Source organism: Abramis brama, assembly GCF_963993115.1.
Source record: "Abramis brama genome assembly, chromosome: 15".
Taxonomy (NCBI): Eukaryota; Metazoa; Chordata; class Actinopteri; order Cypriniformes; family Leuciscidae; genus Abramis; species Abramis brama.
Genome location: NC_139977.1, coordinates 6,566,573 through 6,638,661, shown reverse-complemented (window position 1 = coordinate 6,638,661; position 72,089 = coordinate 6,566,573). Strand labels below are relative to the sequence as shown.

The 72,089-nt window shown below is 38.5% G+C and overlaps 1 protein-coding gene across 1 annotated transcript; it reads right to left on the bottom strand.

Moving 5' to 3' along the window:
• Positions 1 to 35,716: 35,716 nt before the first annotated feature.
• Positions 35,717 to 41,643, bottom strand: grxcr2 (glutaredoxin and cysteine rich domain containing 2; the record flags this gene model as incomplete). The annotated part of the gene is made up of 3 exons (XM_084138211.1): positions 35,717 to 35,890; positions 38,318 to 38,527; positions 41,323 to 41,643. The coding sequence occupies 3 exons, from the start codon at positions 41,641 to 41,643 to the stop codon at positions 35,717 to 35,719; spliced, it is 705 nt and encodes a 234-aa protein (XP_083994337.1).
• Positions 41,644 to 72,089: the final 30,446 nt, after the last annotated feature.

Below are 72,089 nucleotides of genomic sequence, written 5' to 3'. Positions count from 1 at the left end.
CCTCGGTTTCCCACCACTAGGCATCGCAGGAGATTTCTGGAGAGTTGAAGCAGGTAGGAGTCTGTATCCATTAGCAAAGCCAAACAAAGAGTGACTGAAAGTTGTGTTCTCTTATACAGGTCTGAGTGCGGTGCTGTTTAGAGACAGGTGCAGGTGCTTAATATTGAGAGGGAACGCTGAATGCTGGGTCCGAAAACGAAAACTTCCCAACTATATAGAATGCGAAACACAGTATGTATTCAGTATGTCTGAACCATTAGGCGAAAAGTCCCCGGACGACCTACTACTTCCACCGAGATTCTGAGGTACGCATTTGATGAACACTTTACTATCCCATGAGGCCACGGGAGAGGATTTATGAATGACAGTGAAGCAATTTTTTTTTTGTACTTAATGACAACTGACGCTGGTTGGTCAGGTGACAGTAACAACATGGCAGATGTAGTACCAGAGATGGTCTTATTATTGGGAGATATGACGGTCTGTGGCTCTACCACTGGAAAAAAGCGTAATGGCTAACTTGAATCACATGTGCCTTGATAACCAATCACATTACAGAGTTGTGCGACAGTCAATCACTTTTTGTGGATCCCATAGAAACTAATGAGAAGTGCCGTAAACTGATTCATACCTTATCTGTGACTTAGAAAATAGATCAATCCAAAACAAATGTTTAAGATCAAACATGTTGAAGGTTAGCCGTTGGGCTGTTTCCTCATAAAAGCGGCTTATTCAGTGTAGTGAAGCCTCTCCTCCATTGTCATTCATTAAAAAAACAGCCTCTTGTCTCCTTCCCTGTGTACCGTAGCGTTAGCAGGCATTACGCTTTTTACGGCTAAGGTTGCAGGCTTGCCTTCAAGCGGCTACGGTAGTACGTCCGAATTTCATTCATATTCATATTCATATTCATATTCATATTCATATTCATATTCATATTCATTCAACATACTTTTTTAACGGTTGCAAAGTAAATTCAAATTCAAATGTAGTGTGTACTCAGACAGTATGGTGACTGATGAGCCTGGTGTGTCCGTGCAACAAAAGTAGTAAATTATTTCCTTTACACTTTGAATACACATTCATTATTAGTGTCCACATATTTGTTTTCCAAAGGCATTTTTTCTAGTTAAAAAATCATTATTTATTGGATTACTCCATTCAACTTGAACTAACTTTGCTTTTTAATAAATAAATAAAATGTTACTTTTAAAAATATTCTTTCATACACAATCATGTGGGTCTGCAGTTGTCATCTCTGCAATATCATTTCCTGTTTTCTTTCAAAATGGCTTCCTGCATGTTACATGAAAAAAGTTTTTTTTCAAATATTAATGATACTAATGCAATGTTTTTTGTTTAATTGTTGGTTTCAAATGATAATTGTCTATATGAATTGCATTTTAATGTATTTTGGATAATTGAACATTGACCCAAATACATCCATGGTGTGGGATGCTCAGCTTTCCATTGGATCTCAAACCTCACTAAGCAGAATATATGAGCGCTGAGGAAAAGGGAAAATGGATTAGACTGGGGGAAAGTGTGGGGGTGCAACGGGGCAGTTTTTAGATGATGAAACAATTTGTTACACACCGCTTCTCCTCCCGATCAAATTGAGGAAAAGATCCACTCTATCTCGTATAGCCTGTCTCTACTGATATCACCCTCCATATATCTGAAAGCACCTCAATGATTAGGATTACAAAGTGAATAGAACAGTGAAGTTCAGGTGAAACTTCTGCAAAGAAACCCTGCTGCTTGACAGGCTCAAAGTATATCATGGCCAACTGTTCCACAATTAGTGCACATTAACCTCTGGAATGCCTCATTTAAAAGACTGCAACACCATGATTTATGTTGTGCATTGTCATGTAAGACATCAACACAAAAATGAGTGGTTTATGAATGAGATTGTGACATGGAGAATGTAGGTATTATAAAATGTTGGACTGGAGGCAGTGAAGTATTTCAGGATAGCATTAATAAGGCCTGGCTTCACGACTCTAGAAACAAAACGGTTGACCACACACACAAGCTCTGCAGTGAAACACAGCAGGAGACAAAGAGGAAGATTCAAGCTACATATAGAAACAGTGCGCTGCTTCACATCTCTGAACTGCAGCTTTCACTCTGTGTTCTGTGCTAACATCGATTTATCATCTATTCATCTGAGCAATTTAAAGGTACACTATGTAACTTTTTAAGAAAATTTTAACAAGTCAAATACATAGTCCTTCTTCCAAAACGTGTTTTTGTCTTACCCTGATTCACAATGGTAAGCCTATTACTTATAAGTGTTTATATTTAAGACCTAGCGAGATTGTTTTCGCAGGAAATTGTGTACAGATGTCACTCACCTGTACATGTCACGGTTGCTCAGATGTTATGTGATTTTCCATTTCAGAGATTCTCGGTTTCCGTGGGCGGAGCAAACATGAATATTCATGAGATACCCAGACATGCAACTGTGTATGCAACTGAACATTTTAGTTCATGGTATTTGTCTGAGAACGTTTAATGGATTATTTCATTAAGGTAACTTTATAAAATAATCCATATAGTTTCAGCATTGCTTTAATTTATGCCTAAACTACAAGTGTTTGCCATTTTGCCATTTTTATTGGCATGTTTTGTGAAACACTCTTTAAATTGCTTTGGATAAAAGCATCTGCTATATGCACAAATGTAAATGTAATTTGCGAACTTCCATGATTAAATGAAGCATTTCGTGTAACATTAGGATTACAGCAGAGCAGCCTTTGTCTACACTGATTTCAGTGCCTTGTGCTCTTCTTTTGTACCTTGTGATGCTTTAAAACTAGTTCTTATTATCATTTGTTGAATACATCACCTGCTGTAACAACTAAAATAAACCTGTATGCATGGACATAATATTTTCGTAACTTATAATTGTTTATTTATGTGTTGGCTTATTCAAAATTCTCAATGGTCTCGGGTTGTGAGCTGTCTGCTACTAAAAATGTTGCTGAAATTCCATAGTTTTTTCATGTTTCAATAATAAATGTTTCTTAAGCAGCAAATCAGCATATTAGAATGGTTTCTGAGGGATCATGTGACACTGAAGACTGGAGTAATGATGCTGAATATTCAGCTTTGCATCACAGATGCATCACATTTTACAATATATTCACATTGAGAACAGTTATTTTAAATTGTAATAATATTTCACAATATTACTGTTATTACTCTATTTTGATCACAAACTTTTGAACGGTATTATATACCAAATATAATGTATCAAAATAAACAAGAATGAACATGGATACATTTGTACAGGTAAATTATCTCAATTTTATTCAGAGGCCAAACATATGCGATTTGATGCATTTGCTGATATTTATATTGCCAAAAAGTAAGATAAAATTCTGATAGCCTGTAATGTAAATCAATGAGATCTTTGGAACAGAATAGCAGACTACTTGCATAAAATTCATATGAATATCAGTAATCACTATATCTCCCAAGAATATGTCTTAGTAAAATTATATTTAATATTTTAGTTTTGATCAAACCTCTATAGTTTTGATTGTGAGCAATACAATGATGATTGAGAGATGTAAATAAATGTTTCTTAAAAGCCTGATGTACCATATTTGATCATCACATTTTAACACGATTTTTCTAAAAATCGTTTCAGTTGTTTCAGTCCAGTAAGTATTCATCTTGAAATATTACTAACAATATACAAGTTATTCTTATGTTTACTTTATTAAAAATCAGTAAAGATTTCATAGGATAAAGATGTGAACCACAACCTGAAAGTGAACACTTTTAAAATAATTATAAATGATCCTAAAGGCATTGGTAAAAAGTATAAACTATCAAACAAATGACAGAAGGGATGTAGTAAATTGTGTACAAGAGGATTTTCAGCAACGTTTTGATCATGTTTAGAGGCCTTAGAAATTTGCATATCAAATAGTAGGATTTATAGGATTACTATTAAATAACTATAAGCTCAAATACATTATGTTACTTAAACTTTACTGAATTAAAGTAAAATTATTTAATTTAGAAAGTTCAAATGAACTCAAATCTTTCTAAGTTAATTAACAGCATTTTAGCAGTAAAAGCAGGCTGTTCTGAAGAATGCAATACTCACTTCCTGTTCAAGTTTCATGGCGTTGCAGAAGTGCATGTTTCATGACTCCATTAATCAATCAATTTGGACGCCTCTACTAACGATTATGTGACACACAATGGGAATGAAGAAACTTCAACTATCTCAGACAATATAGAGTGGAACTGTAATAAATGCCATTGTCATCAGGCATACTCATTTGAGTTCAATAAAGGATCATATAATTAGTTTCACAGTAGCCGTGCTGTCATCATCTCCAGTACAAAGTACTACCCCACACATACACAATAGATGTTTGGAAAATGTGCCTGCTTTATCATTCTGTACCCATGCATGGGTGAACAGGGTCTAGATTTTTGTATTCATATATTCTAAAGAGCGACACATTGTGCGCACTGAGAAACGTTCCAATGCTTCAGACAGAATGGGGAATAGACCATTTTGATGTGTTTAAAGCTACATTCATTCTAAGTTCATTTAAATGGTTTAAATAATTATCAAACATACTGTATCTAATAGTTAATCTCATGTGATGCTCTCAAAATTCATTTGGCAATTTTTAATTTTTACTTTTACTCAGTTTTACTGTGGCAGATTTACTTGCGTGGAGTCCAAGTATACAGAATCCTCTTAAATCCTGTCAAAAAGTAACCTAAATTCCTTTATTTGTCACTAGTGATGCTTTGATTGGTTAAAACTTTAAAAGCTTACCTTGAAAATCATTAACGTCTGGGATTGCATATGTAACCTGCTTCTGAGAAGGGAACAAGGTGCTGTGTCATATTGTTGAGACTATGGGAACGTTAATAACCACACCGCCTTACCGAAAAAAAGCCTGCAAAATAAGGTTGTAATGGATTAACCCAAGATGACACGAAAAAGCCTGGGGTTGAATCCATTCTGACACAATAAAACCTTATGAATGTGTGTGGAGAGGACAAGTCTGCCACAGCATAAACATCTTGCAGGATCGCCCCTTTCGAAAACTCCTTAGAGCAGGGGTTGCCAATCCTGTTCCTGGAGATCTATCTACCTGCAGAGTTCAGATCAAACTCTGATCCAGCACACCTGTCTGTAATTATCAAGAGTTCCTGAAGACCTTAATTAGCTGGTTCAGTTGTGTTTGATCATGGTTAGAGCTGAACTTTGCAGAAAGGTAGATCTCCAGGTACAGGATTGAGAAATGGCTCTAATGCTTAGAGGCGAAGTGATACCGCATGCCTCATAGGCATAAGCAAATTGCATCAGTAAGCCAGTGCGATACCGAAAAGTTGATCAGATTTACGCCACTGGTCTGAGCAGTGAGCATAAATCCTAAGGGCCCTGACTAGACATAAATTATGATGGAGCTCTAGCATCTAAAACGCTCTCAACAACCTTGGTTGAAGCACTGGCTATGAGCAGGTACCCCTCAGGGGCCAGACCCACAGTTTCCAAATCTCAGGTCGGGGGTGATTGATCAACCCCTGTATCTGAGACAGAAGGTCCTTTCTGGTCGGAATCTCCCAATGGAGCCTTCCTGGAGAGACACTAGGTTCGAAAACGGTCCTGACAAACCATCCACTTGAGGCAGGAGTTCTCCACCAACCTGAAGCGGGCAAACCACCCTTTTCCGACTGAGAACCATGGCCTCGGATTTGGAGGTGCTGATTCTCATCCCAGCCGCTTCACAATCGGCTGCAAACCGTCCCAGTGCATGCTGGAGGTCCTGGTTTGATGAGGCCAGCACGACAACATCATCCGCAAAGAGCAGAGATGAAATCGCGTGGTCCCCAAACCTGACCCCCTCCGGCCCCTGGCTGCGCCTAGAAATTCTGTCCATAAAAATTATGAACAGAACCGGCGACAAAGGGCAGCCCTGCCGGAGTCCAACATGCACCGGGAACAAGTCTGACTTACTGCCGGCAATGCGAACCAAGCTCCTGCTCCGGTCATACAGGGACCGGATAGCCCTTAGCAAAGGGCCCCGAACCCCATACTCCCAGAGCACCCTCCACAAGATGCCGCGAGGGACACAGTCGAATGCCTTCTCCAAATCCACAAAGCACATGTGGATTGGTTGGGCAAACTCCCATGAACCCTCCAGCACCCTGTAGAGGGTATAGAGCTGGTCCAGTGTTCCACGGCCGGGACAAAAACCACACTGCTCCTCCTGAATCCGAGGTTCTACTATCGGCCGGATTCTCCTCTCCAGTACCCTGGCATAGACTTTCAGGGAGGCTGAGAAGTGTGATCCCCCTATAGTTGGAGCACACCCCCCGGTCCCCCTTCTTAAAAAGAGGGACCACCACCCCGGTCTGCCAGTCCAAAGGCACTGTCCCCGACCGCCACACGATGCTGCAGAGGCGTGTCAGCCAAGACAGCCCCACAACATCCAGAGACTTGAGGTACTCAGGGCGGATCTCATCCACCCCCGGTGCCTTGCCACCGAGGAGTTTCTTGACTACCTCGGTGACTTCAGCTCGGGTGATGGACGAGTCCACCTCCGAGCCCTCAGCCTCTGCTTCCTCAATGGAAGACGTGGCGGCGGGATTGAGGAGATCCTCGAAGTATTCCTTCCACCGTCCGGTGATATCCCCAGTCGAGGTCAACAGCTGCCCACCTCCACTGTAAACAGCGTTGGTAGGGCACTGCTTCCCCCTCCTGAGGCGCCGGACGGTTTGCCAGAATCTCTTCGAGGCCGACCGATAGTCCTTCTCCATGGCCTCACCGAACTCCTCCCAGGCCCGAGTTTTTGCCTCCACAACCACCCGGGCTGCAGTCCGCTTGGCCCGTCGGTACCCGTCAGCTGCCTCAGGAGTCCCACAAGCCAACCAGGCCCGATAGGACTCCTTCTTCAGCTTGACGGCATCCCTTACTTCCGGTGTCCACCACCATGTTCGGGGATTGCCGCCTTGACAATGGAGGTGGAGAACATGGTCCACTCGGACTCAATATCTCCAGACTCCCTCGGGATCTGGTCGAAGCTCTGTCGGAGGTGGGAGTTGAAGATCTCTCTGACAGGGGATTCAGCCAAACGTTCCCAACAGACCCTCACAGTACGTTTGGGTCTGCCGAGTCTGTCCAGCTTCCTCTCCCGCCATCGGATCCAACTCAGTTGACAGCTCCGCCCCTTCACCCGAGTGTCCAAGACATACGGCCGGAGGTCGGATGAAACGACCACAAAGTCGATCATCGACCTCCGGCCTAGGGTGTCCTGGTGCCATGTGCACTGATGGACACCCTTATGCTTGAACATGGTGTCCGTTATGGACAAGCTGTAACTAGCACAGAAGTCCAATAACAGAACACCACTCGGGTTCAGATCAGGGGGGCCGTTCCTCCCAATCACACCCCTCCAGGTGTCACTGTCGCTGCCCACATGGGCGTTGAAGTCCCCCAGTAGAACGACGGAGTCCCCAGTTGGAGCACTTTCCAGCACCCCTCCCAGAGACTCCAAGAGGGCAGGGTACTCTGCACTGCCGTTTGGCCCATAGGCACAAACGACAGTGAGAGACCTATCCCCGACCCGAAGGCGCAGGGAAGCGACCCTCTCGTTCACCGGGGTGAACTCCAACACATGGCGGCTGAGCTGGGGGGCTATAAGCAAACCCACACCAGCCCGCCACCTCTCACCATGGGCAACTCCAGAGTGGTGAAGAGTCCATCCTCTCTCGAGGGTTGTGGTTCCAGAGCCCAAGCCGTGCGTAGAGGTGATCCCAACTATCTCTAGTCGGAATCTCTGAACCTCACGCACAATCTCAGGCTCCTTCCCCGCCAGAGAGGTGACGTTCCATGTCCCTAGAGCTAGATTCCGCATCCAGGGATCGGGTTGTCTAGGCCCCCGCCTTCGACTGCCGCCATCTTCGATCCCCATGGAACAAAACAAACGATCTACAGGTCTGAAAACACCCTCAGACACAGACTCAGGCTGGAGGCGTTCTAAAAGCATCTACAGCATGATGCAGTGTCGAAGTTCCCTCGGAAGGGACATTTTCTTTCAGCTTTATGCTGCTTTTCTGAAGAATAATGAATATTAAATATTAAATGCAAAAAAACTATTATAAAGTAATGAAAATTCATAATTTTCACAAAAAAAATAAAAATAATTTTTGCTAACAATATTCTGCTATTTTCTTTATACTTTTTGATGAAAACATACATAACATTTTCAAGTGAATAAATAAAAACTGAGACTGCTTTTCAGGAGAATATTTAACAAATTGCTCATTCCAGAAACAATAAGAACATTTTGTCATTTACTCATTTTCATGTCTTTCCAAACAGATTTTTTTCTGAATGAGGGCTGAAATGACTGATTATGATTATGACTATTAAGCTTCAAGGAGCACATGAATCAATATGAAAAAGTATCATAAACATTATCCACAACATGTCTTGAATATTGCTTTGCATGTCATTACCATTTCAACAATGACTGAGCAGTTTCTGGCCATTACTCTAATGATGTAATCACTCACTAATGTTTACTATAAGGCAGAAAAAATACTATACATACAAATTATAATTTTCAGTTGTCATCAGCAGTGAAAATAAATATTTGTACTTTTTTAATATAAGTTTGATCGTTCTACAGTTTTCTCCAACTTGGACATTTATGTATCTCTTCCACACTGTTTTTATCCTATTTAGCTACAACCTCAGTGTAACAAGGTTAGTAATTCAGGGAAGAACAAAAGTAAAGCACACACATAAACAAAACATAACGTAAAAGTCCAGGCCTGGTCCTCTCTCCTCCTTCACTGTCGTCGCTCCTCCTTTTATGCTTCCAAAGCTCCTCCGTGAGAGATGTGGTGAGAGACGCACAGGTGGCGCTCATCATCAAACACGCCACCGGTCTCACGCCCCTCCCTGCTTGCCACACTCAATAAGTGACAAGTTTGAGTTTGAGCAGTGTCATTCTTGATTGCCCTGCACAGTGAGATATCATTGGTCCAAAATCAAATTTCTGATTGGTTAATTGTGCGACATTTCACAACAGTTTCACAACTTGAAAATAACCCATGCACTTGTCTATGATTTCATCTACTGGCCCTGTCCCAAATGGCACACTTCATATGCACTTTCAGGCTTGTGGACTTACAATGGCTGCTGTGTCAGCGTGTCCGTTTAGACCATGAGACTGTAGGGTGTCCCATTTGTCATTTTAGGTTTCAGAAGGGTGCTCACGAGCACCCCTCTTTGCGGTCGATATGCGCCCTCGATGCACACTTTTGCAGAGCCCGCACTGGTGCGAGCTCCACAGCAGCCTTCTAAACATAGCTGATCCGTTAAACATTTGTTACTGTAAGTTTAAGCTCATGTTGAACACTAATGGAGTCAATTAGACTCAACATTAATTAGGCTCATGATGACCCACCAATATAACAAGACCAGCCAGAGGCAAAGGCTACCTGATCTCCATGTCTCCATGGCGACAACAGGCAAAAGAAAATGACCAGCAGACTTCCTAAATCTTAGTTGAGGAAGAAAGAAACAGGCAATTAAAACTTTTAAATACTGTCTCTGGAGAACTTCATGTGGAAAAAATGTAATCTTAGTGAAGTGTGATAATCTAAAATCTAACAGCATTCACCATTTAGTGCTGGTTTACACTCTTGCGCTCCAATGACTAAAGTAGGCATAAATTCCTAAACAAATAAATGAATGAATAATGAAATTGTGTTGTACACAATAGCACACATGGCTGCAGTTTACGTTAATTGTCTTCACAAAAGGAAGCGAGGCAGGAGAGCTTTGTGTGTTCAGAGTAGGGGGTTGTCATTCCATTTAATGACTGGAACTCCAGCTGCAGGGCTCTCATTAAGTAAATGCTAGTCACGCTGCTCTATGCTGAAATAAAAAGGGCCTTTAGAAGGCTACGATGGTGTCTAGCTGCTCACATCAGTGCTGGGAAATGTGTTAGTCCACCCCAACCTCTCTTTCTGAAGCTCAGAAACTTATACAGTACAGCAATGTCAGGGAAGGATATACGGAAATACTTTTATCAGTGCAAACATTACTGAATTAATTGTACTTGAATTCAAACAAATGTTGGAAACAAAAAACAGTGTAGTAGAAATCTGGTAAATGCCTGCAGAAAATACTCACTTAGATCAGTGTGAATTTTAATACTTAAATTGTAGCTAGTTAACTACCTAATTGCCTAGGGACATAACAAAAAAAGGCCAATTTGGGTTGTTCTGCACTAAAGCAAAATTATATTCCAAATATTATGTAAGTGTAATGGGGTAGAAGGCAGGAAATGTAGGGACGTCATTGCCTACATTACCTCGTAGGACTACAAATTGATTGGACAACAAACCCCATGAGCCAAGACACTATTGAAGAGTAAACCAAACTTGTTGGGCTTCCTTTTTGTCATACCATGTGCTAAGCTGGAGGAGCAATTTGGTGTTTTTCAAGGCTGTGTAATAGCAGATGAAAAGACCAGTTGATTAATGAGCAGCATAGAACTGAATTGTGAAGGTATGATGGCTATAGTGAGTTAACTTAGTTTTAAAGGTTTAGTTCAACCAAAAATGAAGATTCTGTCATTAATTACTCACCCTCATGTCGTTCCAAACCCGTAAGACTTTTGTTCATCTTCAGAACACAAATGAAGATATTTTTTATGAAATCTGAGTGCTCTCTGTCCCTCCATTAACAGCTACGCAAATACCACTTGCAAGGCCCAGAAAGATAGTAAAGACCAGGCACGGATTTATGGGTGGGCCTGGGCCAGCACGTGCCCACCCAGATTGACCGGTGGCCCACCCAATCAGATAAATAAAAACAATTCATTTTGTTTGTTTCTTTAAATAAGAGACGATCTAGCGCTGAAATTTGTTTTTTAAATCAAGTGATCAAAGTGCTCGTTGCCCCTGCGATCAGTGGTGCAGATACAGTGTTTTCTCGTGTGGCTCGCGCACACCGCACTGTCTTCACTCGGACGTGCGCTTCAATCCATTGCGGATGCTCTCTATTCGTTCTGGTGAAATCACAAAACATAATGCACACAAACGTATCCCTGTTTGAGATACAACCACTGATGAACATAATCGGTTTTGATGAGGAAAAAAAACTATACGAGAAAAAAAGAAGCTATACGTGTACGGATTAGAACCCAGAACCTCTGACACGGTTGGCGAAAGTTCTACCAAAGGACCATTAAGGTATACATTGTCCAAATAGGCGAATCTATGTATTTAGTCACACGAAAATTCTCGGCATAGACAACAAATTAAACCCCATGTAGCCTACTATTTAAATCGATTGCTGGACATCGTAATGTTATTGTACATATACCTGATTTAGCAAAGTTACACCACTGGGCGTGTATACAAGCTTAAAAAATTAATAAAAAATGCAATAATAAAATAATTGTATACAATTTACCATGCAGATATTAAGTTTAAATTGTCAGAATCTATTGTACGTGGCGAATTAAAAAAACCCCCACAAAAGATGCTTAGCTTACCTAACAATTAATCATTTAATGAATAAAAAATGCAATAATAAAATAATTGTATACAATTGTTACCATGCAGAATCAACTAAATGTGAATTATTTTAAAGAAATAAGTAATTTTTATTTTTTAATTTTTAAGTAATTTTTAAATATATATATATATATATATATATATATATATATATATATATATATATATATATATATATATATATAGTACTGTCCTGAATAAGATATTTTGCATAAAGGATGTTTACATATAGTCTACAAGACAAAATAAAAGTTGAATTTATATAAAAAATGGCCTGTTCAAAAGTTTACATACCCTTGATTCTAAATACTGTGTGTCAATCCTTGGATGATCAATGGCTTTGTTTTTTTTTGTTTTTTTTGTGATGGTTGTTCTTGAGTCCCTTGTTTGTTCTGATCAGTTAAACTGCACAATGTTCTTCAGAAAAATTATCCAGGTCCCGCAAATTCTTTGGTTTTCAAGAATCTTTTGCATATTTGAACTCTTTTCTGCTGTGACTGTATGATTTTGAGATCCATCTTTTCACACTGAGGACAACTGTGACAGCCAATCAAAATAAAATGAATCAGTGTTTGCTCATGGCTCACAAATTCAAGATCAAGCCCGATATCTATAAACAGCAGTTACCACATGCAAATATTTCATGATGTCTCCATATTAGAAAATCTTCACACATCACCCGAAAACAGCGTTTTGAAAAGCCTTCACTTTAAATGTCTTTTAGTGACCAAAAACACCACTGACATGAATAGGAGACAAAAAGCATGTCATATTCATGAGGAATGGGTCTAAAGGTTTTAGAGGAGATATAAACCTGTCCCTAAATAGCATCTACAAATAAAAACTGATTGGTGTTACATGTCAATCAGATGGTCTCTTTCTGTATGAATGGGCCAAAATAGAGATTAGTGCCCACCCAAGCTTTCAGTTATGCTGGTTCCAAATTATTATTATTTTCATTGATTCTTTATTTTAATTTTTTTCATTGGGGTTTTAAGTAAGGGATAATGTACATCCAGCCGGTGGTTCTCTCAAAATAACCCCCGACAGGATGATGATATTAAACAGCATTTCGCTACATAAATAATTAGGGGGTAAGATATATTGATTTCAGATTAGGTTTCAGGTTTTAAAATCGTACCTGTTTGTATCTCATAATCCAACTGTGTACAAAACAATAGTCACAAAATGGCAGCAGCTGCTTTTGTATGAAACAAGAGAGAGCGAGTCCATGATGCTGGATGGCAATATTGATTCGACTGAGTTTTAATATTTTATGAGCTCACCAAACGCAAAACTTCAACGAAGAAAAAACGTTCCTAGCAGGCGTATAGCGCTGCTGACTTCAGTAACCCGGATGAGCCTGCGTTATGTGTTTTGAGCGGTTGTTATCTGGGAATAACTTACCGCTGGATGGCGCTATTGACCAATCAGAATCAAGTATTCCAGTTCCGGTTATGGCCGCCATAGAGTAAGACGCGAGGAGCATCGCTCCCACACAAAATCCTTTTTTATTGCACTATTCTGAGTAAAGCGCGGATTTACTTGTATTTTTCTTTTTCCGAACTGGACTGACATCTTTGGGCAACTTTTGAGGATGCCTCCTAAGAAAATATTCGAGAACAAGAAGGAAACGGCTACCGAAGATTCCTCGGCGTTAGCCTTACATCGCCGCCGCAATGGTTCCAGACAGAACTGGAGAAAGGGCTTGCGAAGCTTCAAGTCATGATCGACGGACGTATGTGTGAAATCCGCGACTCTGTTGACAAAGTACACAGTGACCTTCAGGAAACGAAACTAAAGCTGAGCGAGTTGGAATCGCGTCAGGACGGATTTGAAGAAGCCATTGTTAATGTGCGTGAGTTCATTGCTGAGGGTAAAAAGCACGTGGAGTACGAAATACTCACTCTGAAAGATAAGGTCGATGATCTTGAAAATCGCTCCAGACGCAACAATTTGCGCCTTGTTGGTTTTCCTGAAGGAGTTGAGGGGAGAGATGCAGTGTCATTTGTGGAGGAATGGCTCCCTAAAATCATCGGTATGGATCAAGAACGGCCCTTTGAAATTGAACGAGCTCATCGTACCCTTCAGCGCCGGCCATCGGAACACGAAAGACCGCGAGCCATTGTAATTAGACTCCTTCGTTTTAGAGATACAGTCACGATATTGAATGCTGCACGGGAGAAAAAAGACCTGACATATGGAAACTCAAAAATAATGATCTTCCGAGATATGTCAACAACTCTCTACAAGAAGAAACAGGCGTTTGCTTCTGTTAGAGGGCGGCTCCGGGACCACAACATCTCCTACAGTATGCAGTACCCAGCTACTCTGAGAGTGGTTCTTCCTGAGGGTGCACGATCCTTCGGTTCAAAAGATGCCGCGGAGGCTTACTTAAAAGCCCACCATCCAACACTTTTGTTGCCAGCGAGTTCGGAGTGAGACTGTAGGTAGGCTACATTATGAATAGTGACTGCATTTACGAAGGACTCTGAGTAGCTACCGAACGGTCACTGCTGAAACCTAATACTAAGTAGTCCGAGATTGTTTTGATATTGAGTCACAAGTGCCTTTATGCCTATGGCCACTTTGGTGATTTGTTTGCAAAGTTTTACTTGTAATGTTCGGTAGATGGTGTTATCTGCGCTAATTACTTCCTGGTTAAAGTTGGGATGCCTTAGCTTGAAGTTGTGCACGTTCTGTATGCAACGTTACGCGAATGTGTTAGATATAGTAGTTGTTTACGGGGAAAGTGTTATGTCTGTGGGTGGGTGGGAGGCTGGGAGGGGGGTTTGTGCCACTTTTTTTTTTCGTTTTCTTTTCAATTTGACTGATAACTGAAAGAGATAAGTATAAATATCTGTCCTGGAATGTTAATGGGATTAATAATAATTTAAAGAGAAAAAAAATTATGTTGTTCTTAAGAAAAAATAAGATAGACATTGCTCTCCTACAAGAGACACATTTGACTGAAGAAGATCACTGTAAGTTATTACGTCAGTGGTCTGGACAAATATTTTTTTCATCATATAGCTCTCATTCAAGAGGGGTTGCTATTATGATCAATCGTAGAGTGCCTTTTGTTTTTGAAAGCATGGTTAAAGATAATTATGGAAGATATATTATTCTTAAAGGATATATTGCTTCTGAGAATGTTACAATAGCAAATGTATACGCCCCCAATCAAGATGACCCTCAGTTTTTTCATAATTTTCATTTTAAACAGTTTTTGCCCTGTACAATCATTGGAGGTGATTTTAATTTGGTTTTAGATTCAGCAGACAGATCACCTACCAAAGGTTTTGTCTTAACTCCATCAGCAAGAGTTGTGAAACATATAATGGCTGAACTAGAACTGTTAGATATTTGGAGAGCTTTGCATAATAAGCAAAATGATTTTTCTTTTTATTCTCGACCCCATAAGAGTTTCTCTAGAATTGACCTTTTTCTTTTACATAAAAGACAAGAACACTTAGTTGAATCATGTGAATACCTCCCACGAACTTTGTCTGACCATTCCCCTTTAGTTCTTACAATTTATACCCCTACTACTAAATTATACAGGTGCTGGTCATAAAATTAGAATATCATCAAAAAGTTGATTTATTTCAAGAATTCAACTTAACAGGTGAAACTAATATATTATATAGACTCATTACATGCAAAGTGAGATATTTCAAGTCTTTATTTGTTATAATTTTGATGATTATGGCTTACAGCTTATGAAACCCACGAAATCAAAATCCCAGAAAATTAGAATATTACATTAAATCACACAGTAATTACACAGTGATACCATGGTCATTGAACCAGGTTTTGGTTCTTTTGGCAGTGTGGGCAGGTGCAAATCCTGCTGGAAAATGAAGGAAGCATGAAGTGCTCTGGAAATGTCCTGGTAGACGGCTGCGTTGACTCTGGATTTAATAAAGCACAGTGGACCAAAGTCCTCTTTTCTGATGAGAGCAAATTTTGCATCTCATTTGGAAACCAAGGTCCCAGAGTCTGGAGGAAGAATGGAGAGGCACACAATCCAAGATGCTTGAAGTCCAGTGTGAAGTTTCCACAGTCTGTGTTGGTTTAGGGTGCCATGTTATCGGCTGGTGTTGGTCCACTGTGCTGTCCACTCAACGCAGCCGTCTACCAGGACATTTTCAGAGCACTTCATGCTTCCTTCAGCAGACAAGCTTTATGGAGATGCTGACTTCATTTTCCAGCAGGATTTGCACCTGCCCACACTGCCAAAACCTGGTTCAATGACCATGGTATCACTGTGTAATTACTGTGTGATTTAATGTAATATTCTAATTTTCTGGGATTTTGATTTCGTGGGTTTCATAAGCTGTAAACCATAATCATCAAAATTATAACAAATAAAGGCTTGAAATATCTCACTTTGCATGTAATGAGTCTATATAATATATTAGTTTCACCTGTTAAGTTGAATTCTTGAAATAAATCAACTTTTTGATGATATTCTAATTTTATGACCAGCACCTGTATATTAGAAGATGGCGGTTCAGTAATTATCTCCTTAACGACCTTGATTTTATAGACCTTCTAAATAACAATATAGAAAATTTCTTGAATTTCAATGCTGGTTCTGCCGCTTCAGGTATGATTTGGGAATCACTTAAAGCTTATCTGAGGGGAATAATCATAGCATACTCATCCGGAAAAAAGAAAAAACATCAAAGTCAACTGAATGAACTTTCTAAAGATATTAAAAAGTTGGAACAGGACTATTCTATATGTGGAGATGAAAGTATTCTACATAGACTAAATTCATTGCGGCTTGTGTATGATATGCTGCCCACTAAGGAAGCAGAGTGTATTCTCCTCAGAACCAAACAACGATATTACGAGCATGGGGACAAAATTGGCAGATTATTGGCCTGGCAAATAAGAAAAGATGAAGGCTTTTCTACCTAAATTAATCAAACCACTAAATGATATGTATTTACAGGCTATAGAGACTCAGCGTTTACCTGACACTCTTGAACAGGCTATGATAACTCTTTTACTTAAGCCTGGTAAAGACCCTCGTTTATGTGGCTCCTATAGGCCGATTTCATTACTTAACTCAGACTACAAGATTTTTGCCAAAATAATTGCTTTAAGATTGGAAAAAGTTATCTCACAATTGGTACACATGGATCAAACAGGATTTATTCAAAATCGATGTCTCTTTGACAATGTTCGGAGACTTTTGAATGTAATTTTTTCTGCTTCTCAAGTTGATTCTCCTGTTATTGCTATATCTTTAGATGCCGAAAAGGCTTTTGATCGTGTTGAGTGGCCCTATTTGTTTACAGTCCTTCAAAAGATGAACTTTGGTTCTAAATTTCTTAATATGGTCAAAATGCTTTATAACCATCCAACAGCAGTCATTCAGACCAATAACGAGATCTCGGCACAGTTTTCTTTGGAGCGGGGTACAAGGCAGGGCTGCCCACTATCTCCTCTTTTATTTTCTCTTGCAATAGAGCCTTTAGCTATTGCAATTCGCTCACATGACACTATCAGTGGTTTTACAACCCTTCAATCTAAACATGTAATCTCTTTATATGCGGACGATATTATGTTGTATTTGACAAATGTAGATTCTTCCATACCAGCCTTGTCAACTCTATTACAAGAGTACGGGATTATATCTGGTTATAAAATAAATGTGAATAAGAGTGTCTCTATGCCTCTTAATAGAGCCGCTTCGCAATTGTCCCTTAAAAATTTCCCTTTTGTCTGGAACACAGATAAATTTCTATATTTGGGATTACAAATACCTAGAGATTTGTCTCAATTATATCATTTGAACTATGCTCCCCTGCTTAGAAGTGTAGAAAGAGAATTAGATAGATGGAAATCTCTTCCTATTTCATTAATTGGTCGGATAAATTCTATTAAAATGACTGTGTTGCCAAAATTTTTATATTTGTTTCAGGCACTCCCCCCTGTGTTACCAAAGTCTTTTTTTAAGGATCTCCATAGAGGTATTTCTAGGTTCTTATGGAAAGGGAAAGTTCCTCGGGTAAAATTAAATTCACTGTTTATGCCTTTTCAGAATGGTGGACTCAAACTGCCTGACTTTTATTTATATTATTGTGCAGCTCAGCTGCGCATTGTCTGGATCTGGCAATCAAAATGTATTTCCCCTCCTGCTTGGCGACAATTAGAAGAGGCCCAAGTACAGGGTATAACCCTTGCTGCAATACCTTTTGTCTCTATAAACTATTTGAAGAAATTGACCTCTAACCCACTAATTGTTGGTACTTCTAAAATTGTTGCAGACCTCAGGAAAAAGATGAAATGCAAGCAGACTATGTTCAGATCCACTGCTTTTTATTACAATCCTTTTCTACCCCCTGTCCTCAAAGATGGCATAGCCAAACAGTGGTATGATCAAGGCATCCAAACCTTTGACAAATTTTATGAGGAGGATACACTCATGTCGTTTGAGCAACTACAACAGAAATTTACCATTCCCTCTAAATTTTTCTTTAAATACCTGCAAATTAGACACTACATTCAGACCCAACAAGGTGGTCGTTTATCTAAACTTCCTCTTTCACCTCTTGAGGCTATCTTGGCAGAGAAAAAAGGTCCTAAGGGTCTCATCTCTTTTATCTATACCAAGTTGTTACAACTGATGGCTGGTAACATTCGTGACGTAAAATCTAAGTGGGAAAAAGACTTGGAGTGCTCATTCACAGATGACGAATGGAAAGCAATATGTGAGAAAGCTCAGACTTTTTCTATCAATAGTCGTCATAGACTCATCCAATTTAATGTGATACATAGAGTTTACTATACTCCAGTTAGATTGCACTCTTTTAAAAGCTCCTACTCAGAGATCTGTCCTAGATGTAAAGCAGATAGAGGGACTCTTCTACATATGCTGTGGTCTTGCCCTGACTTGGAAGAATATTGGAAAGGTGTCTTAGAGATTATTGCTATAGTTGTAGGTACTAATGTGCCTAGAGAACCTAGACTTACCCTCTTAGGGGATACTACACTACTTGATCAACAAAGAATTAATCTGAGATTTGTCAGACTAGCTCTACTAGCAGCCATAAAATGTATAACTTTGAGATGGAAGGATTCTAATCCACCTTCTACTTCTATGTGGATTAAAGAAGTGTCATCTTACATGCCTTTGGAAAAAATTGCATTTCGTTTGAAAAAGCGTCAAGATTTGTTTGTCAAATACTGGGGTAGCTTCATTTCTTACTTGGGTATAACAGGACAGAATGCTTAGAACCTAACTTTTTATATTTTCTTGTTTAATTTTATTCATGGTTTATTTGTGGCATTATGGGTTGAGGTTTGGGGCATGTTTAGGGCAGTATGTGCGGGGATGAAAGATCTGCTTTGATTATTCTGTACTTTGTTGTACTTTGTGTTTAACTTGGAAAAACCCAATAAACATAATGTTAAAAAAAAAAAAGAATCAAGTATTCCACAGAGCCGTGTAATAAAGAGATTATAAACCATGAACCAAGCCAACCAGCTACGAAGCGAATCACATCATAAACGTATTTTTTGAAGCAAAAAAAGTATTTGAAAATCGGATAAAAAGACAAAGGTATACCAAGACTGCGTACTTAATGGCTTTAGTGAGCAAATGACATAAGTGAATTGAAAATGGAGAAATTATTCTTTTAAAGTTGATGATTATATCTATAGAAACAATACATTATTGCAAAATATGCATATATACAAATATTTAAGTAATTTGACAGGATAGCAAGACCGAATCTATTACATAATTTGTGGCACTTCATGAATGTACCGTTCCTTAGCTGGCTCTTTTGACGCAATTTTCTCGCCATGTCTCTCACTGGTGGAATTCTCTGTAAAACATCATGGGTAATGTAGTGTCTCACCATGAATTCAGTTGTTAAACACAATTATTTTAAAAAATAAGTTAAAATAATGAGGGCTGATGGCTTCCGTAAAAGCATTTACCATTGATTAACAACCTCAGAACTCACAGTACAGTAGGTCTATCTCTAAAGGTTCATAAATTATCACTTAAAATCAATTTCCTAATGGAGAAAAGGGAAACTGGCCTGTTTTAAGCTGAGTTGTGGACCAGACCTTATGCTGTTTAGTCAAAGATCTGTCAAGGTGAAACAAACCGAGTCTTGGCTCACCAAAGACTTGTGTGAAGCGCTAAAATATCACAATAATGGCCATTGTTGCTGTTTCATTTAGTTGTTTGACTGTTTAGAATATTACAATAAGTGAGATATGGACCATTTCACTTGATGTAAGTTAAATGAACAGTTATTATTGCTTCTCTGTAATAGCAATGTCTTATGACCTACCGTTTTAACACAGAGCTGTTGTTTAAATATGCAGGTCTATGACAAGGTAACCTCCAATATTTTCTTGCAGTGCTTTCCTGTAATGAACAACATGATGTCTCATCTAGGGAATACTAGACCGGAGGCTTTTGAGCAACAAAATACCAACAAAACAACCACCACATCTGACCACCTCTGCCCTGTCAAGCACAAACAATTAAGCGAAAAGTGGAGTAGCATCTCTGAACCTTGACACAGCACAAGTCTTTGACATCACAGAGACCTGTCAAAACATTAGCTGCAGACTCGTTCACCCCCGCTCATGACTGTTGACGTTTTGTACACTCTTTTGCTGCCTAACTAGATAAAGTTTGGCTTGGATGGTTTGAGAAAATCCACTTCTTCAAAGCAAAGAACAACCTGACAGGCTTATATTCATCTCTCTTTTTTTCTCTTGTTTTTGTGTGTAGGGGAAGGATGATTTTGTATTTTATTGTGAACAAACCTGGCGTTTCATCGACACATCGACTGAAGGTGGGATTTCAAGAGATTTGTTTGTTTAAAGATGCCAGATCAGGCTAACAGGAAGCTGAAATGTTATGAGTTTAACCCTTGTAAAATAGAAATACACTTTAGTGTATTTTTAAAACGATTAATTATTACAAAAATAATATAAAATTGAATAATATAAAATTCATAAATAATATACTTAATAATAGTGTAAACTGATAGTAATTAACAGCGTTTAATTTACAGTTAAATGAAAATGTAGTATAGTTTAAATGTATACTAAAGTGGGTGTTTTTGGCCTAGTATGACTTAAGTGCATCTTTATATGTAATTTAATAATTACTTATATTGTCTTATTCTGATTAAAGTGTACAGTCAAATGTACTCACAAGCATTTATTGTAAACTCAAATGTACTTTAATGTATTTTCTATTGAAACGTGTATGTCATGTTTTTAAATATAGTTGTAATTACACATTTGTAATGATTATGTTGCAATTTCTTACATGTAAAATATATTATCTTTAAATGCAATATCAGATACAAAATATATTATCTTTAAATGCAATATCAGATACACAGTTAAAATTATAATCAAGTAGGCTAGTTTAATGTGTTAGTTGTCAAATCAAAATAAGTGTATTGCTTTAAGGCAAGACAAAAGATTATTAAAACATAATTATTTAAATTGTACTTTAAAGTAAAACTTTTAAAGCTACAATATGTTTGTTTTTGTTTTGTTTTTCGCCGCCAGGGGTCGCTAACCTCTTACAATAACAAAGGTGTAGATTGATGACGCATTGAATAAGCGGAATGATGGAACTTGCCATCATAATGATGGATATAATAATGTTTATGGATGAGTGAATACATTGATGTGTTTAACATGACTGTGGTATGAAGCCGGTCGCGAGTGCTAATGAGAGACAGATATCAGCGCCACACGCGAGTCCCGCGAATATAAAGGAATAAGGACATTTCATTCTACCGAACTACCCGCAAGTGCTGAATTACTACTCACACTGGTCAGTTTATTAGATGAATGAAACTTGTGAGGTAACGCAGCGCTGTTTCACTTGGTCTACACTATCACACTAAACTGCATTTGAGTGTGTTGAAAGTTATAATGTTATTTTATGTGTTAATTTGTTGGCTATGTGAGACTAGCAGTAAGCTAGAACAACATTAGAATAACATACTGAAGGGTGTGGATTTTGGAATAAACTGCTGTTTCAATGTATATGTAATTAGTGATTATAATCAAGGTATTCATCAATATTTTCCTTTAAATGTCACATGAGTTGAATGACTTCTCTAAGCTTATGAGATTTTATTTTGTTATAGAAGTTAGCAGTGTGATTATCTAAAATGTTCTTTTCATGTATTCTCTAATGTCCGTATTTGATATCTGAATGCAGTAACAGTGCTTGCTCATTTAGCCCGGCTTCCAGAAATGAAATATGGAAAGATGTTTTGTTTTGTTAAGAAAGGTCTTCAACATGTGTCAATACATACATCTGTTTTTCTAGGGTACTCTGATGACTATAAGTCACAGGGGTCATTGAAGTCTATAGTTAAAACCTTACTTTCCAGTTAGACTAAAATATAGCTTTCCTTGAGAGAAAGAACGCATTATCTTGATGTTTTGAGACGACTCTCCTGTTTATAGTTAGAGCCTGGCCAAATCCAACCTTGGAAAAGCTGTGTGTCAGTGTGTGTGTTAGTCTTTTTGGTTGCAGGTTAAGGAACCACTGGCATTATTGGAGTTGTTGTTCTGGACATGTTGGCGCCCAGCAACCCAAATCTGAGAACTGGAAGGTCACGATGTGCCTAACTTCAGGGTCCGAGTGTCAGCTGCATAATCGATGGAGATATGCTTCAGTCTATCTGTATATGTGTGGAAAATTACTATGTTTATCTATTTCTTAGCCAATGAGAATCATTCAGCCTGAAGCAAGGACGTAGCTTAAACCTTAGTGAAGGGTATAACTGCTGTGATCTTTGTCACTGTAAGCGGGGTGGCCTACGAACTCCTGTGTGAGTCTTTAGCTGACTTCTGCTGATGAAACGTCTCGGGTTACTATTGTACGCTGCATCGATACTCGATACTTTGGGGAATGCCTTCGGCATGAAGCGTCTGAAGTCAACTATGGAACTATTCCAATCCTGATTGGTGCAACGTCATTACGTCACGCGTGACGTCGCATGTGACGGTGATCCGGAAGCTACAAAAGGGTCACAGGAACCAGGAAATGTTAGCTTCTGATTGGTCAAAGCAAGTCGTTCTCAGGGGCGCGAAAAGTGTGGCCGAGGGATGCAGGTCCCTACTCAGGGAACGAGGGTTACAATAGTAACCCGAGACGTTCCCTTTCATAAAGGGAACTCCCGCTGCATCGATACTTGATACTTTGGGGAACAAATACCCACGCCGCCACACTGAGAGAAAAGCGGCCTGGTATAAAGCATCTGGTACACTCACGGACGATAGAATAAGTAGAGGACAGATCCAAACTAGCTTGCCACAAGATTTGGTGTAAGAAGGGGAGGTCTGGAGCCGGCGGCTCGACTGACCTCATGGATGGGAGCCCCAGACAGTAGAAAGTATTAGATAAGAGGTGAAGGCAAAAGCGCACCTTGTACTTCAGATATGAGTGGTTTTAGATAAACAACTGTCTTATTAATAAAGGGAAATAGCTCCTAACCCTTGATGCAAAACTGGATGGACTGACTCCTCTCAGCCTGAGGCCTAACATAGGAACCTCCAAGGCTATGACCTTGACCATCCGACACATGTGATGGAGGATGGAATACCCGAAGAATCATAATATTAGCTACAGGCACCTCAGTACCGGGCAAGAATTACGTTGAGTGGCTCCCACGCTAGCAAGTAAGAGGGGGCAGCACCACCACTCTTCCAGGGAGTAAGACGAGCAGGAAGCAGACTCAGTAGATTCTCCTATATACTCATATATACTCATATATATTCATATATCTCATCCACAGGACATGATGGGTGCCAGGGATAACCCATCAGCCTGATGCCAATAGGCTGGATGAAAGGATTCATCCTCCAGTCTACAGGAACATGGAGTTTTAGTGGGAATGTCCCTACGTGCACACCCTTAGAGGCTTGCGGAGGGCACAGAGGCCGCCACAGAGGCCCTAAGCATGAACGGGAGATCCCGTTAGAGAGCAGTATGGAACACCAGTACTGAAGCCAGTGGGCAGTAATAAACTGGGTTCAATGCCCTCCCTAACTTAATTTTTTATTTATTTTTAGTTCCTAGTAGAGTGGGGTTCTAGAATGGATGACCTGACCACCTCGGTGGAAAGGGCAACCTATTTAGGGGTGGGACCCCCTCAGGGGCCAGACCCATAGTCTCCATAACTCTGGTCGTGGATGAAATAATTTACCACCGGCCTGAGACAGAAGATCTCTCCTAATAGGAATTTGCCATGGAGGACTCTCCAAGAGACTCATAAGGTCCGAGAACCAAATTCGGGCCGGCCAGTACGGAGCTACAAGGAGTAATCTCACACCGTACCTCCTGACCCTTTCTAGAACCCCAGGGAGCAGAGCGATCGGGGGAAAAGCGTACAGACGTGACCTCGGCCACATTTGTACCATGGCATCCAAGCCCAAAGGAGCTGGATGTGAGAGAGAGAACCAAAGCGGGCAATGAGAGTTCTCATGAGAAGCGAGATGCCTCGACAGGATGTCTGCTCCCAAATTTTCAACCCCAGGAACATAAATAGATCTGACAGAGAGAAATTTATCCTGGGACCAAAGAAGAATCTGATGCGCCAGTCTACAAAGAGGGTGTGATCTCAAACCTCCTTGGCGGTTGATATAAGAGACCACCGACATATTGTCTGTCCTAACAAGAACATGATGGCCTCTGAGGTCCACAAGGAAGTGCCTCAGGGCAAAAAATACAGCCAACATCTCCAAGCGATTAATATGCCATGAGAGATGATGGTCCTTCCAAGTACCTCGGGTGTAACGGCCCTCCATAACCGCACCCCAGCCCATGAGGGACGCATCCGTAGTCAAAGTCCTTCTCTGACATGGTACTCCCAAGACCAGGCCCTGAGACAGGAACCATGGTTTCTTCCACATGACAAGAGAATGAAGGCATCTGCGCGTAACTCTGATCATGCGAAAAGGGTTTCCCAGAGGAGAAAACCCCTTGTTCCTGAGCCACCACTGCAAGGCCCTCATATGGAGCAGACCAAAAGGTACTACCGTGGAAGCTGCGGCCATAAGACCCAAAACTCTTTGAAAGTGTTTGACAGTAATGGCCTGGCCTAACCTAATACTCTTCATTGTGTTTAAGATAGCATTAATACAAGCAGGAGACAATTGTGCCCGCATCGTAACTGAGTCCCACTGTACTCCCAGGAATGTAGTCCTATGAAGAGGAGTTAAGGAACTTTTCTTCACATTGAGTCTCAACCCCAAGCACCTCAGATGACGCAAAACAACATCTCGATGTTGAATTGCCAGTTCTTTCGACTGAGCAAAAATTAGCCAGTCATCTATGTAATTTAAGATACGGATCCCCTGAAGTCTCAATGGAGCAAGGGCCGCGTCCATACATTTAGTGAAGGTGCGAGGGGATAAGGCTAGGCCGAAAGGAAGAACCCTATATTGATAAGCTTTTCCCCCAAAAGCGAATCTAAGAAACTTCCTGTGTTGTGGGATGATGGAAATATGAAAATATGCATCCTTAAGATCTATTGTCACAAACCAGTCCTCGGATCTGATTTGTTGAACGATCATAGGTATAGTTAACATTTTGAACTTAAATCTCCTCAAAGATTTGTTCAGTACCCTAAGATCTATAATAGGACGCAACCCACCATCCTTTTTTGGAACTATGAAGTACCGGCTGTAGAACCCAGAATCCCTCTGGTGGAGGGGCACATATTCGATGGCCTCCTTAGCTAAGAGAGTCTGAACTTCATCTTCCATCACCTGAGCCTGGTCAGGAGATACCAGCGTATGAATAACACCACTAAATCTAGGTGGTCTATACTGGAACTGGATTCTTTATCCTTTCTCGACTGTATTCAGGACCCACTGAGATATATTTTGAAGACCTTTCCAGGTGTCTAAATAATCTACTAGGGGAATCAGTCTCTCAGGACTGACCTCAGGTGTTTTTATTTAATTCTTCGGTGACCTGAAGAAATTTTCTGGCAGGAACTAACCGAATAATTTTTTTCTACAGGCCTTGCGAGAGGTAGCGAACGTTTCAGGGCTATAGATTTCATAGGAACACTCTGTGTAATACATTCGCTAGAAGCCGATGCGTCCCGAAGCCCACTTGACGGCGAGAAGCAACATCGATTTCCTGAGGGCTCCGCGGAGCGAAGTTTTAAAAAGTCCACGCGGAGGGGGACGCCCTCAGAGGCCTGAACCTCCCGTCACGGCCTCTTAGCCGAAGCCTTCCTCACCTGAATAACAGTCCTCAGATCTGTTTTCGGCTTGCAAGGCTTCGACTGAGGGTGTTGCCTCTGACTCCAGGCCTTTTGAGGGGGAGCACGAGAGGCAACACTCTCCTTCTGCCTCAGCAGGTGTGAGGAGCTGGTGGCGGCCTCATGGGACTGCCGCCTGGCAGCAGACCTACGAGACCTGGAACGACGGCGGGGGATTAGCTCTTTAAGGCGAGACACGGCAGGCAAAAACATCGGGTTTTTTTACTGGTCAATTTTGAGATTTTTGGATATTTGTCTTCAATAACATGTCTTCTTTCAGACTTGTGGTGAAAAAAAGTCCGAAATACACATTTAGGTCTTTATTTTATTACACTTTGTCTGTTCGCGTCTGTAGATTTCTCATAAATTCAACAAAAGTTGGCGTTCTTAATCAACACGCTGCTCCGCTATCTCTGTCTTCTTCCTGTCATCACACGCACCGCTGGATAGCTCTCTTTCTCTCCTGTACAATGCTGTCGGATCCAAATATGGTCATTTCCTTTTTATCAGCAACCAATCGTGAAAGTAAAAGGGCTGAATGCGCAATCTCATTGGCTGATGATAAATCTTTAAAGCCCGTTTTCTCAAAATGACCATACTCCAAGTCCGAAATCTCCACTTCAGTAGCACCTATGTACACCAAACTTTCCAGTCTTGTACCTAGTTATATTATGAAGACATTTACAGAGGGATCTGTAAATTTATTATTCCTAGCCTGATTTATATAACATTTTATTCCAAAAAAAATGGCGAAAAATGTTTTTTTAAGGCTATTGACAGTATATTCTGATTTACAGGATAACAAAAGTAGATATCCATAAATCCCTTTGTAATTTTTTTTTCCCCATCTAATATGTGAACACAATGAAAAAATAATTTTTAACCTGGCTTTATCCAATACTCAGATTTCGTTTTTTAAAATATATGCAAAATAGCGCATATTTAATTAGATATTGCCTAATTTGCATATTTAAACATTAAATTACAGAAAACTTGTAATACATTTTTTTTCTCATCTTAATGTAGGTAATCAACTGGGAAAGTTTCATGGTGATATCTGCTAGTTAAAAATTTTGCCCTATTCACCTGTAGGGCCCTATCTTGCACCCAGCGCAAATGACTTTGTACACCGACGCATGTTTCATTCCTATTTTGCACCCGCGCAAAGCGCGCTTTTCCCTCCACAGAAGCACGTTGCTAAACTAGGGAATGAACTTGCGCTCCCTGGGCGGTTCAGCGCAAAAAAGGAGGCGTGTTCCGGCGCAAACAATCCCTGGTGCTATTTTACTGTTCCATAAAACAATTGCGCCACTGGCCAGAAAAAACCTAGTCTAAAGTCAGTGGCGCGTCGCGCGTTGTTCATTATGCTATTTTAAGGGCGCATGCTTGACCATAATGTATAGCGTGCACAACGCGCATACACTTTGATTCTCCAATCTACACAGAAGCAGCAGTTTTCATTTTTGCGAATCATATTATTACAAACGATAGATAGATAGATAGATAGATAGATAGATAGATAGATAGATCTAGCTTACACATTTACCCACATTATTATATACCTGTTTAACCGAAGCTAATTTGGGTGTGTTTCTCCATCCCCAATGTCACTTCTCTCTCTTTTACGGCCGTGACGAGAACGTTGGTCTCCTCGGATGTGAACCGCTCCTGGCGCGCGCCTGGCAAATCCGCCGTTATAATAGCAAATACGCCAAGGAAAAAGCGCGCCTGCTCTTAAAGGGAATGTGAGATGACGCTCTGATTGGTTTATTTCACGTTACGCCCAAACCACACCTATGAATAATGAAGCTACTTCAGACCAACCCATTTTAGATTTGCGCCTGGCGCAAGAGTCATTTATCCCGCCGGTATAATAGCAACAGCGCCAAGACCCGCCCACAAAGTTACTTGCGCTTTGCGCTTTGACACTTGCGTTTCAGATCGTTAAAATAGGGCCCGTAGTGTCTCGCCTTAAATGCGGCTGACTGTCGTTTCGCCTCCTGAAACCTATCGACGGCATTGCTGACACCGTCGCCGAAAAGGCCAGAAGGCGAAACTGGGGCATCGAGGAGACAAGCTTTGTCCTTGTCCCCGATGCCCGACAGATTCAGCCACAGATGTCTCTCCGTGGCTACCAATGCTGCCATGGAGCGGCCGATGGCACGGGCCGTCTACTTGGTTGCCCGGAGAGACAAGTCGACCACTCGACGCATCTCTCGGATGTCGTCGAAGGCGACCTCCCCGCTGTCGTCCACCTCTTTGAGGAGGTCGGCCTGGTATGCCTGCAACAGCCCCATCGTATGCAGACAACTACCAGCCCGACCTGCCGCCATATATGCCTTCCCAACTAAGGCCGATGTTGTACGGCAGGGCTTAGTGGGCAGCATCAGGGGAGAGATGTGAAGCAAACGACTCTTCAACCCTATCTTCTATACATTGACTTGTTGGGTCTTCTAACCTGCAAGATGCTCTTTAAAGTCAAAACGTTTAGAGAATACTACGGAAGCCCTGAAACGCAACGTAAAAAAAAAATTAAAAAATCGTCAAAAAAAAAAAAAAAAAAAACATTCTAGTAGCTAGCCTAGATAAAAAAAATAAAATAAAAATAAATAAATCCGTCAAAAAAAAAAAAATCTAGTATTTCGAGATTAAAGTCGAAACGTTCATAACGAATCGAAACGTGTGCATTCATAACGGCGCGCGTCCACTGGTGCATAGGGCGTGTTTCCAATTATGAATTTTGTGTGTGTGTGTGTGTGTGTGTGTGTAAAGAAATGCACTTGTGAAGTCGAACTGCCTCGGACATGGATCTACACAAAATAGTAACTTTTTACTTTTATCTGTGCTTTCAACAAAAAGAAAATTCGAGGTGCCAATCTACCAACATGCATTACCATGGCGTTGCCTATAGACGAGCACAGACTCCGCCGGAGTAGGTTCACAATCTGGTCGAAACTTTATGTGGCAGTGTTTTACGTAAAATGGATACATTTTAAGTGCATCATTCTGTATCCAATCATTTGGCCGGATCCCGTTATTTCCTCAGATATAAAGCTGGCTACCTCCATCCAGTCTGAAGAGTGTTTTCGCCTGTAAGTCTCTTGGGTTTTAATTTGAGGTATAAAAACCTGACGATACCACATATTGAAACATAAATTCATATAACATAAATTGCCTGTCATTTTCTTAATTTCTAAGTCAATAAAGTGTATGTTAAATGAATAAATGTAGTGTAATGAAACAAACTATACCATTCAAAAGTATGGGGTCAGTAGTTTTTCTAAACAAATTAATACTTTCTCAGTCTAGAGGGCTACTTGCTTGATATAGGCTTACTCACTCTCACTCTCTCTCTCTCTCTCTCTCTCTCACACACACACACACACACACACACACACAAAGAAAGAAATGCCAGAGAAATTCCCTTGATTTTTATTTATTTTATTTTTTTTAAAGATTTTTTTTTTTTTTTAATTAAAACTAACATCATAAAGTATGATATTTTGTTTTACTTTGAACAATGATGGAGCTATACTTGACCAATCTTCTGGGGTGATATAAATAGCAGCATATAAAACAAAAACCGCTCCTTATAAAAAAATGAAATGTAGGCTATTATTGTAGTAGGCCTAGGCTATAGCCTAGTTATAAACAAAAGTTTATTTTACGACATTTATTGAATACGCGCGACGGCTATTTATATAGCAGACTCGACCTGTCTTTCTCTTCGACGGTAACTGGAAATTCAAGCTGCGATCTTTTTACGCCGGATATACTCGCGCGATCAAATATATAGATGTGTTAAGCATGATAAAATCAAAAATTCTACGTTTATTCGTTAAAACAGTCGGTATTTTCCACAGTGCTTCTGCTTTGCAGCTGCTATGGGCGTACGTCACGATTACTAAGCGCTGCTATTGGCGGACGTAATGTTTACGTCCCGATTATTAAGTATGTAAGGCGAACGGAACGGAACAGTTAAATTAACAATAAATTAACATTGTGAGTTACATTTTATAAACAATATTGTCAATATTGTTTGTTTTCCCTCTATTTTGCTGACGAGAATTTCAAAATAAAGCCATACCAGAGTCTCAATGCAACAGACAGCGATTGAACCGAACCGTGAATTTTGTGAACCATTACATAAACCTATAATTATAAATTCAATTGTTATAATATTTTACAATATTACTGTTTGCTGTTGTATTTTTCAAAACTTGAAACTTGTTGTGTGTGTGTGTGTGTGTGTGTGTCAGCTGGATTTTTAAATGTTTTTTGAAATAGGTCTCTTGGGTTTTAATTTGAGGTATAAAAACCTGACGATACCACATATTGAAACATAAATTCATATAACATAAATTGCCTGTCATTTTCTTAATTTCTAAGTCAATAAAGTGTGTAAGTTAAATTAATAAATGTAGTGTAATGAAACAAACTATACCATTCAAAAGTATGGGGTCAGTATAGTTTTTCTAAACAAATTAATACTTTCTCAGTCTAGAGGGCTACTTGTTTGATGTAGGCTTACTCACTCTCTCTCTCTCTCACACACACACACACACACACACACAAATAAAGAAATGCCAGAGAAATTCCCTTGATTTTTATTTATTTTATTTATTTTAAAGATTTATTTTTTTTATTTTTTTTGGAATTAAAACTAACATCATAAAGTATGATCTTTTTTTTTACTTTGAACAATGATGGAGCTATACTTGACCCATCTTCTGGGGTGTCTTCTTAGCAGCATATAAAACAAAAACCGCTCCTTATAAAAAAATGAAATGTAGGCTATTATTGTAGTAGGCCTAGGCTATAGCCTAGTTATAAACAAAAGTTTATTTTACAACAATTATTGAATACGCGCGACAGCTATTTATATGGCAGACTCGACCTGTCTTTCTCTTCGACGGTAACTGGAAATTCAAGCTGCGATCTTTTTACGCCGGATATACTCGCGCGATCAAATATATAGATGTGTTAAGCATGATAAAATCAAAAATTCTACGTTTATTCGTTAAAACAGTCGGTATTTCCCACAGTGCTTCTGCTTTGCAGCTGCTATTGGCGTACGTCACGATTACTAATGCTGGGTACACACCAAAAGATTTTTTACATCTTATAAGATTTTCAAAATGTGATAGACCACAAACATGAGGACAAAAAATCCTAGATTTAAGCATTTTGCTCCTATAGTGTGTGGTGTGCCATGATAAGACAAAGACAGCACACCACACACGAACAGATTTTCAACCAGAGTCTCAACTGTGAACACAGGAATTCTCGCAAAATGACGCGAGACTTCAGAATAAGCATGGCGGACGATATGCAGGAAGAAATTGCGTTAGTGTTTGGAATGATTTTCACATAAAATTCAAGTGAAAAAAACCCCATTGTACCCACCATTAGCCCATATATAACCTTTTATACAGAAATATATTCATTCTTTATTGTCTTTATTTATTCTTTATTGGATTTATTGTCTCTTTAGAAAAAGTTATAATCCCTCTTTTTTTAATCTTTTTTTTAATTGATTTTAAGAATTACAATTACAGTCAGGGGGGTACAAAGAGTAAAGCCGATAAACAAACATAAAAAGACATATACATAAACAGTGACAAACTTAAAAGTTAAACAAAAAATTTAAAATGTTTACAGATTGAAATGCACTTTGCAGCTTTCTTATTTTTCAAACCCAATATTGTGTTTAGGTATTGTAAAATGTCTGCTCTTAAAATGAAAAACAAAGGCTTGTTTCCTCCAAATTTACACTTATGAATATTAAATCTTAACACTCAGCTTCCTGCAAGTGTGTGTGTGTGTGTGTGTGAGAATGACCGTGTCTGTCTTCCATCAGCTCGCTTTCTGATTGGATATTGTTTTGTTTCACGTGATAATCTCCAGAACGTGTGCGCGTTTGTCCTCGGGGTTCCCCTCACACATCAGGATTTCTGATCGTAAATATTAAACATGTTGAATATTTACGATTCGCGATCGGAGCGGCTCCGACGTTCTTCCGAGCAGGTTAGGACACTCTTAACACACCTCACACCAAGGGAAAATCTGATAAGATAATCTGTTGAACCATCAAGATAATCGGGACATAACTAGGATTGTCGGAAGGGGGGAAATCGGCCCAAAATCAGCCCGATTATCTTTTGGTGTGTACCCAGCATAAGCGCTGCTATTGACGGACGTAATGTTTACGTCCCGATTATTAAGAATGTAAGGCGAACGGAACGGAACAGTTAAATTAACAATAAATTAACATTGTGAGTTACATTTTATAAACAATATTGTCAATATTGTTTGTTTTCCCTCTATTTTGCTGACGAGAATTTCAAAATAAAGCCATACCAGAGTCTCAATGCAACAGACAGCGATTGAACCGAACCGTGAATTTTGTGAACCGTTACATAAACCTATATAATTATAAATTCAATTGTTATAATATTTTACAATACTACTGTTTGCTGTTGTATTTTTCAAAACTTGAAACTTGTTGTGTGTGTGTGTGTGTGTGTCAGCTGGATTTTTAAATGTTTTTTGAAATAAGTCTCTTGGGTTTTAATTTGAGGTATAAAAACCTGACGATACCACATATTGAAACATAAAAGTTACATACTGATAACCAGTTGCCTGGATTTAATAAATTAGAAGGCAAATATAGCAGATCAGTCTATTCCGGCGCAGTAGGCTATATTTTGTAACGTCCTAAGACAAATGGTAATGTCATGTTGGTAGATTAGCACCTGTAGAATGTCCTTTTGTTGAAAGCCCATAAAAGTAAAAAAGCTATGTTTAGATCCATGTCACAAGCATTTCGACTTCACGAGCGCAGGTCTTTATTTACGACTTTATTCTCGTAATGTTTCGACTTTAATCTCGAAACATTTCGACTTTAATCTCGAAACGTTTCTACTTTATTCCCGAAACATTTCGACTTTAATCTCGAAATGATAGCTTTTTTTTTTTTCTTTTTTTTTTTTTACAGATTTTTTTTTTTTTTTTACGTTGCGGTTCGACTTTAATCTCGAAAGGTTTCGACTTTAATCTCGAAACATTTCGACTCTAATCTCGAAATGATAGCATTTTTTTTTTTCAGATTTTTTTTTTTTTTTACTGAATTTTTTTTTTTTTTATGTTGCGGTTCAGGGCTTCCGTAGTAAAGGCTATTGACTGTATAGGGTAAATTTAGTATAGGGTGTGAAAATTGTACAGCTGTGGTATTTGTATAGGGTGTGAATTCTGTATAGAAGATGTGTAGATTTTTGGTACGGCGTGTGGATTTGGTAAGAGGTAAAGGAATTTCAATGGGGTGTGAATTTTTTTTATAAAATTGTATGATGTTTTTGTTGAGTTATTATTACACAATACTTTTTCTGACCTTTTTGAATCTTGCCCCTGACAAATAACCCAAATGACAAAAAAGACTAAAACTAACACTAAAACTAATAAAAACTAAACTAAAACTAAGCATTTTCAAAAAATAAAAACTTAACTAAACTAGCAAACCCACTTTAAAAACTAATTAAAACTAAACTGAATTTGAAAACAAAGTCAAAACGAAATAAAAATAAAAACTAATGAAAAATGCAAAACTATAATAACCCTGATCTGAGCAGATTAAAGAAGCTTATCCTGCAAGATCCTATATAGTTTTATTCAGTGAAGTGATGTGAAATCTGCCAATATGTGCATTGCTTTTAAAACTAAAGGCTATAACTTTTATTGATTAGGGCTTTGTGCTGTGCAGCATGAAAACTCTCTGAAAAACAAAAGCTCAAAGCTTTAAAGGAACACGCCGACTTTTTGGGACTTTAGCTTATTCACCATATCCCCCAGAGTTAGATAAGTCCATACACACCCTTTTCATCTCCGTGCATGCCATAACTCTGTCTGACGCACCCACCGCTAGCCTAGCTTAGCACAAAGACTGGAGGTAAACGGCTCCATCTAGCCTATTGCTCCCAATAAGTGACAAAATAACGCCAACATTTTCCTATTTAAATGTTGTGATTTGTATAGTCACAGCGTGTCTATGAGACACAGCCATCTTCTAATCGTATACATACTGTACTGGGAACTATATTCTCAGAAGGCGAAGCACTGCTACTTGGGCGGAGTGATTTGCTCGCAGCACCCGCAGAAGTAGCAGTGCTTCGCCTTCTGAGAATATAGTTCCCAGTATGTATACGGTTAGACGATGGCTGTGTCTCATGTGACCTTGTTATTTGTACACGCTGTGACTATACAAATCACAACATGTAAATAGGAAAATGTTGGCGTTATTTTGTCACTTATTAGGAGCAGTGTGCTAGCTGGAGCCGTTTACCTCCAGTCTTTGTGCTAAGCTAGGCTAGCGGTGGGTGCGTCAGACAGAGTTACGGCACGCACGGAGATGAAAAGGGTGTGTATGGTCTTATCTAACTCTGGGGGATACGGTGAATAAGCTAAAGTCCCAAAAAGTCAGCGTGTTCCTTTAAGAATTATTTTAGCAATAAGGAACAATAATGCTTGAGTCATGTACATTTTTGTATGTTCATTTAATTTTAATTTGCATACCAAGGGATCTGACAAGACAATAGTTAAACTAGTGTTTAGGAGTGGCTGAAATAAAGTTTCACGTATTAATGCATGACAAATCATATATATGTGTAGTTAGGCACGGCTAACTGTCAAGTCAAGTCAAGTCAAGTCACATTTATTTATATAGTGCTTTTTACAATACAGATTGTGTCAAAGCAGCTTTACAGAGATAACAGGAAAATAATGCAACAGAGTTTGTTTCCAGATGAAAATAGTGTCACAGTCAAGTTATTATGTAAAAAAGTTATTAATTTAGTTAATTTATATTTATATAGCCACTCTGGAGAAAATCGTGATGTCAGCGTCCATCTCAGTTCAGTTCTCATATAATGGTGTCAATGCAGGCAGATCAATATTATTGTTGTATAAAATAAAGTGTCAACAATCTTTTGCAATGTTGACCTTTATACGACAACTTTAAGACATCAATACTAACTACAGTATGATCAAAATCTTTAACCCAACAATTCTGTAATAGTTCTGTAAAATTCGTGTGCTTTTCACAATACATATTGTTTCAAAGCAGCTTTACAGAAAATGCATGTCTACATTACAGTTTAGAGTGATCTGTTATCAGAGGTGACTGTGTCCAAGTTATGTATTTCAGAAATGTACATACAAATCACACAATAAGCTAATAATGTATAAATTAAAAAATATATATATTATTTTAAGGCAGAAACAATGAGCTCGTAATGTAATGAATTCATGTTTCGTACCATTTAGTAGTTTTGGGTGAATATTTAATAAGGGGAACTTTTGACAGATTTGATAATGACAATTAATAAAGCCACTGTTTGATCATGATGAGATCAAAAATGACATTTTTGACATTTCAAACTGTCACTCTGCTGTTTGGCTATCATTTCCATCAATAAAATGTCTATTTTTATTTATTTACTCATCAAGGAAATTGATGTGTGTGGGTAACACTACAATAAGGTTCCCTTTATTAACATTAGTTATCTACATTAGTTAACATAGAACTAACAATATAAATTATTCTAAAGCATTCATCAATCTTAGTTAATATTAATAAATTAGTAAAAAAAAATCACTAATACATTATTGAAATTGAAAATTTGTATCCAGTGGCATAGCATGGGAGTTTGCAGTTCATTGCAGTTCTTTCCAGCAGCCATTCCACCCTCAAGCTCTTATATTTACGCACTAATCCAAAATACACTTTGGTTCACACCTCAAAGGGTCTGATGTCCATCCGACACAGCTTGGCGTCAGTAGATGTGTTAGTGAGTGCAGGACTGGCACCGCTCCTGGCCGTGGGGGTTGCACGCTGGACAGCGCAGCTCTCTGATTGACTCATTGAAGCGGTTGGCCAGCATGGACAGTTTGCTTCCATGACAGAGGGAGCACGGCGCACAACCTGAACCTCCACACTGTCCACATGAGCCTGATTCCTGCTGCACAAACAAAACAAGTAAACGAACTGCAAGCAAAATGATAAAGCCAAGTGCACACTACATTACAAGCTTGCAGCTTGTTGCTCTTTCGTGTTTTAAGTTCACACAAATATGTATATTTTGTACATCATTTTCTAATGTGCATGTATTTCCTTCTTCTGCAAAAAACACAAAAGAAAATGTTTTGAATAACCCCAGGGCCCAAACAATAGCATTTTCATTGAGGCCTTTTTCAAAATACCTTCTTTCGTGAAAGTCACAGAGGTTTGGAAAGAATTGTTCATTTTTGTGTGAACTATGAATCCTTGTGAAAAAGCCTTGTGCTTAATTGTACTGAATGTGCACTTTTAGTTTAAAGCAATGTATTTGCAAATAAAATAAATAAAAGACAATTAGGTTCCACTTTATTTTGATAGTCCACTTTGGACATACTAACTATAAGTAACTGTGCAACTACATGTCAATTAACTCTCATTAGAGTATTAGTAGACTGTAGTAGACTTTCAGTAGACTGTTAGGTTATGGTTAGGTGTTAGGGTTTGGGTTAGGAGAATAAGTTGACTTTTAGTTGGCCAAGTTACTTATAGTCAGTAAAATATCTGTTGGGGAGCATCAAAATAAAGTGTTAGCAGATATTAAGCAGACAGTCTACTAATACTCTAATGACAGTAAGTTGACATGTAGCTGCAAAGTTACTTATAGTTAGTAGAATGTCTAAAGTGGACTATCGAAATAAAGTGTTACCCACAATTAAAGTGCACTTAGAGATATTAAACTTTTATTTTTACGTTTCTTGACACTTAAAGGTACAGTATGTAAGTTTCGCCACTAGAGGTCACTTTTTCAAAACAATAACAAAGGTGTGGTTTGATGATGCAGTGAATGACATGCTGCTATTTTTATTATACTTATATGCTGCAGTCGGCCATGCCGTTCCTTTCGCTTTGTTGTTTATGCATATATTATGATTAAAGTTAGTTGTAAACTCGCATTTTATTTTTTCTTATGATATACCCACAAGTGCTGAATTACTACTGATACAAGTCACTTTTATCTGACAAATTAAAATTGTGGGATAATGCAGCACAGTTTTACTAAAATCACACTAATGGGCTGTTTACACAACACCGTTTTCAACTAAAAACGTAAAACTTTTTATGCGTTTTGGCCATTCGTTTACTCGACAACAGCGTTTTGGGTGGCTGAAAACGCAAACTTTTTAAAACGGGTTTCAAAGTGCACGTTTTTTAAATCAGTCTCCATGTAATCAACAAAAACGCGAATCTCTGAAGACGATGACGTCATGCACATGCGTATTACGTGTTTAGTCTATAGTGTTTCATCGCCATCTAATGGCCTGGCAGCAGAATACAGCGTTTTTAGTCGTTTTTGCGGATCCGTGTGAATGGGGATCGTTTTGACAATGGTGCTGTCTGTATGCGGAAAACTCAAAGGAGAAACTTCTCAGTTTAAATGATATTGTACCGTAAACACACCCTAAATCATACCAAAATACATGTAAGTGTATTGAAATTTATGTTATAATGTTGTGCGTTCGCTTGGTGGCTGGTATGAGACACTTGTTGCACATAACAGCAAGTTAGGTCAATATTAAAATATCATATTAATAAAAGCTGGATGACTTGTGTTGCTAAATCGCATGCAACTAATTTTAAAATATATTGTATAGTGGAGAAAATACTGTATTACTGTTACTACAAATAAAGCTCTTTCTGATTATGCTGTATTGGCCACTTGACAAAATAGTGTTGTCTCTGAGGTACAAACACGTTACTCGCGGTAAATCAAGAAAACAAGACATTCACAGACTAACCGTGTTGAGCTACAGTAAATAACAATGATTAGTTTTCTGTCGACAAAGGTATCCAAACAGTTGCTCACCTGTCTAATAAACCGCATAATATATTAAAGTGTTAAATATACTTTGGTGTTGTACGAAATGTACAAGGATTTATGCCATGGATCATTATTTTCAATGGTGTTTCAGGAAAAGAGTCATCATTAATGATGAATTGTGTTTCAGCAGCAGATAACATTCTGCAAATGTCTTAATCATTGATTTGTGAATGTGAATGTTATGAGTTATAAAATACAATGCAGCTCTGAGAAACTACAAAGATATACTGCAGCCACTGTTGCAAACTACAGATCAATGAAACAATGGTCTGATCAGACAATGGTCTATGCCATATGCTTTTAACACTTTGTTCAGACTCTATGGGACAATCAAAAAAGCTACTATATAATAACATGTTGCCATCACATGGGATGTTTTGTCCCCAAGTTGAAATAAAGTAATGGAATACCTCTTCTCAATGTGTCGAATGATTTGAGATATCACTCATGTCCGTATCGGGTAAAGCGCATTGTGTATTTACAGTCTACTAAACTTCAGACAGTGGATACCTTTTGTTCAGGCATTACATCTGATTCCTCTGCATGGGGACGTGCTGTTCTATGTCTCCCTTTGCTCCTGGACTCCCGTCCAGGTGAACTTTCTTTTCGGTCCTGACTGCGGTGAGGACTCCTTCCAGACTCTCTCTTTCTCTGAGGAGCTCTGATAATCTTCAGGTTGCTGGTATAGATAATAATCTTTCCAAAATCTAATACGGGTGCCTGTAAAAACAAACACAGAATCACTAAGCAGCAGATTCCAAGAAGTACCATGATACTACAATAATTTCTTTGAATGTGTACCATAGTACTACCATCATAGTGTTTGAAATGACTTGAAGTACCATTTAAATAACATGGTACTTATATATGGTCTATCATTCAGTACCAAACTACCATGGTATTAACATTGTTCCCCCAACTTTTTGGAACAGCACCACCATCTGGTCAAAATGAAATAGAAAAAAACTATTTTAATGAAACTGGTCTTTAAAAAGTCCTTGTGTCATATAGAAAACAATGATACCAATGATGCCATATTTGGTCAAACTTGCTGTCCACCATGTTGAATTTTTTCACTCCTCCTAGACCGTTGGTCCTATTTTCAGATCATATTCACAACATGCCTGCAAAAAGTTATTAAAAGCTTTTTCATTGACCAAAACCGTTCTCTAATAACGCATCAACAAATTTGATAGCATGGCACTAGGCTGATTCTGGGCTGTAACTCTGCAATGTTTTGGCCTATTGACACCTATTGGTCTAAAGTAATAAGCAAGTTAATCATACAGTGAATGGATTTGTGATTGATTTTTCAGCCATTTTTACTAAAATCTAAACGTGTCTTTAATTACTTTCTACAGTTTTTCTGAAGCTCCCAGCAATGCTTGCATGTCTCATTGTTCCTTTTTGTGCTTGACCCTGTTAATTGCTGCTTGCAGCTATATTTTACTCTGGATCTATTTGACTTTAATAGACTTTTTAAAGTCAAGTCAAGAGAAAAAGGAAACCACTGGGAGAGAGATGGGGAATAGGATTAGGACATGACGCAGGCCAGACTGAAACCTGCATCCCCATGAGCCAACTGCCCTTTATGCGTCATGAGCCTGTGCACTACCCACTGTACCATGGCTGGCTTTATAAAATTGATTAGAATAAATGTTGGGGATCAGGGATCTTGTGATGAAAATATGATAAAGATCCTGTCAGTTTTTTTTGACATGTTGATATGCAAGGGAAGATCTTTGGCAGTTTAGTCTTTCAACAGCATGTCACAGGTGACATTTTAATGAAAATGTAAGCGTTATAGAACTATGTAAAAAAACAAACAAAAAAACAAATTAGCTTTCAATCTTACTTAAGGATCCACATTGTTTAGGTTTGTTCAGTCTATATATTTGAATGATGTTCTTTTCTTTTTCAGATTTGAGGCAGAGAAACAATGGAAAGCTGAGAATGTCCGTGTGGAGGGGATGTAATTGCATGCCTATGTTTAGAAGCTGTGTTGGAGTGTGGGTCTATTATTGGATCTGGAAACTATGAATTAGTAACAGTGTGGCATCAAAACTGAGTGGCAGGAAAAGTTTTACAGCATTCATTTTTCAGTGCCAGAATCAAACTAACTAAACATAATGAGGAGGACAATAAGGAACCCTTACAAAACACACATTGTGTTTCGCCCACAACAATTGACCTTTTGCTAAACATAGTTGGCCAGCTTAGTTACTGTTGCAAGATTTAAAGAATGTCCCATAGGAATAAAATGATTATTACTGTAAACAGAGCAATTTTCATCCTTATGTGATCATAAAGTGGGAAATATATATATATATATATATATATATATATATATATATATATATATATATATATAATTAATAGATGCCATTATTGGGCTGGAATGACATTGCAAGGAAAGCATTTATCAATTTTAAAGAAACTGATTACGCAGTAACATGGTTAAAAGCAGCAGAGTCTGAAAATCAGAATCAAGGCAAACACTTACCGTAGCGAATTGTAAAGAGAAAGGCCTAATTTGAAAGCAATGATAACATTAGTGAACAGAACATTTCCTCACTTTCTTTTAACACATTTCATTAGGGTACTCTTAAAGGTGCTGTATGTCATTTATGTTTTGACTGTACTAAAGTATAAAAATACATAATATCCATTACCTGTTGTTCATTCTATTATAGTGTATATGTATTATGTGTATTATAGCACACCTATACCAGTTTTTCTTTTTTCTTTATATTTGTATCTTATTCACATATCTTTTTTTTATTATTTTACTATCTGTGTACTGTTGTTGTCTCGGTTTACTGGAAGCTTCTTCTGTCACCAAAACAAATTCCTTGAGTGTGAAAACATACTCAGCAATAAATCTCTTTCTGATTCTGATTCTGATAGTATGTTTGCCGAGATTGAGGACACATGCTGACTGCTAAGTTCTAAGGGGGGATTTCTGTACATTTGTGTTTAGACCTATCCAAACAGCCAGATCGCAGACAGACAGCAACAGTTGCTCAGTAATAACTGATTGGACACTGAGGTTTTGAGGATCTGGTTGGTTTATCCACCCTATTTTCCAACGTAGAAGTAAGCTATTTGTGTGAGACTTCTGATTCATTTGATACTATATGGAAATAACGAGAAGAATAACAAACTGCAGTAAATGGGAAAACTATTTGCACAACAAACCAGTGTGTTTCAAGCAATATCAAGCAATATATAATACAAGCTGTGAAGACATTTTTACTATCAAAGTTAATGCTATTTTAATACTACAAGATTATGGCAAACTAAGTAAGGTTTTCTTTTCAATAATTTAATTATTTTTATGTTTATTAATATTAATTAATTACATTCATTTAGGGTTATTTTGGTTAGGGATTGGTTTAGGGTCAGTCACTTGTAATTATGCATAATTCACTACTATTACCATGTACCATGTGTATCTATAGATCACTTTCAAATAAAGTAAAATAAATGTCTTTTTTAGTGCAGGGTGTTCTTACTTTATTATCCTGTGGAAGATCTCCACAGGCCAGGGAATTGTATCCCTTCACTCCTCGATAGACGTTTATCCTCTGGGCAATCAGGCCTGTCGGAGGGAAGAAACTCTGGTCCTGCATGTCTTCTAAGCCACACAGATGTCCCATCTCCATCTTGGTGTGCATGAAGCTGTGAGGGTACTGCTCCTCTGGACTATCCAGCTCCTGTCCATCTTCATACACATGCTTCAGGACCCGGCCGCTGTACGACGAGGCCAGCTTGAACCTCACCTTTTTGGGCTTGCCCTCAATCAAGGTGCCTGGTTGCTCATGGAGCTCCTCCATAGTCCCTCTCATATGAAATTTCCAATGGTCTTGTAAAGAACAGGAGGAAGAACTGTGGAAGATAAGTGTTGAGGAAAGGCTGGGGCAGTCCAGCTGCTTTCCATAGTCCTGATGAATTATTGAGCAGGGGATCTTGTGCACAACAAGAGAGCTGGAAATTGAGACCTAATGGTTTCATCAAATAATGATGGTTGAAGGAGAGAAGCAGGTGTGTCTAATTTGCTTATGCATCAACTATAATGAACGCCAATATAGAGGTCTGCGCGGGACTGTTTTTTAAGTCCCGCTCCCGCCCGCTCCCGCTGGGGTTATATCCCGCACCCACCCGTTCCCGCTATATATACACTATTTGTTCACCCGCTGTCTGCTTAGAATAATTTTCCTCCCGACCCGACCATCCCGCTTAATATAGATCTCCCAGAATTTCACATGTACATTTTCACAGAGAAAATAAAAATGTAGTCTGCACAAACATTTTTTATTATTATTTTATTCGCCTTGTCAATATACAAAATTTAACATTTTGCTGCAGACAGTAGGGGAAAAAATGTCGCAGCGAAAAAAAAAAGTGTAGGCTATTATTTTTATTCGTATTATCAAAATTCGTAACATTTTGCTGTCAACACAGGAAAAGTGTCAGAGAAAGAAAGAAAATATGACATGTCATTAAGCAAAATATGTAGGCCTTAACCGAACAATATGTAGGCCTTAACCTTCTCATCCCTGAGAAGAATGTGCTGACGTACGTCTCTCCATCAAAATATATAAATTCAACAATAACTAAAAAAAATATTAACAACTCAAAATTGTAGGCAAAATATGTAGGCCTTCCATCGCGAAATTAAATCACTTTTTAACCAAACAATTTAAGAAAAGAATATGCCGACATCGATTTCAACGTCTCCCCTACAAACGAAATAAATTCAACAATAACTAATAATAAATTAACAACTCAAAATTGTAGGCCTTCCATCGCGAAATTAAACCACTTTAAAACAATTTAACATCCCTGGGAATGTGCCGACATCGGTTTCAAGTCTCTCCTACAAACAAAACATAAATTAAATTCAACAATAACTAATAATAAATTAACATCTCAAAATTGTAGGCAATATGAAATGAACGAAAGCCGTTTACTTACTTGGAAAAATCAGCTTTTTCCAGACTATTTTAAATATCCATGCAAGAAAAGAATGTCATTGACAAATGATCCAGCAAATACAATCAATGAGAAAGAACCGTTACTGGTCCGTGCGTGCAGCGCGTGCATAACGGTCCTGATTAGCTACAGGGCAGACTGTAGCCTATACCGGGTGGTCGTTAAGATTAAGATTAGGTAAAGCGAAGATATGCTGTTCTGAAAGAACGTCGGCGTCGGGAACGTGATATTGAATGACCGACCGCTCCCGTTCAAATTACACCAGAGTTACCGACCGCTACCGTTTTTTAGTCGGAAATTTAATCCCGCGGCGCAAAATATCTGGTCGGGTCCCGCGGGTCCCGCGGGACAGCCGCGGGAATGCAGACCTCTACGCCAATATGCATTTCATCTGAAACCTCTACTATATTCATCTGAAACCTCTACCTCTACCTCTACTAACTATTATAAATGTTGTGAGTAATGACTTTTTTGGGTTCACTTTGAAATCTTTTCGTCAGTATAAAGATTTACACCTACAATAAATCAATGAAAAGTAGTAAAAGTACATAAGATTACCTACAGATATACAAGAAAATTATTTATAATGTAATTATTTTAAAAATAACAGGTACCTATTCTGTTAATATATTCCAGGCAAAAATTGTACGTCTGTTGTATATAAAAGTTTTTTTTTTATCACATTTCTGGCAAAATATGTTCTTGTGCAAATTTTGACATCTGTGGGTTGTAAATTAAACTTTGTTGTTTGAGTATACTGTAGAAAAGACAATGCTTTATTAAGATGAAAAAGTGTTTTGAAATTTTTTTGTAAAATAAAAGTCAGAAATTAAATGGGATCCTTTATTGTATATTTACTGCACTTACCCTGTAACTACACAGAACAAGGGGGTAACAAGCGCCACTTTAATTTACAGCCCGCAGGAGTTACACTTACCCTGTAAATACACAGTTGAAACAGGTAACAAACACTACTTACTATGTAACAATACGAAACAACACTATTTGCACAGTAATTACAGAGAAAGGTACTCTTATTAAAAAAACAAAACAAAAAAAACCTTTTAATTACACAGTATATTTGCCCTGACATTTAAGTGTCATTGCAATACAATGTGATAAGGTAAGTACTAAGTACTACATGGTACGTTCTAAATTAAAATCATAGCAGAAACTAATTTTTTTTGGCTTAACGTTAAGTAGTTTAGTAAGAAAAGCCAATAAATAGCATTGCCAATGTTTTTCGAAATCAGCTGTTTATAAAATTGTTTCAGATTAAATTTTTATCATACTGTGCTTACATACAGCCATATATATATATATATAGTTTAATTTTAAGTTTAATTTTAATAAGTTTAATTTACAACCCACAGATGTCAAAATTACCCTGTAACTACATTGCACAAGAACATATTTTGCCAGAAATGTGATAAAATCTTTTATATACAACAGACGTACAATTTTTGCCTGGAATATATTAACAGAATAGGTACCTGTTAGTTTTAAAATAATTACATTATAAATAATTTTATATTTTATTATTACCCAAAACTTAACATATTGTTCCCTTATACCTACACGGAAGTACACTATAATTACAGAAACGTACACCGTAATTTCGGTTTACTTACGAAGTTCTTTGCAGGTTGTATATCTACTTGTTACCCCTTTATTACCCAAAATGTAACATTTTGTTCCCTTATACCTACACGGAAGTACACTATAATTACAGAAACGTACACCGTAATTTCGGTTTACTTACGCAGTTGTCTGCGGGTCGTAATATAAAGTGTTACCGTTAGCCCTACTGTTATCTGTAAGCTAGTGTGCTCCAAAACAATGACAAAATTCACATTTAGAAGATTCAAGCATTCAAACTTACAGTCTCTCACTTCCACCAATATGAATCAATGATTTTGATGACATCACTCTGCACTTCAGATTCTCATCAGATTTTCTGTTCAATCAAATGCTCTCTAGAATCTGAAGGTCTGCCCCTTACATTATAAATAGATGCTGAAGCTGTGGCTAAAATCGGTCACTTGTTCAAACAATTACTATTTTCTATATGATGTATGGCACATAGCGCACTATATAGGGGATAGGGAACGATTCAGACAGTGTAAATATGCTTTCCATTGGGACTAATGAAGTCTGGTTTCATATTAGTCTCATGCGAAACACCGCAGCTCCAGTCCAGAGACACGATAGCACAAAGCGGATCATATGATCGAGTCGGCACAGACCAAAAAACATATCGGACCCATTTGAATTCTACACAGAATGCTGTATTTTAAAGCAATATGGATGAGATCAGGAGGAGAAACAGCACTGACGAGTAGAAGAGATAACACCGGTGCCATGCAGCAACATAAATTACACACTTTTTATACTACATCCTCACCATAACTATGATCACTGTTTTGCTTTAGTAACAGTTTCATATTAAATCTAAAAGGGGAATCTATTACACTGTGGCTGTCATACGCTATCAGATGCGGCTTTGCCAAGCTCAACAGCTCTGGCGAAGCTGTGATATAAAGGAAACACTATTGGTCTTCCTGTTTCAGTGAAATGACATCAATAACATTGATTTTAATTAGAAATGTTTCTTGAGCAGCAAATCAGTGTATTAGAATGATTTCTGAAGGATGTTGTGACTGAAGACTGGAGTAATAGTAATGGCTGTTGAAAATTCAGCTTGTTTTTACTGTATTTTTGATCAAACTGGTGAGCATAAGAGACTTCTCTCACAAATTCTGTTGGGTGTTTCTGACACGCTGTAGTGGTGCAGATATATCTTAACCTTTAAAATGAAGACAGTAGTAGAAAAGAGCAGTACATGTTTAGACTCACAAACAAACCAGCAAAGTTCTATAATGCTGAGTGTCTTTGGAATTTAAAATTAGTTTAACAACATCTCAACAGATTAGTCACATTCCTACACGTATTTAGATGGTATTGTAATATTTGCATCTTTTATATTTCTTTATGGGCATCTTGCAGTGTATAAAACAGCAGAAATCCCTGAGATCAGCCATTTTACTGAGAGAGAATCTAACAAATGGCTGACATTAACCCTTGTGCATTCTAACATCCATCTTGCAATTATCTCCCTAGTTGACTGTTATTGCATTCTAAGCGACTGCTAAGATGGTTTGCCTCTTTTTCCTCCCTACATTCATATCTGCTATTACTATGAAATCATTCAAGTGAGAAATTGTTTTGTGGGCCTCCCAGTAAAAGACTCATTGAAGATGTCAAGTCTCAAACTAGGCTGTACTAAATGATTATTAATCTGCATGCATGCTTATTTTCAGTTGTCACTGGAGAATGTGTTTTTCTGCGGGGTTCCTTCATTGGGAATCATTTTTCTCTGAGTGCTTTAGTTGTCTTAATGATGCCTCTGATGATATGTCATGAGTTCTTTATTTTCCAGATGGTCATAAAAGCTCATGCCGCTGGGTAAAAATATGTGATGGCGTAACCTTTCGTCTGAGGAAAAGAGTTAATTATGTTCAATGCAAGCTAGAGTATCTGACATTGATGGAGTGTCATGCAGTGTTTGTTTATAATGGGCTCTATTCATTTAAAGTGTGTGTGAGCTCTCAACAGTCTATTTATCTAGAATCGGTTCATAAAAACTACAGTGGCCCCAATTATTTGGACATTTAAATCACACATAAAAATGTCTAAATGTCATTACATTTAGATACATAATATCAAACCAAGTGACATCTGCAAACAAATTCTGCTTGAGCTTTTCCCGGAATTACTTTTCTGAGACATTTTGCAATGATCTTTATGCAACTGAGGTTAAATTATGCACATTACTTTAATGACAATATTATCATTATTCACCTCAAGTCAGCTCAATATGGAAGCTTGTTTTTAAAAAAAAAAAAAAAAAAAAAAATAATAATAAAAAAGGTATTTGCGACTTTTTATCTCACAATTCTAACTTTTTTCTCGTGATTGCATGTTTATAACATGCAATCACTATTTGCTTAACACGGTAATGTAATAATAAATTGGCCTATAATACACATAGTTTGCTCTCTCATAATTCAGTAATTCATGTTTGGCCCAAACTTTGGGGATCCTGCCAGAAATCAGAATGACAGTATTACTCTGTTTTGCAGGCTGATGCATTACACATCACAGGTGATTTGTTTGAAGCTGACATTTGTGCACTCGCACCATCAAACAGCTCCTAACTCACTAACTCTCTGCTCTGCCTGCAGTGATGAGGACGGTGAAGCAGCTGCAAGACATACAAAATATTCATGACTGTGTCACAGTATGTGTAAACAGAGATGGTTCACCACTATTCTGCACTGGTGATCATAGGGGAAGTGTTTCGAGGTAATGGAGATTGCTTACTTTGTTTCAATTTGAATGATTCGAGGTTTCATTTCCATTAACATGCATCTGTTAATCTGTTATGTTGTTTAATACAAGCAATCTATTAATACAATTTATGAGAGTATTAATATTATTATTATGTGACACTTGACCACAAAACCAGTCACATGGGTCATTTTTTAAAAATTGAGATGTATACATCATCTGAAAAAGTATAAATTAGCTTTCCATTGATGTATAGTTTATTATGATAGGACAATATTTGGCCGAGATACAACTATTTGAAAATCTGGAATCTAAGGGTGCAAAAAAATCGAAACATTGAGAAAATCACCTTTAAAGTTGTCCATTTATGTTCACGATTGTGCTGCATTCACTCACAAAAATAATCTTATATTTTATATATTTACGGTAGGAAATTTACGGACCCTATCTTCATGGAAGATGATCTTTACTTAATATCCTCATGATTTTTGGCATAAAAGAAAAATCGATAATTTTGACCTATACAATGTATTGTTGGCTATTGCCACAAATATACCCGTGCGAAATATACTTGTGACTGGTTTTGTGATCCAGGGTCACATATGTGTTCCCAACTGTCTGATCTTATATTTTGAAAATGACAAGGCTTAATATTTTAGCAATTAAAAACAGGCAAGAGTGGAAAATGATTAGCAAAAAATTATTTCATGTCACTTTTTAAATCATCTGGACTTAAATAAAACACATCCAAAGTAGTGCTGTCATCGATTAATCGTGATTAATCGCATCTAACATCAAAGTTTGTGTTTATATAATATATATATATATATATCATGTGTGTGTGTGTGTGTGTATTATGTGATTTTTTTATATATTTTGAATTTTATGAGTTGTATCTCCCAGGATATGTCTATAATATTAGGGTATTAAAAAAGCCAAAGTCATTAATATTTCTATGATTTATTTGATGCAAAAAAACATTTTATAAGCAAAATATACAGCACGTATGACATGTCTAAGGGACAGATTTACTAAACAGGGTAAAATAGCAGTGGCTAATTCATACGAATTCATACGACCTCACTCTTACGAATTCATAAAATTTTGCCCAATTTTGCAGAGTTGCCCAATTCGTATGAATTCGTACGAATGACCTATAGCCCTGACCCCGCCCATAAAACTACCCATCACTGAGGTTTAGACACATCATATGAATTGGTCATGAGATAGCGTTGCATAATATAATTTTTGATACAACATATAATTTTGTTTGTTGATGTATTATTGACAGTTTATATAAAATGTATAATAATAATAATTCAAGTGCTACCAGATGTTTGATATATTTTGAAAATGGCAAGGTTAAGTTTAAGCAATTAAAAATTATATTTTGAGTCTTAAAACCTTTAAAGTATTTACAAATCTCAGAACTTGATAAATTATTCAAAAAAAACATGTTTGTGAATGCAGACGTGTCAAATGTTGATTCTAACTGATTTTACAAATGCCTGTTATATGTATATTTTATTACAAGATGAAATTGTCATTCATCTAGCCTTTTCCTCCAAAGCAACACACAATTCATTAACCTCAAGGAAGGTTCTCCTGGAAAACAGGAATCTCAGCAATTTTTCCATTTCCAAGCTTACCTTTGCTCAGGATAAAACCCACAGCTTTTGTCTTAGGACAGGACTTGAACATGGAGAGGTGGGGTAAAGTAATTATTACCAGAGCTTCTCTGTGATTTTAGTCCCGTCCGAATGTGCCATCTCAGTTATCATTACGGACAATGTCAGTGAAGATTACGGTGACTTTTACCTTCTGGAAAAAGGTCTGGAAAAATTGGTAATGCTAATCCCGTCCTAATAGACCCACTGTAAATATGTACATAAATATTCCGCCATTTCCTGTTTAAAAGTAGTTTTACACGTTTTTTCAAGTATGGAGGTGTTTAAAAAAGCATTCAGTTGTGTTGTAGAGGTGGGACAAATCTCAGGTGTTTTCCACATTCAGTACCATTAAGATAAAAAAGAAGGTCGAAAGCACTTGAACTTCTTATAGCTTTAGGTAATGCCTATTACCAACAGAATCCAATCAGAATTTAATGGATAAATCGTTTGGCCGGACCTAACCTTTTATAAATATATACTGTATATGTGTGTGTGTGTGTGTGTGTGTGTGTGTGTGTTTGTGTGTGTGTGTGTGTGTGTGTGTGTGTGTGTGTGTGTGTGTGTGTGTGTGTGTGTGTGTGTGTGCACGTGTTATCAAGAAGAAACGTAACGCGCATGACGACAGGGAGTTGAATTCGGTGTGTAAGTCCAGTTACCCCTCCCACTTCTGCTAGTTTTACTGAGATGTCTTATCCCATGCGAATTGGTCATTAATATTACAGACGTCCTGTGGAAAAATTACATTACTTCATCTACCCTTGTAAAACTAATCCTCAGCCGACCAGTCCACTATAGCTTTTTAAAAAAAGCTTGAGTTTACACAAAGGGTCTTTCACATCTGAACGGCCTTTCATTTCCCTAGTTGTCCTATAACATTGAAAACACCCAAATGCTCCAGTTTTTAGTGACAAAGGCTTTACAGCACCGCTGCACCTGAAGGGAGCTGGCTGTGACTGAATGGATAATGGCAGGTCAGCTGCCAACAGGAGACTTTGTCAGAATAAATCCCGGTCTGCCACAAGTGTGTGACTCTGTGAGATCGCAATGCTTGACTGCTCTGGACCCATCAAGCATTTATACATACTGTAGCAGTGTGGTTACACCCTTCACTACCTCGCTAGTCCATTATGGGAATGTGGCCCATCAGCCCTTCCGTTTGGCTGGCCATCAGGCCATTCTTCCTCTAAACAAGCAGATTTACTTCTCTGCCTCGTGTTTCCTGAGATAAGAAAAAAGACACAGGGAATCTGCTTAATGACATTCAGATTAGTACAGTGTGGCAGGTTAGGCAATTACAAATGATGCAAATGGTTGATTCTGAAGCACAGGGCTAATAGTATAAGAGAATGTAGGGTTGGTGCCACTTTTTTTTTTTCTTAGATATACTCAAGGTAAAGGGAGACAACAGTAATTTTGAATAGAATAGAATAGAATAGAATAGAATAGAATAGAATAGAATAGAATAGAATATCTGAATTTTGTTTTTACTTTGAAATAATGGTCCAGATCTAGCAGTTCTTCTAAAGTGACTAGGCAACATCCCATTTCAACAACTCATCAACATCTTGCTTACATCTCAGATACATGTTAATGATGTGATTAGTAATTAATTTGTATAATTTGTCATAGTTAGTAGTTCTTAACGCAATGAGCCACTAAAAAGTTGGGATTGAACAGCTGTAGTGTGAATCAGCAGCAGTTAATAAACTAAGATGAAAACGAGCCAGTGAAACATTGAAAAGAGGCCTGTCCTAATATCCAAATATCCACATCTTGGCCACTTGAGTATGCATATATACTACTGGAAGTAAGTGTGCAAGGTCTGAAAAATACCAAAAGTTAACACACACTAAATCAATACTATCTCTAATACCGCTTCAGAGCATTTATTGATGCTAAGCGTATCCCATCATTCATCATGTTCAGGAACTTATGTGCACCGAAATCATTAGATGTCAAAGCACAACAGTTAATAAATTGTGAAGTGAAAAGTGTTAAAAATATGTAAATAAAGCTCTGTAAAATCTTTGTTTGTATTTGTACAGCAATTTAAGTGAATCCCATCGGGTAATCAAAATGTCTACACATTTGTTCATGCCAGCTTTAACATTTGGAACAAATACAGGAAATATGTCATGATAGTATAAGGACAGGACATGACAGGACAGGACATGACAGGACAGGACAGGACAGGACAGGATGTGACGTGACGTGATATATTATGATGTGATATGATGTGATATGATATGATATGATGATATGATGATATGATTGATATGATATGATATGATATGATATGATATGATATAATATGATATGATATGATATGATTGGATTGGATTGGATTGGATTGGATTGGACAGGACAGGACAGGACAGGACAGGATAGAATAAAATGGGATGAGATGGATGGGATGAGATACGATAGGACAGGGCAGGATAGGATAGGATAGGATAGGATAGGATAGGATAGGATAGGATAGGATAGGATAGGATAGGATAGGATAGGATAGGATAAGTGTAAAAGTGCAAAGGCCGCAAGTGTGGGTAATTGGAAAGGCTATATTTATGCCTCATGACCTGTCTCTCCTCCACCTGCATGTCCTTTGTGAGTTACTCATCGGTTATGGCACCCAAAAGATTCAACACAGTAATGAACATGCTCTGTGAGTTTTTTATTATGAGTATCGACTGACAGTCAGAAAGAATATTTGCTTTATAGTGGGGCTTTGTAGAAAACTTTGCTTTGTAGTAGGGCATCGCTAACCAGCAGGGTCATGCCTCAGGTCTGTTTGTGAGACTGGTAAAAAATGATATTGGATTTGGAATTGCATTTAGCCTTTGAATGTAAAAGTGGTCTATCCTTGGTCTGCATAGGTGCGTAATTTTTAAATCTTTCACACCTTGTGAACTTGCTATAGCCAGCGTTTCTGCCAACTGGTTCAGAGCGTCATGCTTATTAAAAGCACGGATGTCGCCTACACACTGCGAGCTCATTGGTTGTTATCCGTGTTGTAGAGACGTCCTGCGGTGCCGGGCCTGGAAAGGCTAAAGACAGAGACTGCACTGGGGAGAAAAGCACATTTACACACTGGCAAGAACTCGTGCATCACGCTGAATTATTCACAAGCGTCTGGCTAACACAGATGGAGAGGGTTTTGGAGAAAGTGCTTTGGACGATACAACTGAAAGTCTCGACTGGCAGCGATGCTGAATGTTAGAGTTAAGTGCTGATCTGGGAGCACTCATACTGGTCTCATACTGGGTTATGTCAGAGGTCCAGATGAGGACAGCAGAAGAATTGCACCAGTATATTCTTTTAAAGCATATTGTTTTTAAAAGTATGCTAAAGTGTTAAACTTTACACTAAGCGTTAAACTTTCAGTCAACTTATGGCATTTTACTTCAACGCTTCATAGTAAGAACGCATTAGTTGCTATGCATCAATCTAAAAAACTTGGCACAGCAATTTTCCACCTCATTGGCATCCATACAGGTAATGAGAACCTCAGTCATAAATCATTACTCAAAAAACTGTCTCCTGAGGACCATGTTGTGTTGTTGCATAACTGCGGCACTGAGGCTAATTTCATGCGAGTGAGTGGTTGGCTGTTCACTCCTCTCACAAGCAGCTTCAATTACAAATGCCTGTCAAACTGAGTTCTATATGCTTTTGAAGCCGGGATCCAACTCTCTGAGAAAGGCCTGACCTGTTCAACAACCAGCTACAAACATTATAAATGTATTTATTATGGCCATTATTGGAAAGTGGCTTTCTTTTGAATCAATATTATGCCATAGTGCTTTGGGTCCGTTATTTTAATACAATAATTATATGTGACAGAGGAATTATCCTAGAGTTTTGAAGCCGCGATACAGCCGTCCTGCTGTAATTGCTGAAATAAACCTATTTTTGTCAATTTTGTTTAAAAGGAAACAAGCAAAAAAAAAAGGTAAATGGATTGTTTCTTGGTGACGCGTTTGATATAGCAGGACTAAAAGCCCCCCAAAAAGCAGTAATTAGAAAGCAGTCTTTGTAGCGTTATTAATGTTATTAATATAAAATAATGTTGAATTTTGAGTGTGAACCCTAACTAAATTCTTGCTGTAAAAAAAAGGAAAACAGGAAATGTTTCATATCTTCTGCATGCATTGAGCGGTTTAGATCAAACTTGAGCGGTTTGTTTGGTCATGGGGGCTGATGTTGCGGGTCATGATCATAGCACCAACTGGCAGCAGGAAGTGTATCACTTATAACAGACTTTAAGGAAGCAACCCAGTAGGTTGTTTCGAATTCACTGCAGCTGCGTCTTGACCTTTTCGTTAGTTTTGTGTTTTCCTTGGCTCGACTTATATCATTTAAGGAGCTTATGTAGTTGTAAGTTTTTTTGCTTGTTTTTTCATCTGCTGAAATCTTGCTTATTTAATAAAATACTGCATTTGGTTCCTAACACTAAAATAAAATAAAATAACCCTGCATAGTGTATACTATCCATTTGATATGTGAGATTAGAATAAGTGTGCATCAAAGCATACTGTAGTATGTTGAAAATAGTATGCCAAAAGTCCCCAGATGGTCTACTATTTCCAGTAGATTTTCAAAGTGTGGATCCTTGCTCGCTCTAACGGCTGATATTACTCACAACCCATAACACATTGAAGAAGGATTTGGTTAAAAACTACAAACATGAATAAAAAGAACTACAAACATGGTGGATTAACATGAGACTGATGGTTAAGATATGCTGCCTTCACATGCTATCAGAATTATTGTAAATACAAGTTTCCTAGTTAAAAACTGGTCATGAATGCCCTCTCATGTCGTATTTACTAATGGGAAGCTCGGGTATCATTTTGATACCCAAGTTCCCGAGATGGGGCCATAAACTTTAAACAGGGAGGAGGGGGAAACGATTGCTGTTGTGACTGGTATGTATTCTTTATTCGTTTTCCCACAACAGCTACATCGCCTTGTCTTGTCGATAAAGTAGTGCATATTTACATATATGAATAATCATTTAAAGAGTATTGCATGTTTTATACACAGCGAACATAGCATATTTGCATAGCATATTTGACCAAAATACCAGAATTGTCAGCAAGCAGAATGACTGTTTATGGTTGTCAATGAATGGGATGCTAAATATATATTTTTTTCCCAATAAATAGGCAAGAATTAGCCTGGTGTCTGGTTATGTGTTATATTTCATCTACAACAACATTGCAAACTTTTACAAAACAGATACGTTTGTACACCATTAAATCCATCATTATGCAAAAAAATAAATAAAATAAAATAATTAAAAAAAACACATAAGACATATATGTTCACAGCATAAAAGACCTGCATATCAACATGCTACTTGTTCTCTTTAATACATTAGGAAGAAATATTTGAGTAGTGTAAGTTTAATTACATAAAATGTGGAGTGTGTGTAAGGATCTAAGTTATTTGAGATCAGTATGAGAACAGTAATTGAAAAAGCTCTATGATCTGGCTGTATTTTATGTGTACATTCTAATATTAGTTCATACAAAATACATCCTCAAACACTAGATATATCTTTAGACAAGGGTTTGGTTTAAATGTTGGTAGAGACATATTGAAATTAGACAGGAGACTACTCTGGATTTCTAACGATTATAACAAAGAGTCATAGGACTTGGAACATATTCAAATTGTTGTAGTTAAAATGTATAACATTTTAACTACAACATTTTGAATATGTTCCAAGTCCTATGACTCTTTATATATATATATATATATATATATATATATATATATATATATATATAGCCGCTCTGGAGTAAACAGTGATGTCATCGTCTAGCTCAGTTCAGTGCTTGAATAATAGTGGCAATGGCGACAGTGGCAAGGCGACAGTGGCAGCAAAATTAGCTGTCCATGGTTGTAAGAAAAATAATCTTGTTTCTGTTTGAATTAAGATTATTTTTCTTACCCCATGGACAGATCATTTTGCTTGTTTTAAGCAAAAACTCACTTAATTTTGATTAATTTCCCCGGAAAACAAGACATAATATCTTATCTAATTTTACTTATCTAGTAAATGCATCTTGATTTAAGAATTTTTAGATATCTGGACTGGAAACTAGACAAAAATACTAAGTAAGAAAAACATTTTTTGTAGTGCAGTGTATGATTATGATTCAGGCAGCATTACAGGTCAGAAGTCAGATTTGTTTTGGAACAATCAAAATATTATCCAGTTGCATCTGTTTGAAGATCAGAGTCATCACACCGGTATGGAGACGGGTTTGTTGAGGATCAGTGCTGATGGCTGTCGTGTTGATGAGGCCTTCGATGAGAGTCGAAGAATAAGCAGAAAGACTAACATAGATGCCATTCTTCTTATGATGTAACGAGTACATCGGGTGTACTGTTCCTGGTTCCGGCTGACCTAATTTATGCAGCCTAATAATCATTTAACTGATTTGAATAATAGGAATGTAAAAACATTTTATGTATATGCCAGGTTAAAGAGATGTGTTTTTAGTCTAGATTTAAACTGACAGAGCGTGTCTGTTTCCCGGACAATGTTAGGAAGACTGTTCCAGAGTTTAGGTGCTAAATAGGAAAAGGATCTACCGCCAGCAGTCGATTTTGATATTCTAGGTATTATCAACTGGCCAGAGTTTTGAGATCGCAATAGACGTGAAGGACTATAATGCTTTAAGAGCTCGCTCAAGTACTGGGGAGCTAAACCATTTAGTACTTTGTAAGTAATCAGCAATACTTTAAAATGTATACAATGTTTAATAGGGAGCCAATGCAGTGTTGACAGAACCGGGCTAATATGGTCATACTTCCTGGTTCTAAAATTTGCTGATGACACCACTCTCGTAGGACTCATCACCGGAGATGATGACACGGCCTACAGAGACGAGGTCCAGCGACTGACAGCGTGGTGTGATAGGAATAACCTCACAATCAACACTAAAAAGACTAAGGAGGTGGTCATGGACTTCCGCAGGAGCAAAGCTGACCCCCTCCCTCTCTGCATAAAAGGTGACAATGTGGAGAGGGTGTCATCTTTTAAGTTCCTTGGCACCCACATCTCCAGGGACCTGTCGTGGGCTGCCAACACGACTGCTCTAGTTAAAAAGGCCCAGCAGCGCCTCCATTTCTTGAGGGTACTGAGATGGAACAGGCTGCAGACCAATCTGTTGGTCTCCTTCTATCGAGCCACAATTGAGAGTGTGCTGGTGCATGCCATTCCTGTGTGGTACGCTGGCTGTTCATTGGCTGATAGAAGGAGACCACAAAGGGTCACCAGAACCATGGAGAGGGTGATTGGCTGTCTACTCCCGCCCCTGGACTCCATCGCCAGCTCCAGATGTCTCACCAAAGCCAGGTCGATCATTAAAGACCATCTTCACCCCGACCATCACCTGTTTACTATGTTGCCCTCAGGGAGGAGGTTCAGATCCCTCAAAAGCAAGACCAACAGGCTGAGAAATAGTTTCTTCCCCTGGGCAGTCAGAACTTTAAATGAAGCAGACCACTGACTGACTTTGCATTCTCACAGTCGTTCTGTTGTGTGTCTGCACGCGTGTGTCAAATGATTTGAACAATTGCTGCTACTGTTGTTTATTTTATTTTATTTTTATTTATTAACCCCTTTACATGTTTTTATCGTAGATGGTGATATTGCACCTGGGTGGCCCTGTTTGTAAATTTCGTTGTGCAGGAGACTGTCCAATGACAAATAAAACTCTTGAATCTTGAATCTTCTAGTAAGAACACGAGCTGCTGCGTTTTGGACCAGCTGTAGTTTGTTTATTATGCGTGCAGGGCAACCACCCATAATAGCATTACAATAATCTAGCCTTGAGGTCTTGAACGCATGAACTAACTGTTACGCATTTTTCATTGAAAGCATTTTTCGTAATTTAGATATATTTTTAAGATGGATAATGCGGTTTTACAGACGCTAGAAACGTGGCTTTCAAATGAAAGATTGGTATCAAAGAGCACACCCAGGTTCCTAACCGACGACGAAGACATGACAGAGCAGCCATCAGTTGTTAGACAGTATTCTAGGTTAGTACGTACAGAGGTTTTGGGTCCAATCATTAGAAACTAATCATTTCAGAATTAAGTAATAGGAAATTAATAGTCATCCAAATTTGTATATCAGCTATGCATTCTGTTAATTTCTTGAATTGGCAAGTTTCATCGGGGCGTGAAGAAATATAGAGCTGAGTATCATCAGCACAACAGTGAAAACTAATCCCATGCTTCCTAATGATATCTCCCAAGGGTAGCATGTACAGAGTGAACAGCAACAGTCCTAGTATTGAGCCTTGTGGTACTCCATACTGAACTTTTGATTGATAAGACATTTCTTCATTTACTGCTACAAACTGATAACGGTCAGATAAGTATGATACCATGCTAATGCAATTCCACTAATGCCAACATAATTTTTGAGTCTATTTAAAATAATGTTGTGGTCAATGGTATCAAATGCAGCACTAAGATCTAGTAACACTAATAGAGAGATACAACCACGATCAGATGATAAGAGCAAATCATTTGTAACTCTAATGAGAGCAGTCTCAGTACTATGGTACAGTCTAAATCCTGACTGAAAATCCTCGCAGATACCATTTCTTTCTAAAAAGGAACATAGTTGTAAGGATATTGCTTTTTCTAGTATCTTTTCTAGTATCAGCTTAAAAGTTTTCGGTACATATCCTAGTGGCAAAGATGAATTAATGATATTAAGAAGAGGATCTATGACCTCTGGAAGCATTTCTTTCAGTAGCTTAGTCGGTACAGGGTCTAACATACATGTTGTTGATTTAGATGATTTAAAGAGTTTAGACAATTCTTCTACTATTGCAACGAATGAATGGAATTTTTCCTCAGGAAGACTACAATGCACTGCCTGATGCGATATTGTTGTAGATGGTTGCATAGTTATATTTTTCTCTCTAATATTATCAATCTTGTAAGTAAAGAAGTTCATAAAGTCATTACTGCTATGCTCTTTGGAAACTTCAGAAGTAGAAGCTTTATTTCTTGTTAATTTAGCCACTGTGTCAAATAAATACCTAGGGTTTGTGTTTTATTTCTTCTAAGAGAGTCGAAAAATAAGCAGATCTAGCAGTTTTTAAGGCTTTTCTGTACGCAATCGTGCTCTCTCTCCACGAAATTCGAAAAACGTCTAGTTTTGTTTTCTTCCAGTTGCGCTCCATTTTTCTGGCTGCTCTCTTAAGGGCCCAGGCCCACCATTGCCATGTCCTGGTCCTGTTCCCCGGCACAGACTTGTCCTCCCCCAAGACCGCCTCCGCTCCACCACCCTCCAACATATGTCACATTTTGGGTGTTTTTTTTCTTGTTCTTAAGTTCTGGTCTGTCATGTGATCCCCGTTTTAGTCCTGTGTGTAACGGTCACCAGCTGGAGTGCCCTTGAGTGCCACCAGAGGGCACTCCACATCAGACTATCATTATTCACTCACAACTACATTTCCCATAATTCACTGCCCGGACTCATCATCCCTGATTATCACATTCACCTGTGTCTCATTATATAGTTTAGTTCACCCCATATTAGCCTGGTTCACCTCATCATTCCCTGCGAAGTCTTGTTTGTGTCACACTGCATTTCTGAGCGTTTATCCTGTGTTTTGTTTATCTGGTTTTTGATCTTGGACTGTTTCCTCATTTGTATGATTGTTATCTGCCTGGCCTGACTTGGACTGTTCTTGGACTTTTGATTATTGCTGCCTGCCCCGAATTCTGCCTGTTATCTGGATTAACCTTGCTGTTTGATCTACATTGCTCTGTCTGCTCTGTTTGACCCCGCCTGTACGACCTTCCTTATTAAAAGCTGCATTTGGATCCTCTACTCTCGTGTCTTGGAGCAGTTACGTGACAGAAGACTTCGCCAACATGGATCCAGCAGTGAGACTTATGCGTCTCCGTCAAGGAGATCGATCAATGGAGGATTATGTAATTGACTTTTTGGAGCTGGCTCACCTGACCTGCATGGAAGAGGTATGCTTAATGATATTTTTTCGGGGAGGATTATCTGAGCCGCTCGGTTCAAGCATGCCTCTGCACAATCCTCATTGGACTCTTGGACAGTATATGAACTTGGCCCTGCAATTGAGCGATTCAGCTTTTACTGTGGGTTTGGCGGACAAGGAGCCCCGCAACCCCACAGTACCTGCCAAGTCTGAGTCCGTCCACGTCAGCCCTGCCGAGCCTGCGCTCCACGTCAGTCCTGCCGAGCCAGAGCCTCACGTCAGTCCTGCCGAGTCAGAGCTTCACGACTTCACTTCTGCCGATCCAGAGACTGTTCACGTCACGTCTGCCGATCCAGAGACTGTTCACGTCACGTCTGCCGATCCAGAGACTGTTCACGTCACTTCTGCCGATCCAGAGACTGTTCACGTCACTTCTGCCGATTCAGAGACTGTTCACGTCACGCTCGACGAACCAGTGTCTCAGGACAAGATGGTCTCCGCCGAGCCAGTGTCTCAGGACAAGATGGTCTCCGCCGAGCCAGTGTCTCTGGACAAGATGGCCGCCGCCGAACCAGTGTCTCAGGACAAGATGGTCTCCGCCGAGCCAGTGTCTCAGGACAAGATGGTTGCTGCCGAGCCAGTGTCTCAGGACAAGATGGTCTCCGCCGAGCCTGTGTCTTCGGACAAGATGGCGGCCGCTGAGCCAGTGTCTCCGGATGAGATGGCCGCTGCCACGTCGCCTGAGCCCTCAGCAGAGATGGCCACCGACACGCCTGAACCTGAGCCCTCAGCAGAGATGGCCGCTGACACGCCTGAACCTGAGCCCTCAGCAGAGATGGCCACCGACACGCCTGAACCTGAGCCCTCAACTGAGATAACCGCTGCCACGGTGTCTGTTCCTGTCCCTGAGCCGGTGTCTGTTCCTGTCCCTGAGCTGGTGTCTGTTCCTGTTCCTGTTCCTGAGCCGGTGTCTGTTCCTGTTCCGGTGTCTGTTCCTCCGCCCTGGCCGCCCGAAGGGTCGTCTCCGCCCTGGCCGCCCGAAGGGTCGTCTCCGCCCTGGCCGCCCGAAGGGTCGTCTCCGCCCTGGCCGCCCGAAGGGTCGTCTCCGCCCTGGCCGTCTGAAGGGTCGTCTCCTCCCTGGCCTCCTGCACAGCCTGCTCCGCCCTGGTCGCCTGCTCCGCCCTGGTCGCCTGCACAGCCTGCTCCGCCCTGGGCTTCCGCCCTGCAGCAGTCTTCAGGTCCTCTTCCGCTGCACGGGCCTGGCCCGCTATCCCGCCCCCGGGTCCGCCTCCGCTCCACCTCCCTCCTGGAGAATTTTCTGAGCGTCTGGAATCCGCCCCTTAAAGGGGGGCTATGTAACGGTCACCAGCTGGAGTGCCCTTGAGTGCCACCAGAGGGCACTCCACATCAGACTATCATTATTCACTCACAACTACATTTCCCATAATTCACTGCCCGGACTCATCATCCCTGATTATCACATTCACCTGTGTCTCATTATATAGTTTAGTTCACCCCATATAAGCCTGGTTCACCTCATCATTCCCTGCGAAGTCTTGTTTGTGTCACACTGCATTTCTGAGCGTTTATCCTGTGTTTTGTTTATCTGGTTTTTGATCTTGGACTGTTTCCTCATTTGTATGATTGTTATCTGCCTGGCCTGACTTGGACTGTTCTTGGATTTTTGATTATTGCTGCCTCGAATTCTGCCTGTTATCTGGATTAACCTTGCTGTTTGATCTACATTGCTCTGTCTGCTCTGTTTGACCCCGCCTGTACGACCTTCCTTATTAAAAGCTGCATTTGGATCCTCTACTCTCGTGTCTTGGAGCAGTTACGTGACACTGTGATCCTGCCTTGTGTTCCCTTGTCTGTTAGCTGTGTCCCAATGTGAAGGCTGCATCCTCCGAAGGCCGTATTTGAAGGCCGATTGGCTGTATTTGAAGGCCGATTGCGTCACAGCGGCGCGACGAAGGACGTCCCAATTCAAAGGCTGCATCCTTGGAAGGTCGCATTTGAAGGCCGATTGCGTCACGCGGCTCGATGAAGGCTGTCCCAATTCAATTCTGCATCCTCCGAAGGCCGTATTCGAAGGACGGTTGCGTCATCGTGCCGCGATGAAGGCTACCCTGATTCAAAAGCGACGCCAAATGCACCCTTCGTTTCCCCGTGAAAGGAAGGATACATAAATGGACACTTAACGGCCTATCCTACCTATCCTACCCCATAAGTCATTGCGCGCCGGTGACGACAGCATTTATTTATTTATTTTTAAAGGCGGCCGAGACTAGATATCGGTGGTGGACAGCAAATTCACATTTAAATGTAAGTATTATGTTTTCATTTACTCAAATAGCTAGCGAAACCAGAGTTAAAGTTTATTATAAACTTCATCTTAACTCCGTCGTGACCATTGCATGGCTTTATTTGTCAGGTAGTTTTAGGCAAAACTTGTGGTAATAACGTTATTAGTTTAACGACCTATTTGTAATATTTGCACTAGTCTATCTCACTTGTGTATTATAAGAAATATCACTCACCCTATAAAGCCTAAAACAATAAGAAAAGCAGTAGATAATGCAATGGGGTTTCACTTTTATGTGTTTTTGTAGTGCTGTCATGCAAGCTATGTGTTTTTAACCAAATTTGAGTATACAGAAATATTAAGTATATTTCGCATGTCTTGATGTGTCATATTTTGTAAATTTAAATGTTTATGTTGATTTTGATATGTTTAACGTATGTTGTAAATAGTTGGGGGAAAAAAGGTATAGAAGAATTTGTTTCATGTAGAAATTATGACTGTCATTACAAAAATAAACAATGTCCAGAGCAATGAATTCTCTTTTATTTACACATTTAAAGTTGCATAAAAATAAATAAATGTACAGAATTTTTTTCCTTTTAAAAAATATAGGTGAAAAAAAGTTAAACAAGAATATAATATATATATATATATATATATATAATATATATATATATATATATAATATATATATATATATATATATATATATATATATATATATATATATATATATAATATATAATATATATATATATATATATATATATATATATATATATATATATATATATATATATTATATATATATATATATTATATATATATATATATATATATTATATATATATATATATTATATATATATATATTATATTCTTGTTTAACTTTTTTTCACCTATATTTTTTAAAAGGAAAAAAATTCTGTACATTTATTTATTTTTATGCAACTTTAAATGTGTAAATAAAAGAGAATTCATTGCTCTGGACATTGTTTATTTTTGTAATGACAGTCATAATTTCTACATGAAACAAATTCTTCTATACCTTTTTTCCCCCAACTATTTACAACATACGTTAAACATATCAAAATCAACATAAACATTTAAATTTACAGTACATAAAATAAGAAAAATTATTTAGACTTTTATTCAGCTGAGTGGGAGACCCTGATGTGCTGCTGGACCGGGATGGGCTCCACAATAGAGACCCTGGTAAGGCCTCCTGCTGGTGGGACATGATCTGGGATGGTCTCCAGAGTGTTTGACTGCATATTTTCACTATCCACTAAGTTGTCTACCAACAGGTTTGCAGGGCTGACTCATGGAATAAATATTGAGATACTTTATTACACTAAAGCACTTTTAATAACCACTAATACCGCATTGGCAAAAAACTACTAGTCATATATTTTAAACCTTAGTTAAGCAATTTTTATTTATTTTTTTCATTATCTTGCATACTCTAATGTACTTAAGGTATCAAGAGTAAAAGTAAAGGAATTCTGCAGGGGAAAAAAAAACCTTGTCAGGGTTTTTATGATGTTTTGCATTTCTATTACTGCATGTTGCATTTTACTTCTGAATATTTTCAAGGTTGATACATTTAAACTATATAGGCCTACTTTTGTGTAGTAAAACAATGCATCATATTGTAAAATATATATATATATATATATATATATTATATTCAACTGGGTTTTATATTCAAATGGGGTTAAAAACCTGTGTAAATATATTTACCATGGTCCATTTATGTGCATAATAAAAAGAATACACTAGCCTACAAAATCGCATCAAGGTAAGATATAAATGAACATTTGAATCTTCGGCTAAGCCGAAAGAATGACCTGAAACATCCTTAATACCATGTCCTCTAGTAAAATATAAAACATAAAAATGACAATAGCCAATTCTGGCTCCATAGCATATCAAATAAATTGTCAGGATGGCAGCATACTCTCACGCTGTTGCTTGGCGCCTGGAGCGGTAATCGGGAACACCTAGCTGCGCAATTAGGAAATCCTACTGAGGCTACATGGTGTGTCCTTCGGAGGACGCATAGGCTGCATCGAAGTCTTCAGTCCTTCGAAGGATGCAGCCTTCACATTGGGACACAGCTGTTGTGTCATGTTGATTGTTTGTCTTGTCGTTAGTCCTGTATGTATTTAAGCCCTCATGTTTGCCCTGTGTCCTTGTTGAGTATTGATTGTTCCATGTTCAGGCTCCTGTAGTCTTGTTGTCTAGTCTATGTTCATGTTCCTGCTTTAGTTTTGAGTTTTCATGCCTTGCCATGTTTTTATGTTTGATTGTGTTCTTTTTGCAAATAAATTGCGTTTGGGTTCTCACCTCACTTGCCTCCATTGGACTTCAATCGTTACAATACCAGGTGTAAACAGGGTCCTAAAGAGCAAATAGTGTCCGATGCATGGCAGTAAGTGATATAATTAACTTCCTTGTGCATTTATCTTCTTTGCTATTGTAACGGTCACCAGCTGGAGTGCCCTTGAGAGCCACCAGAGGGCACTCCACACCAGACTATTATCACTCCCTCACAAACTACATTTCCCATAACTCACTGCCCGGACTCATCATCACTGATTGCATTCACCTGTGTCTCATTACCCTGTTAGTCTCAGCCTATTTATACCATGTTCACTCATTCACTCACTGCAAAGTTTTGTATGTTGTTGCACTGCATTTCTGAGCGTTTTCCCTGGTTTCATGTCTCTTGGTTTATGGATTTTTTTGCCTGTTCCGTGGATTACCCTTTTGCCTTATAAACAGGGTGCTTCTACATCAGTGTTATTCACCCATAATTTCCCTCTGATTTTAGGGATAAGTTATGGGGTTTGGTTTAGAGGTAGGGATATAGTTAGGACAAACATTTTGGACAGGACTGTTGTTCCAGGATAAAAAAAAAAAATATGTTCTGCATGTAGCGTATGGACAATCTCACAGTGACTTGTCATTTTAAGATTCAGAAAAGCTTTTAACCATTAACCTCATAAATGTAAATCACAGCTTAGCGCCGATGAGTCTGAATCAAATTGCTCCTTTGACACGTTGTGGCCGGGTGGAAGTTTAACAAAGACACCTTCAAAGAGATCGTAATCAACTCGCACCCCTCTCTCTCTGCAAGCAAGAAATCCAGGTGGCCAGAAGAAGACCTCTGAGATCAACAGGCACGCACGCACGCACACACACACACACACACATTATATCTAACTCAGAATATAAATAATTCTGAAATGTATATGACATATTCCGGTATGCATGCATGTTTTCCCCCTTATATTGGCATAGTTATGATTTCCTTAGTTGTGTAGTGAACCCTTAAGTGCCTATTTTAAAGAATAAGAATGTATCTCTATGTTTGTATCTTTCAGATCTAGCAATCTTGGTATCTAATTAAACCTCTCGGTGTGCCTAAGCTAAATATATGTGGTAGGTTATGATAAAATGTATTATACGGTGTTTACCATCATTTGGAGTAGAAATGACAAATCCTAACACTGTCATAAACCATGCAAATTAAGCTGTCGAGCTGAGACAAAGAAACTCTTTCCCGCTCAGAATGTCTTGATCCGATTGGTCTAACTACCCAAAAAAGGAGTGGATTTCGAACTCTTTAAAGAAGGACGCACAAGCCATCGTGCACACTTTTTCGCTCTCTTTCTTTTACGACTCCTTGTTTAGTCTTGTCTTGTCTGCTCTCCGTTTTGTTTTGCGTTTTACTTTGCTTCTTAGTTTTTGTATTAGTCGTATCTCTGGCTCCTTGCCTTGTTTTAGTCTCGTGTTCACTCATCTCTACCTACCAGCAAAACGGACTTTAAGCTAAATTCTGGCAACTCTTACAAGTAAACCGTTTGAACTTCCCGCGAACTACACAAGCTCCGGAAGAACCGAAAGAACATTTCCAGCTAAACGGACACACCGAGAACGGACAAGCACACGCGCGCATTCCTGTTCAGCAACAAAAGATCAATGCAAGTATTCTTTTACCAAGATTTAAATGCGTTAAGATTATCTGCCCCTGCTTAAGGTGACGTGATTCTTTGCTGGTTCTCAAAGGTTCAAGTGTTTGTGATATTTTTGCCATTCTGTAATCTGCTCTTTCTTTCTTTATTTACTTTCATTATACTATTCATATATGTATTCTTTGTTAGATGTAGTTGTACGTTTATAGTTTCATTTATTAAAAACTTATTATACGCTTGATGGTCTCTGTTTGCTGCTCACGGAACAAAGCCTCTTAAATGTGTACGATCTTTAGCTACAAGTTTTATAGAGTGTGATCAGCCTACAAGTTAATAATCTTGTAAAACAAGAAAGTTATTCCTCATGGCTAGAGGAATAGCCTTTCTTGAGAGTGTATAAGAAGAATCCTCCTTGAGAGTCGATAAGAAAATCGCATGGTTCGTTTTGCGGACAGACGAATTATTCGATGTGACGTTTAATTTTGTAGGCATTCACAAATTCAATCTATAGCCCTTAAGTATATTCATAATTGATCGTAATTCGTTGTGGTTAATTATTTATATACAGAGATATAAACACATGGGCTATGTACTGTATCCCCTTTTTGGGCGATTTAAATTGTGTAGGTAATGGCTCATAACCATAATTAATTATTAATAATTAATTATTGATTATTAATTATGCATTACCCTCATTTGAGCTGTTTTGCTACATGCGTCTAATTCGGCAAAATCAAGACCTGCACCCACAACACACTAAAGCATCATGGGAGTGAGTTCTGTATAGGAAAGCATTATTTTGCTTACTCATTGTTTGCTCAAAAGTTTTATCTCAAACCTCATTCTCTACCCTCTTGAGTTTACTATACCGACCATGATTCTCCATTTCTTGCTGACTGTTATTTTTTTATTTTTTCACTTTATTTATTACAACCGCACTCCTTTTTATCCGCTTCATTGTCAGTTTTCACTGCATTCTCTTGCATTCTCTGCGTTTTCTTTGCTAACCCATTTCTGTTTTCACATCAGTGCTGGAGAGTTGACTGGTGGCCACTCGCTCATGTCTCAGGACCTTCTATTGTACCCTGACTCGCATGTCATCTATAAAGTATATCTATTTCTTTTGTATGCACCCCTAAAGCCCTATTTTTAGGCATGCACCTTTTTTTTGTGTGTGTGTGTGTGTGTGCAAGGCACAGGCAATGGCCATGGGATTTAATAGGCTGTGCTTATCGTGGCATATTAAAAGTCATTTTCAGGGAAAGTAACTCAAGCCTTGAGAACCTACCATGGTGATATGAATGTTCCTTGACCTTTCGAGTTAACTTCATCCTCTTTCCACAAGGACTTGCAAAATCTTAAAAGCCAATTTTACTTCAGAGGGCTGTTCCACCTTGATGTTTGAAGCATATCGTGAAGAGAAGCAACTGATATATCCGCTGAAATATTCACTGGATCACCCACGGTGCGTGGATTGAGATACCTGGTTGAGGTTAGGTTGAGGAAACTTCAAAGCAAGACTGGCTTTTACAGGAGAGGAGAGCTTCAAACGGACCACCGACCTGTAAGGAGATTCCTCTGTTAGCTCACCTCTTCATTATTGTCTGAAACCTTAAATAACATTGACATGTAGTGTACTTTAAAGGGCTTATCGAGTTTTAATGTTAGACAAGTTGGGGGTTTTTTGCAGCAAAAAACAGTAATTTTTATTTGCTGCTGTGCCTTTAATATTGTGTCTATAGAATTGATCCTCCAATAATAGTCCCTTTTCAGTTCATTAAAGGTGGGGTATGTGATTCTCTTTTTTTGTCCATTTTTTCAAAATCACTTGAAATCCTATTCCTAACCCACTTACAGCCTCTAAGTTAGAAGCACTGAAATGAAAATTAAGCAATTTAATCATCTGTGGAACGGGCAGGACTCGAAAAACTCCAGCCAATCATTTCCAAGACCACCTAGAATCATTGGACAGTAAGTTCATCAATCAAACGGTCGTACCATCCCCCCTCCCCCCATCCCCCTCCCCCCATCCCCCTCCCTCCACATGAATGGGTGGAGTCAGGGCCAGTTGGAGGAAAGAAGGTAGGGGAGACCGGGGACAGTTGCAACACTTTTTACATTTCTCTCTGTTACTCAGTCTATTTGGACTAGACCAACCAAATTTGTATATATTAAACTTGCATATGTCTGCTAATTACCCATACCATTTAAAGATGATTATATATGACATATCGTTCACAGTATTTATTTGAATGGAAGAAGTCAGATGTTGCAACTGACCCCGACCCAGGGGACAGTTGCAACATGTTAAAAATACCTTAAATTTAATTAATTAACTTAAACTTTTTGTCTCAATGTGCATAGAATTTTGAAAATATTAGCTGTTTTAGGCCTACTATAATATTATAGTATTATTTATTTCAATAATATTATTGTAGCCTATTATTTATCTATTTAGTCATATTTATCAAATAACAGTTATTGAGTTTTGTTTGTTCATGTGTAGAACATAGGCCTACATAGATTCAGTGTGCAGGTGTTACAAATGCTATTCAATCTCTCCATATTTCAGTGTCAGACAGGAAGAAATGAACAATTTGTAATGCAGCAAACTTTTATTAAACATGCAATTTAAAACTTGTTGCAACCGTCCCCAAACCCTGTCAGCCATGACAGAACATCATATTCCTGCTAGACACACTGACTTTGACACATGCTAACCATGTCACTTAGAAGTCAACAAAACAATAATTCAAACTAAGTAAGTTTTGATTAATTCATACAAAATTTCAGGACAGTATGACAAAAATATATCTCATGAAACAATTTACTTTCATACCTCCAAAACAAGTTTTGTTCAATAAATGCAGCAGCAGATGTTGAATATGTCTACTGTCTTTTTGGTGGGGGGAGGGTCTAACTGTGCATGTGCAGTATGAGTGTCATCACTCTAGCTTGTTTCTGATTGGAGAAAAATGACTTGTTGCAACCATCCCCTGTTGCAACTGTCCCCAGTCTCCCCTAGGACCATTTGAGTTGTGTATTTTCAAAATCTGCCGGCCGTTTTGCAAATCCCATACCCTACCTTTAATTGTCTGAATAATATTGTGATAGATTCACAAAACGATGCACACTATGGTAAAATGCAACGTGTAGGTGCTGCACGCAGCAGGAACAGCACAAGGTTTTGACAGACTTTCCTATAGGTTTTTAGTTTATCTGTTTTTCAGGAAAAATACCATCTAGCATTCCTCCTTGCTTGAATAATTTAATTAATGTAAATTATATCATTATTGATAGCCATTGACATGTAAATGTATTCAAGTCAAGGGGTCAAGTTTTGGCTACTTAGCATTGCTGTGTTAATACCTGCTGGTGAATGTTGTGACAAAAAAAAAAAAAAAAAAAAGCTTAAATCATTTTACTCCACTGACAGCAGTATCAACCTTGATTTTAACGTAATTTAACTCGAGTGCTTGAGAAAAACTGTGTTGTCCTGATACAGTATCTGTGGTCAGATGATGTCAGGATATGTCAGTGTCATTCTTCTAACGCTATTTTCTAAACACAATTTTGTTACGAAATAAAAAGTCTCTCATGGGGCTTGCATGCGATACTCTAGGGAGCAGAGTACTCTACATAATGACCCTCTAAGCAAGGGGAGTATTTATGGAGACTCAACCTGAGCATATCAGGCGTTCACAGGATACCTGTGACACAGAGCTCTAGGAGGCAAAGCACTCTCTATGATGAGCCTTAAAAACAAGGAGATTACTATGCTTGACCATACACACAAAACGGAGCTCAAAGAGTGGGGGTCTGAACACAAAACAACTCTCTTGGCTGAGAGGAGGTCTAACCATACTCTTTGCTCCAAAGACAGTCTATCAAAGAGGCTCACTTTACCCAAGAGTCTGCCTTTTGACAACACTGTCTGTGCGGAGAGTGGAGACTTCAACAGAATGACTCTCTAAATTGAAAGGAGGCCTAACAACACTCAGACTTAAAAGACAGATAACCGAGGAAGCTTCAAAAAAGAGCCTACACCATATGCAACTGTCAGCACAGAGCTCTGCGAGCAGAAGCCTCAAAAGAACATCTCTCTAAAACATAAGGAGGCCTATCAGTGTTTATCTTAAAAACAGTCAGGAAGCTCCAAAGAGCCTACAACTTGTCTAACAAGACTCGGAGAGAAGATGTTTTGGTCAGAACAACTCTCTAAACAAGAGGAGACTATGGAGTTAATATTGTGCCATAATTAAACAAACAAATCCAGCATTTTGCAAACAAACTCGTTCTGCTTTGCAAAGGAAAACTCGACTTGCAAACAAACAGAAAGCAATGTGCAAGTACAAAGGTCAATTTGAGCGAAAATGCAGTGGAATAACAAATATGTATTGTGTTTTACAAATATAAATAAATGAGCCTAGATAATATTTCACAAATAAATACAAACCATCCTACCAATTGCATTTAACCTTGGAACAAATACCAAATCTAGTGCATACAAATGCATATCTGTCTGTAATGATTGTGAGACACTTGGCTTTTTATGAGATCTCTCGGCTCGATTTTCTCACAAATGTGTCCAGGCAGATTTTCTCACAAATGCAGTTGAGCAACTTCCTCTTCTAAAACAGTAGATGGCGCTAAGCTAGGGGATTAATTTAGCGCTAGTCTCCCGGGAGAAGCACTGATTTGAAACTTGCCTTTGCCAGAGCTGAGGAAAATGACCGGTGAACAGGTTTGTTTCTGTCTTACTTTATCTATAATTAACCTTCTTAAGTTTTTCTTTTCTAAAATGTTTATTGCATATCTAGACAGAAATCCACATTAGCACTTAGTAGCAATTCACTTTCTCTAGGATAGGGGAATCTATAAGCTGAAAGGTCTGCCATCATATGTTGCTTTTTTACATTTTTTCTACATCGGACACGTGGAAAATGACTAAATTAGTGATTATGTCTACACTGAACAAATCTATTTCTTTCGTTCTCCATAAATTAATGAGAACATTTCATTTCATTTAACCCTTGTGTGGTGTTCATATTTTTGTTACTCAGCCAGTGTTCGTGGGTCTGGTGGACCCGCTGCATTTTTGGGTTTTTAATTCAACACAATCAAAAATGTTATGTTAAAATACTCAACAGATGTTTACTTCATCCCAATTACAAGCAATATTAACAGCATATATGGTCAATATTTTCTCTTTACCTTTGTAAGATCACATTTAAGAATTGCAACCTCGTGTGGGAATGGCAGGAGTAGAAGCACAAAATTCACTCTTGCACTCTTTCACACTTACACACAATCTCTCTCTCACACGCACGCACACACACACTCATGCACACACATACACTCACCCACATCACACACACCCACAACACACACACAGACACACACAAAACACACACCCACACACACACACACACACACACATACATACATACACACGCACACACACACTCACTTGGATATGTGGTGTACGGTCACTCCATAGGCATAATGGTTTTTCTAATGTACAAACTGTATAATCTATCCCCTACACTAACCCTACCCCTAAACCTACCAATCACAGACAACTTTTGGCATTTTTTGAATTTCAAAAAACACCATTTAGTATGTTTTAGTATGAGGACACAGATGTCGTCATAAACCATGTTTACGTTGTAATACCCATGTCATTATACACATTTGTGTCCTCATAAACCATATACAAGAACATACACACACTAACAGCAGGCTCTGACAGGAGGAGGACAGAGAAAAGGTACACAGGACCTAAAATTTCCACACTTTTATTTTATTTGCACATTGCTTTCTGTTTGTTTGCAAGTCGAGTTTTCTTTTGCAAAGCAGAACGAGTTTGTTTGCGAGTCTAGTTTTCCTTTGCAAAGCAGATCAAGTTTGTTTGCAAAATGATGGATTTTTTTTGTTTACAGTTTTTCTCAATTGCTAAAACACAATTTCTGAAACCTTGCTCCATTTTCTGAAAACATTAAACACAAAACCTCATCTTCAAGCACTATTTACAAAACCTCTGACTCCTCTTGCAAAATGAAACTTTCGCCTCAAAACAGTTTTACCTGTGTTCAAAATCAAACACTGCTCTCAAATCATAAACAAAGTGATCAAAATGATATACACTATCAAGCAGTCAGTAAACAATGCACCAAAAAATACAAAACACATTGTTCAAAACATATAGTTCTCAGGGAGAAGTACATTTTTAATCTCAAAACAAATTTCATATTTTTCCGTCATAGTCTTTTGATGAACGAAAACATGTTCTATCATAGTAGCTCAAAATTTATCAGAAATTACTACTCTGCTTTGCTCTTTGCAATTTTCTTTGTTCTTCCTCCTCCTTGTACCCCTATTTTTACAGTACTGTACTCTGCATCTCACAAACTTGTCCTTTGTCTCTGTGATACTTTAATTCTTGTTCTTTGTTTATATGAACCTGCAACCAGTCAAAATCTACTGAGCAGTCAGTACTGTTAACAAATGGTAAACACAATGTTTAGGGCCATACAATTTGTTCATTGTACAGTATACAGCCTACAATGCACTGTACTACAGTATACAACACCAAAAGGGACAAAAATCAAAGGAGTAAACATGTGACTAGTGTGCTTCTTCTTGTCTTTGGGCATCATTTGAAACAGGTTAAATCAATTTTGAGTGGTTGTGTTCAATCAATGACATGTGTTCTCTATTTGTATTTGATTGTTGCCACTTGTGTTTACCAGTATGGATGACGTGCATTAGAGTGCAGAATGTGTTTTGAGAATGAGAATGTGTTTAGAGTTTTGCTGAAAAGTCTAAGTGAGATCTGCAAATTGTGTTTTACCATGTGAAATGGTTTAAGGTATTGACAACAGACTGCGCAATTAGCTAAATGAGTTCAGGCAACTGAGAACTTTGTTCAGCCAATGGGTTTTAGTGTTTTAGCAATTGAGAAAAACTGTAATTATGGCACAATATT